General features: G+C 38.0%; 3 protein-coding genes across 3 annotated transcripts; all 3 read left to right on the top strand.

Annotated features, from left to right (window-relative positions):
• Positions 1-12322: 12322 nt before the first annotated feature.
• Positions 12323-22088, top strand: SPINK13 (serine peptidase inhibitor Kazal type 13; the record flags this gene model as incomplete). The annotated part of the gene is made up of 4 exons (XM_080804645.1): positions 12323-12392; positions 14423-14460; positions 15112-15239; positions 22040-22088. 4 exons carry the CDS (start codon positions 12323-12325, stop codon positions 22086-22088), a joined length of 285 nt encoding a protein of 94 aa, XP_080660771.1.
• Positions 22089-30551: 8463 nt separating this feature from the next.
• SPINK7 (serine peptidase inhibitor Kazal type 7) lies at positions 30552-33746 on the top strand (the record flags this gene model as incomplete). The annotated part of the gene is made up of 4 exons (XM_080803813.1): positions 30552-30612; positions 31455-31480; positions 32205-32329; positions 33701-33746. The coding sequence occupies 4 exons, from the start codon at positions 30552-30554 to the stop codon at positions 33744-33746; spliced, it is 258 nt and encodes an 85-aa protein (XP_080659939.1).
• A 9811-nt stretch (positions 33747-43557) lies between these two features.
• On the top strand, positions 43558-48378 carry SPINK9 (serine peptidase inhibitor Kazal type 9). Its single transcript, XM_080803350.1, has 4 exons — positions 43558-43665; positions 44340-44368; positions 46569-46696; positions 48214-48378. The coding sequence occupies exons 1-4, from the start codon at positions 43611-43613 to the stop codon at positions 48257-48259; spliced, it is 258 nt and encodes an 85-aa protein (XP_080659476.1). The 5' UTR covers positions 43558-43610; the 3' UTR covers positions 48260-48378.
• Positions 48379-72089: the final 23711 nt, after the last annotated feature.

Below are 72089 nucleotides of genomic sequence, written 5' to 3'. Positions count from 1 at the left end.
ATTGCCAAAACTTGAAAGCAACCAAAATGTCCATCAGTGATGAATAGATACACTGGTACATCCCAATAATGGAATATTATTCAGACACAAAAACAAATGAGCTATTAAGTCATGAAAAAACATGGAAGAACTTAAATATATATTACTAAAAGAAAGGAGCCAATCTGAAAAAGGATATATACTGTATGATTCCAAACCTATGATATTCTGTAAAAGGTAAAGCTACGTAGACAGTAAAAAGATCAGTGGTTGCCAGGAGCTGGGGGAGGAAGGGATGAATGGGTAGAACATAGAGGAGTTTTAAGATACTGAAAATATTCTGTGTGTCATAATGATGAATACAAGTCATTATACATTTGTCCAAATCCACAGAATATACAACACTGAGAATAAACATTCCTATTAACTATAGACTTTGGGTGATTATGATGTGTCAGTGTAGTTTCGTAAACTATACCAAATGCACAACTTTGGTGACAGACATTGATAATGAGGGAGGCTATGCATGTGTGAGGGAAGGGGATATATAGGAAATCTCTGTACCTTCTTCTCAATTTTGCTATGAACCTAAAACTATTCTGGAAAATAAAGTCTCATTTAAGAAAAAGACAAAGAAACCCATTTTTAAAATGGGCAAGTTACCTGAATGGATTATTTCTTCGATTAGATCTGGAAATGGCCAATAAGCACATGAAAACATAATCAACATCATTGGTAATAGTCAGACAAATACAAACTAAATCAAAATGAGATGACACTTCACACTCATTTGGATGTCTAAACACATGGAATGCAGAACAACGAGAGTGAACCCACAAAGTAAACTGTAGACTTTATGTAATAACGATGTATTAGTGTAGGTTCATAACAAACGTACTGCTATGATTGGGGGCATTGAGAACGAGAGAAGCTAGGCATATGTGGAGGCAGGGAGTAAGTGCTTGTGGCCCTACAATGCCACATTGCCTTCTCTGTTACCATTAAGATCTGTGGTTGGTTATTATCCTGATCTTTCTTCCAGCTGCAGGAGATGAATTTTCTTTGAAGGGGCAGTAGATGACCTCTGACCCTAAACTTTTCCTTAAATTAGTCATTGACCACCTGAGCCTAACATTTTCTCCTTTTATGTATTGATGAGACGTAACTACCACCACCCAATCTCAGAGTCATAGTTATCATTTTCCCACACCTCCCAAACATCAGAGATAATTGCATAAACCAGGTTATACTCTTCCATCTGTATCCTGTCCCGCTCAGCACAGGGGAAAACTTTAAAATTAAATTGTTACAGCATGCCATGGTACATCAACACTGTTTACTACCAGGCATGAGGTATTTATTGCCATTTGGTGTGCCAGATATGCAACTCCAGAACCACAACATTATAATCTACTTCCTATGATCATGATGGCAACTACTGTCATAGGCTGGCCTCCCTGGGAAGTCTTACACATGTTGGTTCATGTACTAGTGTTTACTAAGGAAATGCTCCTGGAAAATAATCTTCACTAATCGTGAAGGAGTGGAGTTGAATAAGGAGGAGAAACAAGTAGAGTAAAGGTGCAATTTTATGTGAATTTCCAGAAATAGCTTCATTCCATGGGGAGTGTAAATTATAGCACAATTTGTTCGGCTGAAGTCAAGAAATCTGTGCCACCATACTCCTGCACTGCTACAAGGGAATGTAAACTCCTAGCACTTTCAGCTTGTGGGACATACAGGAAAAAACACCACTAGTAGCCAGTAAGGGTAGTACTCTAAAGAGGATTTTAGGTACAAGTCAAATCTGGGGAATAGGAGTAAACATTTAAATGGTAAAAGGAATCTGGGTGAAGCACGCCAGTGTTCTCTATAGTATCCATGTAATCGGCAACCTGTTCAAGAACCAAAATGTTACCAGAATCCCTAAAGCCCTCCTGGCTTTTATTCCCTCCTAGCCACTAACTCCCGAGATAACAACTATTCTGGCATCAAATATCATAGATTGGCTCCACCTGTTCTGTACTTTATATAAAAGTAATTATACAGCATGTCCTCTCTTATTTCTGGTTTTATTTACTCTTCCTTGTAAGATTCATCGTGCTGTTGAATGTATCAATAGCTCAACTTTTACTGCTATTTTGTTTACTATATGAGTATAATCGGTGTTTTTATCTGTTTTACAGTGGAAGACATTTGGATTATTGTTGTTTTGGGCCATTGTGAATAAACTTGTGACTAATACTTCATTCTCTGTATTTTAGTGCACATACGCTCTCACATGTGCTGTGGAATTGCACCATCTTGGTATATTTTTCAGCCTTCATTGTTAACACATCTTTCCAATTGAATTGAGTCCATTTACACTCATAATGGTAATGTACAAGTTTTCCAGTTTCCACATCTCCTCATCAGGCTTTGATTTTATCAGTCTTTGATTCTAGCCACTCTAGTGAGGCTTAATCATATATCGTTGTGGTTTAATTTTTGTATCTCTGATAATGAATAATGTTGTTTCTCATGATGCAGTACCATGAAAGCCACCTTTGAAAGATTGAAGGGCCTCCATGTCATCTCTCTGAATGATTGTATGGAAGAGAACACTACTTCTCCAACATATGGAACCACATTTAATTGTCTATATGAAAGTGGATATGTGTGTGTGTGTGTGTGTGTGTGTGTGTGTGTGTATAGTGTATGTTGAGCCATTTTAGGATTGCATTTTAAGATTATTTGCTACAACATTTTGCTTACATTAATATGAATATTTTTGGGCATCTGGGTGGATCAGTTGGTTAAGCATCTGCTTTTGGCTCAGGTCATGATCTGGGATCCTGGAATCAAGTCTTGCATTGCGTTCCCTGCTCAACGGGAAGTCTGCTTCTCCCTCTCCCTCTGCTTCTCTGTCAAATAAATAAATAAAATCTTTTTAAAATAATATGAATATTTTCTTTATCATAAGTATTAAATGTTGTGCAATTCCCATCAAGATTCTCTTATTAACTCAGAGAATATTCATTAATTTGCAGGCATATGGATAATACATATTACCATATGTATTTCAGAATACACAGTCTGTGATGTCTTGGAATTTATTAAGGCTTCCCATATGACCTAAAAGATAGTCTAATTTTATAAATGTTCCCTATGTGCTTAAAAAGAGTTTATTTTGTTTGATATAAAGTTCTACTTACATCTAAAAATCCAAGATAATTATACTTATTTGAGTTATACTTATTTGGGACAAATGTTTTTTATTGGTTTTTAGTGTTCTGGTTTTTTACAGTGAGAATGCTTCTTAAGAGTCTAAGTGATTTGGTGTGGGAACCCGTGTTTCCATGAATTCTGTCTGATAACATGTACAAAGGAAGAGTTAAAGTCAGGCCCTTGCCTGAGTTCTTTTCTGGTGTCTATAAGGAGAGAGGTGGAGATAAGACTAAAAGCAGAGAGGCCTGGACAGAATCTTTGGTATCCACTCCCATTGCTACCACCAAATCTGGGACCTCCTCTAGTCAAAGTCAGCTCTAACTCTTTGACGTGTGCAACACTGGGAAGGAGCAGCCTGGGGAGTTTGGAGGGGAAAGAGTTAGAGGCAGGAATATCCAAAGGAAGGTGGCTAGTTGCAACTGCTAGTTGCAACTGCAGCTAAAGCAGTGCTTTTGCACCAAACTGATATTATGTGTGGACACTGGAAGCCTGGGCTATTGCTGCTGATCTCTGTGGCTTAGAAGCAGAATAGGACTACAGTCATCAAATGAATTATTGACATGTATATGATGGAACATTGATGAAATACTGATTCTTTTGGATGGCACCAGGACCTAGGGTGCCTGGACCCTTCAGGGGATTGTCACCAGTGGCAGGTAACCTTATCTTTTTGCTCTAACTTATAAACAGTATTTTCTATGTGGGCCATAATATGATAAGCTTGGGAGGTACTGTTTTCTATGTGTGTTGACTGAGTTGTTAAGAATGAAAATTTGTTTAAGTTTGACTTGTTTAATAAATACAGTGAATGACAGCAGCTTAACATTATTCATATTCCTAGCTGGCTTTCTGTGCCTTTTCTACCATCACTGTCTTTGTGTCTTTATCACCCACTGACTCTTTACTCAGCTGTAGTATGGTTTCTGAGCACTTATATATCACATAGTATATGAAGAAATCATTCCATGTCAATAAATATTCTTTTAGAATATTATTTTTAATAGTTACTTCTATTTTCATTCATAGATAAACCAAACTGTGACCAACTCTCTGTAAGGTGATTTCCATTAAGCAGTGTCACAAAAAGTCCTGTTATGAATATATATGGAAACAACTTTTTTTTAAAGATTGTACTTATTTATTTGAGAGAGAGAGAGAGAGAGAGTGAGAGAGAGAACTAGTAGGGTGAGGCTCAGAGAGAGAAGCAGACTCCACTCTGAGCAGGGAGCCGGACGTGGGGCTTGACATGGGGCTTGACATGCGGCTCAATGTGGGGTTTGATCCTGGGACTCTGGGATCATGACCTGAGCTGAAGGCAGATACTTAACTGACTGAGCCACCCAGAGGCTCCTGGAAACAACTTTATGATGAATTCTCATTTGGGAGTTTAAAAGTTCTACAAATTTATGCACTCACCAGCAGTTTGTTTACAATATTTTTAAATCTTTGACAGTTTTCCTATTTATTGCAAATAATATTCAAATATAGAGATTTTATTCAATTAACTTCCAATATTTATCTATTTTTTATATAGAAACTGTCTTTTCACCTACTGATATAATAAATTATAGTCATCTTCTTTCTAATATGTAACTGTCCTTTCATTCTTGATATAAATCCTTCTTCTTCATTGTAAACTATTCTTTGGCATACTGTTAAGTTTTATTGGCTAATCTTTATTATCTTAACGTATTTCTAAGATTTTTAATATAAAATAGTATTGATATTTCATATATATATGTATGTGTATACACACACACACACACACACACACACACACACACATATATAGCAACTTGTGCAGGTTGAAAGTTAACAGATTGAAGAATTTCACAAAATCAACACACTCAATTAAACATCACCCAGACCAAGAAATCAGACATTATCACCACCCCAGAAGCCCCTCAAGTCCCATTAGAGTTATGAGCTCCATCTACTTGGATGTTCCCATGGTATCTCAAACAATATCTTCACAATAAAATTAGTCCTATTCTCCAAAGCATTTCTCACCATCTATTGTCAGGTTTGCTGGTAACTTCTAGATCATAAGATAGGCCTATAGCTCTCTGGACCCCCAGCTTTAACATTAGGGCTTTTCAAGGTCTGAACTTACTCTGTTGATCATCACTGTCCTGACTGCCCACCTCTCATCCAAATAACTGCTCTCTTCCCTTAGCCAAGATGCTGAAACCCTTTAATTAAGTTTAGCTCCACTCCAGAGTATGAGGCTCAGACTGATCCTAGTTATGGATTTTGGAAAAGTGCTAGGTGCAGTTTAGATTATTCCAAATTTGACAAATTTGCACATTCTCCCACTAGGGTTATGGGTCCTGATTATGATACCCCTGTTCCTGATTTGCTTTAAGGTCCACCTTATATACCATTCAGTAGCTAATTTTTCACTATGTTTTCTTTGGGTAGAATCCATGCTTTCCTGACATTACCAGGAATCCTTTTTCCTAGAAACTGAAGCTCAGCCTTGTGTAGCCCAAGTGTTTGCTGCTTTAACTTTCAAAGGTCATACTTTTTTCCCAAGCATAAAATGAGAAGGAAAACATAGTTTTGCCTCAATGCTTTCCTAAATTGTTGTTTTCCTTTCGTGTCATTTTCATCCCCATGCTGCCATATCCACACACTTCACCAATTATTTCTGCCCAGAAATTTGGCACAGAGCACTCCTTTCCAAATTCCCTGCTGCCCCACTATCCACACAAGGTGAATCCAATGAGGCCATCCTTTGACTTTACTGCATACTACCCAGCACACTTAGAGGCGCATGGGTAAATGTCTTTTTTTTTTTTTAAATAAAAAAGTTGTTACTATTCAAAAGGAAACACAGCATCAAAGGATAAAGTTACCACTACAGCATATACATGAATTCCTCAGGGAGAAAGTCAAAAGTTCTGCAACAAGAATCACATCAGGTGGATTTATGTCCACTGTTTAACCTGGCTCTTCTTCCCTCTGATTTATGGTTTATCTTTCAAAGTGCTGGTTTTTTCTCAGCTTGGAATCTCCACCCACCATTAACATCCCAGACTGGAGGAGGTCCAGAGCTGGTGTGGTCTTGCTAGGGGATTTTTTCTTTTCAATATTCTAATCCATGTGAGTTGCCTATTTCCCAGGAATGAGCTTGCATGCATGTGCGCACACACACACAAAGTGCACACACACATCTGCCAAGATCAAGTATTAATTCTTATATTAATTCTCACTGTTTAAACCAATATCTTTTCTACTAAAGGCTCTGATTCACAAATACACTGTGAAATCAAAGTGGGTTACAACCTGCATCTTAATGGAATAAACTAGAAGAAAACAAAATACAATAGAAAATACCATAGTGCATTGCACACAGTGTAACTAGGATTTTATGATGCTTCAGGTATGTGAGTATATGTATATTTATGTTTTGTTTGCAATTTAAAATTTCTTTCTTAAACTATGGGTTGCATTAAAAATAATGTAAAAACATATAAACATATAGAAACTTCTAACTGTAAGATTCTCATCTTTTCCTATTTTCTTTCAGGCTTCAAGAACATCTATGCTACATTAATCCTGCCATAAATTTAAAAAAAGGTCAAATATCTTTGAATAAAAAGACCATTTTAGTAAGGATTCAATTATGTTCTTAGACATGAGCCTTTGATTTCCCCAGTTTTTATTCAGGCAAAGAGAAGGAAGTGTTCTGTTCTTTTAATTATCTTATGTTGGGTGGGTTCTGTCTCTTCTTCTGCTATTAGTTCTACACATGACTCAGGTTTTCCTCACCAACTGCCACATCTCCTAGCTGGCTGCCTTTCTACTTTTTTTGGATTTCTGCTTGTCACCTGCTTTTAATAAAATGCTAAGATTTATGAGAGCAGTAATTTAATGGATACCAGGCCATTTCTATGACCTAGCGTAAAGCCTGACATTTAATGGGTAATCAATAAGGAATGGTAGAGTTGAATTGAATTCTGGCCCTCCTTTTTTCTACCTGTTGGTATCTGGTTAATGTCAATGACATGACCAGACCTATGGGACATTACTATAAACAGTAATAATGAGCGCATTACTTAGTTCCATCAGGAATAAGACCTACAAGTTAAACAAAAAGGTAGAAATATGTTGACAAGGCATTAGTGCCTTACAGAGGGTTGAGTTACCCATGGTTTGCCTACAGTTTTTACCACTTAGGAAACAGATCCTACAAGAAACCCAGCTGCAAACCTAGGCTGGTGAGAATGATAGCTTCTTGAATATAATGTTTTGAGGCAAAAAAAAAAAAAAAAAAAAAAAAAGTCATTCGTGTTCCTTTCTTGGTCCTTAAGCTAGAGAGAGCAGGCTTTTGGCAGGGTTGTTTTTTAGCCTGTGCTTCCTGGTGTTTCCGGGGTGCTATCTTCTTCAGCTTCAAATCTGGGATACATGAAGGGAAAAGAAAATCAAGGAAACTCACCACCCTATTATTCTTCAATTCCCAGGTCTAGCCAATCTGCTTTCTCTCTCGCTTACTATCTTCCTATGTTTATTTTATATATACTTCATTTGTACTTAGTGGTAAAAATAGGGAAAGTATACCTATTACAGAACCAGAAGCAGCTGTATTGTTTTATAAATTTCAATTATGTCAACCTGGTAAATAGTGTTATTCCAGTCATTTGTAACCTTTCTTTCTATCTTTTGTGTTAATGTTGCTGGTGTTGGAAGTGTACATCCCTAATTGCACAGAATGCAAAATAGATAATATTATCTGTTTTCCAGTTTTACTGCAGGTGTGGGCATTGGGCAATTTTATGTACTCTCCAGATTTAGATTAAGTTCCTTTTTTTTTTTTTTTTTGAAAGATGGGTGAAGAAATCTAACTTTGCCAGTCACCATTTTCCTACAAAGATCAGGAGAGATCATCTTCTTAATGTTAGTGCCTTTTCTATCTGGCAAAACTAACATTATGCCAGTACACAAAGGATCTTTTAAGCTTTTAAAAACCAGGGAAATGGAGCTCCACAGAAGCAAAAGGTAATTATTAGCCAAAGACCTCTGTATCTTCAACAGAAAAAACTGTCTTGGGGCACCTGGGTAGCTCAGTGGGTTAAAACTTCTGCCTTCAGCTCAGGTCATGGTCTCAGGGTCCTAAAAACAGATCATATCAGTGTAGAGAATGACGAGTGTTTTGAGAAAAGCAAAGCAGGGGGGCGCCTGGGTGGCTCAGTGGGTTAAAGCCTCTGCCTTCGGCTCGGGTCATGATCCCAGAGTCTTGGGATCGAGCCCCGCATCAGGCTCTCTGCTCAGCGGGGAGCCTGCTTCCTCCTCTCTCTCTCTCTGCCTGCCTCTCTGACTACTTGTGATCTGTCTGTCAAATAAATAAATAAAAATCTTTTTAAAAAATTGTCTTTAGTTGGAAAGTATATGCAGTTTTCTTTTCTCACTTGAATTTAATTTCTAAAGTAACTGATTCTACAGACACTAGAAAGTTTGACACTAGTGCTAAGCAGATCCAAAAACCTAATTATCTTCTTCCCTTATCTTCACTCTTCTTATGATCCATACTTCACTAAACCTCCATCTCCTGCTCCCAAAGTCATAGGTCCCTGAGATATTTTTTTGTCTGTCATTAACTGAATTTAGATATTCATGAAAAGTTATAAAAAATAAGATGTTAAATTTCTTCACATTCAAGTTTTACCATAAATAATAACCCCATAATATAACCAAGAAGGAACCAATGGAAGATTTGAATAGGGCAACAAGATCAGGTTGTGTTTTAAAAATTGCACTCTAGGAATTCGTATACATTGAACAAGTAGAAGAATTCCCCTGCAAGTTGAAAAGAAGGCATGTCACATTCATGTATGAAAAGACTGCATTATAAAGATGTTACTGACTCCAGTCAGAATTCCAGGAGGGTTATATCTTAGTGGACTAGACATAATATCTCCAAAACACATCTGGGAAAACACATTCTCAAAAACATCCACAAACGGGACGCCTGGGTGGCTTAGTCGGTTAAGCCGCTGCCTTTTGTTCAGGTCATGATCCCAGGGTCCTGGGATCAAGTCCCACACTGGGCTCCTTGCTTGGCAGGGAGCCTGCTTCTCTCTCTGTCTCTGCCTGCTTGTATGCACGCTCTCTCTCTCTCTGACAAATAAATAACTAAATAAAATCTTTAAAAAAACAAAAACAACAACAAAAAAATCAGAGAACAAAGTGAAACACACAAAAATAATTAATAGATTCCTTCCTTTTTTTCTTGCATACATATTACTGAATACCTATTAAGTGGCTAAAAAAACCCTTTGCAATGTACTACAATTATAAGGTTTATATCAGGTACAGGTAAGATCTTTTCCTTCATGGGGCATACAATCTAATTACCTAGGAGGCAGTGTTATGTAGAGACTAAGAGGACTGGCTTTGGAAGGAGGGGCAAAGAGGAGAAAATCAAAGATGCCGCCAAGAAAAGCACAAGATATCATAGAAGGCATTCATGGTGTTGGTCTAAGAAGATTGCTAGATAAGTTAAAGGGAACATTCATTCTCTAAGATGAGAGAAAATGTGAAGAAAGTAAATGAATACAGGTTTTGTAGTTAAACACACCTGTGTTTGAATCCATCTCTGACCATCAGTAGCTAGTTACTTCATTACCACTCATTAGTAGCTAGTTAGCTCCAGCAAATGAATTTACTCTTCTAAGCTTCAGTCTCTTTTTCTTTTATATAAGTCTCACAATGTTATAAACCTCATGGGATTATTATAAGGGATAAATGTAATGATACCACATAATACCACAATACCACATAACTAGGTATTGGCAGAAAGAAAGGGATGAATGAATGTGTATATCCCTCGTAAGGTGACATGAAGAGAGGCAGCAAAATAGAAAGAAAACTAAATGATAAAATTTCCAGAATTACAAGGCAAAGAGAAAAAAAAGTGGAGTTGGTTCGTCCTGAAGCTTCCCTACTTGATAAAGAAGAGGTGAACTTTTCTACTCAAAGTCATATAGGGGAGGCATGGTCAGATCATTGAAAAAAATGGATTTAAAAAAAGAAATTACATAGATATGGGTGGCATAATTAGCAACATGATATTAAATAAGAGGCCTCCTTAGGAGTCTGGCAGGTTTAGGTGACCAACTAAGATAAACTGAGGTCTGGTGTAGGAAAATAGGAAGTTGAGTTTATTCTGGCTTGAAAGAAGGGAAGAATAAAGGGTAGGATGTCAAGAAAGTATGGCCATATCAAGAAGTTAAATATAAATGTCAAACTATGGGACTCAAGTAGAGAAGAAAAGACAAAACAGCAAAAGGCGTGCTAAGTACTTGAGAGAGTCTAAGGTCTATGTATAGAAATTTTCCAGTTAATGGCACATTTTTAGGCTTTCCTATGCTGAAGTAGAGGGAAACAAGTGGAGAAACTGGGAGGCTTGAGTATTGCAAAGATTACTGGTTGTGGTACCCTCGTTTCCCAGGCTAATGTGAGAAATCATGTCCTAGAAAGATAAAACAGGTAAACCTTCTGAGAAGCAGAATGGACTAAGTGACCTCAGGAGGCAGAAGAGACCAGAACAATGAATCAATCTTGAATTAGGCAAGAAAGTCCACCAGATCATCTGGACTGTGATAGACAATTAACCCTTGCACATGTGGTCATATGGTCAAACCTTTGCAAATATGGTCCTTCTTGTTCTCATGATCCACAATCAGAAACCACAAGGTTGGAACCTTAAGATCTGTCCCTGCCTGCTGGAACAGGAAACACCAGAGGAGGTGGTTCAAGAGAGGGATCAAAGTAGGAAAGAGTGGTTAGAGTAATTTCATGCCAAGTAAGTGGTCACTCAACTGAGCTAGGAGGCTGCTCCCTGTGCTCAGCATGCCCCTGGCCACAGATTCATAGAACAGAAACTTTACTCCAGGCTAGCTGTGACCTCAGGGTGACTAGAGCAGGCTCACATTCTGCAGCAACTCACTAAGGTAATATTTCTTCATCTCCTCCATCCTTAGTTCAAATTGGTGGTAGGATATCTGCATTTCTTCTCTGTCAGTAGGTTTTCCCATGTGTTTGTTCTTCTCCAGTATCCTCCTTTTGCTTCCTCTGCACATGAGTAGGGGAAAATTCACTAGCAGCTAATAAGGTTCTCCTTCATTTCTCTGCATCCGCCACCGCCCCCCCACCACCAGCTACAATCTGGAGAAGAGACAGAATGGACAGAGTAGGACAGGAGGAAGTTGAGGAAATGACTTGGAAAACATCTTCTCTCTGGGCCTAAGTATTTCTGTCCCTACAAGAGAAGAGTTTGGTTAAAGAAATTGGCAATTTAATATAGATAAACTCTTTACTTAAATAGTATCAGTTGAACATCTCAATATGCTTTGAAGTTCCTATTTTTTCTAAGACTCACACTTCTAGGAGATGTTGAATCTAGAATTTGAACTTGGATCTCTCTGATATATATAAAATTATGTGTACCTATATAAGAATCATAAAAATCATATTTGGATCTAAATATGTATCCTGATTCTTGCTTCAGGGAAGGTATACATAATTTTTATGATCCAAGGCCAACAATTCTATTCATTTTTTGTATTTGAGCATGTGTAAGTGGTCTGCAAGAAGACACCCAGCTAGGAAATGAAGGACTGAAGAAACTGGTCTATCCCAGGAAATCAAAGGGCTCACATTATAAAGTGACTTGTCCCTGATAATTCAGGACAGTCCTCAGTTCACACCTGTTTATTCAAATTTTTTTATAAATTTGTAGACTGTTTCATATGAACACTCCAGTGTAGTTGGTAGATTATAGGGTGAACCTATGTAAAAGGAACATGCCTAGGCCAGCCCTGATGAGAGCCCTGAGCCCAGTTCCCTCCCAGCCAGGACTGGGATTATACATGGTTCCTGGCAGGAAAAAAAAAAAAAAAAAAAGTTCTTTTAGTGGTTTACTTTCTCTCTTTGGAGCAGAAGGGCCCTCAGGTCTGAAACCTGGAGATCAGGCCAGTGTGAGACCATCATGGTCAAGTTTATAGGAATGCAACACCTCAGCGTAGTAGGTTCTCTCATGTTTGGAAATCCACCTGTGCAAGATGTTAGGAATAAACTCTCTCTCCAGCCTTTTACCAGGTCTCACAAGAGCAGGACATTGGATGAGATCAAAATGGCTGCTTTTTCCTACACGACCATATTTTTCCTGGTTTCCTCCACTTTGGCACATACTGCTTTTTCAGGTAAGCAAACTTACAAGTCTTGGGAGAGAAACAAGTGATGTTCTTTTAGTTGTAGAAGAGAAAAATCGCCATGTGTGACCAAGTGGAGAATGTTAGGCTGGACCATGCAAAGTGGGCATCAACTGGGTATCCCTATTGGGAAAGGGAGTTACTCCGGAAAACCTTCCAAAATTTGAAAATGAAATAACATGTTTCTACATAATGCATGGGTCAAGAAAAATTCAAAAGTCAATTCAAAATTATTTTGAACACAAGGAAAACAAAACAAAATGAGCAAAAGTTTAGATTCAGAGAAGTGTCATTACCTCCATACCCCTTTTCCCTTTCACTCCAACCCCACAGCTGTCTTCACAGAACCAACCTCTTTGACCTCTGTCTTTACTGTGTTAAATAGAAACATATGTGTGCACACTGTGTCATTCTCCTACTTTCTTACATAAAAGATAGCATATTATAGATACCTGTTTGCAATTTGCTTTTCTCAATTTACAAATATCCTGTAAATCAGTACATATCAATTCACAGGGATCTTCTTCATTCTTTTGTACAATGATACAGAACTTCCTTGGGTGGGTATACTAAAATTTAATCAATCAGTCTTCTACATATGGGCATTTAGTTTTTTCCAATATTTTGCAATTACAAACAATGCTGCAATAATCTTATGTATATGTATTTTGTACTGTTCAAGGTGTATCTTTAGTGTAAATTCCTTAAACTAAAAGATATCTGGTAGACTGGAAGAAAATATCTATAACACATATCACAGATAAAGGACTAATATATCTAATACACAAGAATACTTAAAACTGAGGAAAAAAATAAAAACCAATTGCCAAATGAGTAATATGCATACAAATACAATTCACACACACATACACATACCCCAAAATACAGAAATGGCTTTTAAATCTGTATAAGATATTCAACTTCACTATGAAAAAAAGCTAATAAAGACCAAGCACCTCACCTACTAGACAGCCTTTCCTATACTAAGATTAAAAAGAAATTCAGTTGATCTTTGCATGGTCTCATTTCTTATGTTCAGATGTATTTGAGGTTTATTCTTATATATGGTATGCAGTATATATTTTTACTTTATTTCATTTCTACTAGATGGAGGCCTTTATTTTTCTTTTTTATTACTATATCTAGCCACTTTTGTGATTAAAAGATTCTGGGTTGTTGTTGGTTTTTTAATTAGAAAGAAGCATTCCTTTTTTAAAATTTTTTAAAAAGATTATATGTGCAATTGGCATAGTCTATTCCTGGAAAGGTTGGTAGGCTTCTTGTTTCCTCTGGGAAAAAAATTTAAAATATAATTCAAGTTTTCTCTTTGAACTTTGGGAAGTCTAACTTTTGGAAAGCTAGAATTTTCTAGACTATTTAAAAGATCATATTACAGTAAGAGATAAGGAAGAGCAGAACTATGATAAGTCTTTTCTTATTTCCCTCTCCCACAGCCAGCTGGCCACCCTCTATCCCCAGGCAACACCAGCATCCTCACACAAACTAGTTTCCCAGAACGAGTCAGTCTCTCCAGAGCCAAGGAACCCTTAAAGTTTCTGATCATCACTCTACTATCCTCTTTAGTTTGGCATCTTGGTAGGAATAAGCCCAATATTTTATTTATCATAACATATTTAATTTAAAAAACTTCAAAGTACATATACTCATCCCCGACTGCAGTGGAGAGGAAACTAAAGCCAACAAAATCAGGTAACTTAATGAAAATAATAGTTTGCAAGTTATACCTACAACCTCAACTGGTTTTTACTCTTCCCTCAGTAACATAGAAAATTTATAAAGTCAGGACTGTGAAAATGAAGGAAAGAATGAATAAATGAATAAACTAGTTAACAAAAGAACACCACCCACAAATTCTGTTGGTATAAATTATTTTGTATACTTTTGTGCAAATGAGTAATTAAATTACTTTTTTTTATTCAGTTAGTAACTTCAGTGGGTGAAATCAAACTCCATGAAGAACGATTTTCTTTTAACCTATTGTGTATGTACTTTATCTGCAGCATTCTTCAAGCCACATGATATAAATAAATGGCCTAAGGTAAATTTAAATTTCTTAGTGAATTGTGATGCTAATCTGATCACTCTCTTGACATGAGAGACCTAAAACTTAACAGGGGTAAGTAGAACAAAAGTTTTCCACGTGACCTTGGGCATGTATAACCTTTCCAGACTTAGATTTAATCTAACATAGCACAAACATTATAACAGTAAAATACATCTCTGAGCATTAAACGAAATGACACCTGTCACTTGCTCAAGGTCTTAAAGTTAAACGGTGGTAAATACAGGATTTATTCCCAGCCTCAATACAGAACCCTCACTCTAAACAATTATATTGGAGCCCCTTCCCCTAGAAGTTCACAAATACATAAATATCTCTACTCACAAACTTCTTAGAATGAATTCATGGCATTGGGATTCCAAGTTTAAGTGGAAACTTTACATATGGGATTTAAGTGGGGATTTTATAATGCTCATGACTTTAGGAGATGAATGCGTCACCACATTTTCTGACACTGCAGTCAGCAAAAAACCTGCCTGACCAAAGCCCAGAAGAAAATGTTGAAAAAGATCCATTGAATAGATATATTTGATATTATTTCTATGGGGGGAGGAAGTGACAGGCCAGGAATAGATGGAGGAAAATCTATCAACTGTTATTCATATGACATTTTTTTTATATTTGCAGCCCCCATGTAAAATGTACTACCCACTGGATCCTTCTTATACATCAGAGTGTCCAGATGTGATATCATATGTTTGTGCTACAAATGGCCACACCTACAAGAATGAGTGTTTTTTTTGTGTTGATCAGTGGTAAGTTCAAAATAAAATACCATTTTTTTCTTTGTATTTCCTCACAGGAATATCAAAAAATCTTAGCCAAGGAACTGGATTTACTGAGGGATGGGATATTTATTTTAAATAACCTCTATTGTTCATAAAAGATTGGGAACATACTATGTATAAAGAGAAAAGTCTTTCTGAAAAATTTTAGTTAACATTCAAAGTTGACTCATTAAAAAAAAAAAAGTAAGAAAAGCTTAAGTGATGTTTTGGTGGAATTGAACAAAGATCATATTAATAGATATCTATAAATTATACCCAAACGATGAACAGAAATCCATCCACTCAAAATCATTGAGTGATTTTTTTCAAATCACTCAAAAACTTTTAAAAAATAACATTGACATGCCTATGAATAGTGCCCATAAATATTGCTTGGTAGACATAAACAGATATTGATAGCAATACAGACATAGATAGAGACATAGATAAAGGTATAAATACACATATAAATAATAAAATGGTTATGTGGGCTTACATAGATAAAAATGACAGTTGACTTATATATTGCTTTGCCTTTCAAGTAAGTTCAATAGTAAAATTAGATTAAAAAATTAATAATATTCCTCATGATAAATTTTAACTCCATTTGAAGTTGTTTTTGGAAACCGATTTATGTCTTGTTAGTAACTCTTCCATGACTTGTTTGATCTTCTGTGTTAAAATCTCCAAGACTATCCTCAGGTTGGATGATTTGCTAGCAGGACACACAGACCTTAGAAAAGCTGTTATACACATGGCACCAGTTTATTACAATGAAAGGATATGAGTAAAATCAGCAAAGGCAGAAAGCTCACAGGGTGGAGTCCAGGAGAGAGCAATCACAAGCTTCCAGCTGACCTTTCCCAGTGGACTCAGTGTTTAATTCTCCCAGCTATGATGTGTGACAACACATATGAAGTTTTGCCAACTTGGGAAGCTCACCAACACCTTGGTGCCCAGCCCTTTCATTAGAAACCAGTCACCTAATCTTGTGGGACCTGAATGACTGACAACTACTGTTTCCAGCCACCCTGAATTCCCAGAGGTCGAATTGACACAGAGCAACTCAGGACCACAGGGAATAACAACAGACATTCACTTGATCATAAACTATATGGCATGGCCTATGACCTCAGGTTATAAAATCACTCTTATCAGGAGGGATATTCCAAGGGCTCATGGTTACTTCCCAGGAGCTAATTTGAGCTTCCCAAGTCTGTTGGACTTTTTAGTGCATATCTTCCTTTGAAAAGAATCTTGATGGGCTTCCAGTGTCATGTTTCCAACCCATGAGGCTGTTATTGCTGAGCACTGAAGGAAATGGGGTGTAGAAGCTAGTCCAATAAAGGAAATATGTGCTCATCTTCAGAGCAAGTACTAGACTCAAAGGATGATTGCAATGTCATTTAAAGGAAAAGAATGGGAACTGAAAAAAAAATGGAAAATAACCATGTATCTACCATCACAAAGCAAGATGAATGAGAATTCATGAATGTCACCAGACTATGTGGAATAATTAAACTACATTAGCATTTCTTCCTAATAGCTGCTGTCACTTTCTTAGGCATGAGCTAATTAGGCAAGACACTTGGAAATGCTTTCTTATCTTCCAAAAGAAAGCTGGAGTAGCCATACTTAGAGCAAACTCTGATTTTAAACCAAAGACTGTAACAAGAGGTGAAAAAGGGAATTATATCATAGTAAAGGGGTCTATCCAACAAGATCTAACAGTTGTAAATATTTATGCCCCCATTTTGGGAGCACCCAAATATATTAAACAATAATGAACATAAAGGAACTCATTGATAATAATACAATAATAGTTGGGGACTTTAACACCCCACTTACATCAATGGACAGATCATCTAAGCAGAAAATCAACAGGAAAACAATGACACATTGTTTTGAATGACATACTGGACAAGATGGACTTAATAATTATATTCAAAACATTTCATCCTAAAACAGCAGAATATGTATTCTTTTCACATGCACATGGAACATTCTCCAGGATAGATCACATACTGGGCCACAAATCAGGCCTCAACAAATATAAAAAGATTGAGATCACACCATGCCTATTTTCTGACCACATGCTATGAAACTTGAAAGTCAACCACAAGAAAAAAATTTGGAAAGACCACACATACATGGAAGTTAAAGAATATCCTACTAAGGAATGAATGGATCAACCAGGAAATTAGAGAAGAAAATTTAAAAAATACATGGAAATAAATGAAAATGACAACATGATGGTCCAAAACCTTTGGGGGTGCAGCAAAAGCAGTCCTATAAGGGAAGTATGTAGCAATACAGGCCTACCTCAAGAAGTAAGAAAAGTCTCAAATATACAACCTAATATTACACCTAAAGTTGCTAGAAAAAGAACAAAAAATGAAGCCTAAAGCCAGCAGAAGGGAAATAATAAAGATTAGAGCAGAAATAAATGATATAGAAATAAAGAAGCAAACAAAAATCAACAGTTCAAGAGATCAATGAAACCAGGAGCTGGTTCTTTGAAAGAATTAATGCAATTGATAACCCCCTAGCCAGACTTATCTAAAAGAAAAGAGAAAGGACCCAAATAAATAAAATCATGAATGAGAGGAGAGATCACAGCCAACACCACAAAATTATGAATAATTATAAGAGAATACTATGGAAAATTATATGCCAACAAACTGGAAAATCTGGAAGAAATGGATAAATTCTTAGAAACATATAAACTACCAAAACTGAAACAGAAAGTAGTATAAAACTTGAACAGACAGATAACCAGCAAAGAAATTGAATCAGTAACCAAAAATCTCCCAGCAAACAAAAGTCCAGGACCAGGTAGCTTCACAGACAAATTCTGTCGAACTTTTAAAGAAGAGTTAATACCTAGTCTTTTCAAACTGTTCCAAAAAATAAAAATGGGAAGAAAACTTCTAAATTCATTATATGAGGCCAGCATTACCTTGATTCCAAAACCAAAGACCCCACTAAAAAAGAGAATTACAGGCCAATAACCCTGATGAACACGGATGCAAACGTTCTCAATAAAATACTAGCAAATCAAATCAAACAGTACATTAAAACAATCATTCACCATAATCAAGTGGGACTTATTCCTGGGCTGCAAGAGTGGTTTAATATTTATAAATCAATCGATATGATATACCACGTTAAAAAAAGAAAGAACAAAAATCAAATGATCCTGTCAATAGATGCAGAAAAAACATTTGACAAAGTACAGCATCCATTCTTGAAAAAAATCCTCAACAAAGTAGGGATGGAGGGAACATACCTCAACATCATAAAGGCCATATATGAAAGACCCACAGCTAATATCATCCTCAATGAGGAAAAACTGAGAGCTTTTCCTCTCTGGTCAGGAAATAGACAGGGATGTCCACTCTCGCCACTGTTATTTAACATAGTACTGGAAGTCCTAGCCTCAGCTATCAGACAACAAAAAGAAATAAAAGGCATCCAAATCAGCAAGGAAGAAGTAAAAATTTCACTATTCACAGACAACATGATACTCTATGTAGAAAACCCAAAAGACTCCACCAAAAAATTGCTAGAATTGATACACAATTTTGGCAAAGTAACAAGATACAAAATCAATGTAAAGAAATCTGTTGTATTTCTATACACCAATGATGAAGAAACAGAAAGAGAAATGAGGGAATCAATCTCATTTATAACTGCACCAAAAACTGTAAGATAAATACGTAGGAATAAACCTAACTGAAGAGGTAAAAGATCTGCACTCTGAAAATTAGAACACTTATGAAAGAAACTGAAGAGGACACAAAGAAATGGAAAAACATTCCATGTTCATGGATTGGAAGAACAAATATTGTTACACTGTCTATACTACCCAAAGGAGTCTACATATTTAATGCAATCCCTATCAGAATACCACCAGCATTTTTCACGGAACAAAAAGAATCCTAAAATTTGTATGAAACCACAAAAGACCCCAAATAGCCAATGCAATCTTGAAAAAGAAAAGCAAAGCTGGAGGCGTCACAAGTCCAGACTTCAAGCTGTATTACAAATATGTAGTGATGAAGACAGTATGGTACTGGCACAAAAACAGACACATAGATCAATGGAACAGAATGGAAAACCCAGAAATGGACCCTCAAATCTATGGTCATCCAATCTTCAACAAAGCAGGAAAGAATACCCATTGGAAAAAAGACAGTCTCTTCAACAAAAAGGTGTTGGGAAAATTGGACAGCCACATGCAGAAGAATGAAACTGGACCACTTTCTCATATCATACACAAAAATATATTCATTAGGATGGAAAACCTAAATATGAGATAGGAATCCATCAAAGTCCAAGAGGAGAGCACAGGCAGAAACCTCTTTGACTTCAGTTGTAGCAATTTCTTACTAGATACATCACCACAAACAAGAGAAACAAAAGCAAAAATGAACTACTGGGACTTCATCAAGATAAAAATCTTCTGCACAGTGAAGGAAAAAAATCAACAAAACTAAAAGGCAACCTTGAGAATGGGAGAAGGTATTTGTAAATGGCATATCTGATAAAGGGTTAGTATCCAAAATCTATAAAGAACTTATCAAACTCAATATCCCCCCCCCCAAAAAAACAAATAGTCCACTTAAGAAATGGACAGAAGACATGAACAGACATTTCTCCAAAAAAGACATGCAGATGGGGCGCCTGGGTGGCTCAGTGGGTTAAAGCCTCTGCCTTCAGCTCCGATCATGATCCCAGAGTCCTGGGATCGAGCCCCACATCGGGCTCTCTGCTCAGTGGGAAGCCTGCTTCCCCCTCTCCCTCTCTGCCTGCCTCTCTGCCTACTTGTGATCTCTGTCGAATAAATAAATAAAAACTTTAAAAAAAAAAAAAAAGACATGCAGAGGGCTGACACATGAAAAGATACTCAATATCACTCATCATGAGGGAAATACAAATGAAAACCATGATGAGATATCATCTCACACCTGTCAGGATGGCTAAAATTAACAACACAAGAAACAGCAAGTATTGGTGAGGATGTGGAGAAAGAGGAACACTCTTGCACTGTTGGTGGGAATGCAAACTGGTGCAGCCACTCTAGAGAACAGTATGGAGGGTCCTCAGAAGGTTAAAAATAGAGCTACCCTACGATCCAGCAATTGCTCTACAGGCATTTACCAAAGGATACAAAAATACGGATTCAAAGGGATACATGCCCCCCATGTTTATAGCAGCATTATCAACAACAGCCAAACTTGGAGGGTACTCAAATGTCTATTGACTGATGAATGGATAAGGAAGTTGTGGGAGATTATATATATATGCCATCAAAAAGAATGAAATCTTGCCATTTGCAGTGATATTGTCTGTGGTAATGTGTCTGGTAAGAAGTTGCTGTGGCCAAGGTCACAGAGGTTTCTGCCTGTGCTCTTCTCTAAGATTTTGATGGATTCCTGTCTCGCATTTAGGTCTTTCATCCATTTTGAATTTGTTTTTGTGTATGGTGTAAGAAATAACTAACAGGAATTTAAATAAAAACTTGAAACTAAAAAAAAAAAAAGACAAAAGAAAACAGAAGAGTGCAAGTCTTGGCCAGAATTGATACACAGTCACAGCTGTTATCCTTAAAAGAATTCCTCGAGCCTACTCAGTGTAGGACTCTCATAATAACTACCAAAAAATAGAATGAAAAATATCCCAGATGCTTCAGAAGTTTTTGATCTCATTTGGCAAAAAAGAATACAGGCCTAAGAAAAGTATGATAATAAAAAGTATGATAATAGAAAACAACACTGGTTTTGTTCAACCAAACAATATTTTAGTAAGTCTTGAAATGGTTGACAGCATTTCAAAAGTCAGATTTCATCCAAAATATAGATTTCCAACTTATTTTGAAAAATCAAAGTTGTGCTAATAGGAAGTTAGGATTTCACATGGGGAAAAAAAAAATAGCAACGGCTGCCTAGTAGCAGCTGCCCATCTAAATGGAATTCAGGCATTTCAGACAGTCCCACCTCTCTTTTGCGGTGAAGTGACCCCCTCCACTTATTTATATTACCAGCTTGGCTCCTACAAGTTAACATGTTTGCAATCCCTTACCCAAGTGAGTTGATCAGATATACATCGACGGTCAGCCTGAGATGGGGGTCAGGGTGGGGAGTCTCTTGAAAGAAGCTAAGTTTAAAGGCTTCTTTTAAAAATGCAAGAGAAAATAGAATGGGAAATTTATACAGGGCTCTCTGTTTTGGAAAACGTTTAGAACCAAGAAAATGTGCAGTGCCTTTAGAGAAATAATAAAGAGAACAATTGTGTTGAAATGAATGTTGTGTATTAGAGAACAGTACCTACCTCAAGGTGGAAGGTTAGACAGAAGCTAGCCCTCTGGGAAAATATATACCAGAGTAAGGAGAATAGACTGTGGTCTATGAGCAGTGTAAACCTGGTGAAAATTTGGACAGGGTGTGAATTATCTGAATTATTAGGCATAGCATTCTTGTTATGGTCATCTTTTATGTCTTGGTTAAAAAAAAAAAATCCAGCATTATTATGTTGAATCCAAAGGTATCAAAATGGGAATGAGTTAGAAGATGAAAGATTCTCTGTTGAAAACTTCATAGAACACCATTTTGAATAATTAAGATATAGAGAAGGAATGTGGAGTGGTGGGCAGGAAGAGACGGGTATAAAGGGAATTGCAAAGCAGCTCCCTTGCTCAGGACTACATTTGGAAGATGAGAGAATGTGAAGCAATACCTACTTTCCTTATGATACTAATCTCATTTTTTAAAATCTCTTCTCTTTAGGGAACTTGGTCCTCATATTAAATTTTATAAATATGGAAAATGTGGCTAATGAATGACGGAGTACTACGCTTGCTTATTCGTTTCACTACTTAATTCCAAAAACTATTTCTTTTGGAATCTAAGGGCATATGATAAATGACATCTATGCTACACCCAAATTTGGAACAAAGCTAAAAATAAAGGAATCAAACGAATGAAGAACCAACTGATACATTTATTACAAATAAGGTAATAATGAGAGGGGTGGCATTTACCCTGTGTAAATGATTATTTAAAATAAGCTTTCATTTTCCTTGTGTCTTAGATCTGTCACTTCCCGAATTAAACTTACCCCAAAGTGCAGGCTCACCTGTGAGATCTGACCCGGCCCTACTAATCTCACCTAAAGATGAGCATAAGAAAACATTTCACGCACACATACAAACACGGCTATTTAAGACTTTCTACCTCATACTCGTAAATGAAGCTCACCTTCACTAGAGGAAAAAAATATTCATATGCTAATAGAAGGAAGGAGGAGTCCCAAGAACTTCTGGGGGGAAAGTATGTTTTTCAGAGGAAGAGCAGGTATCATTTGACCCCTTAGTTTTAGCATTTTTAATCCTTACTCATTCCACTGTTCCTACAACATCGGTCAATAAATTCATTTTTCATTTTTGCTTAATCCGTCTTATAAGCTCTCACTTATAACCGAAAGATCTTGACTAATACAGGGAGATGAAGCCATTATTATTATACTTTTGAGGCTGGGGAAATTTCACTTCATGGGCTCCGTACCATTACCTACTGCTACCACTAGATGTCAGCCTCACTCTTTTATCTTAATCTGAGCAGTTCTTTGACGGGATGGGTCCCCACAGTTCTGCTTTCCCCATCCCCTTTCCAGCTAATACACAGCTCAGTTTTGCTGGCAACAGGGCCTTTGTCCTCTTACATCATCCTCTCTCCTTCCCCTGGGGCCCCTGGTCAGTAGCATCTATCAGGTTGGATATCTTCGGAGCTGCGGAAATCGTTTCATGTCTTTCTGTTTTCTCAAAGAGTCTCCTAAAGTAGAGATCTTCTCTTGCTAATTCTGATCTTGTGTAATTTAACATTATTTTATTATTTCATCTTTCCATCTCTATTTTCAAAAATAATAAAAGGCGGACCAAAGAAATGGAACAGTAGAACAGTAACTCCACCAAATTAAAAATCAAGGAATGGAAATTAACTGCCTTCCAGGCAGGATATTCAAAGTGAGATAAGTTTGGTAAGAGATGGGGACATAGTTATGTATTTCTTTCTAGCCTGGCCATTTGATCTGGACATGCTACATTTAGGTAGCACCCATCATAAAATATGTAGGTATAACCTTAATTCATAGAAACTTTTGCTTAGCTGATTAATCTTTTTATCTATTTATGGGCACCACTAGAGTTGGTGGCTTCCTGGCATTGATGCAGTGGTGGTAGCTGCTGAGGAAAAGGGCAGAGGCTCTCTTTCAGCTCCAATGGGTACAATTATCCTCTGGGCTTTGCCACTGAAGGGGGCTCTGCAAAAGAGCCCCTGTTCACTCAGACAACAGTGATTTCAACTTAAAGGAGATTCTTTGTCATCTGGGAAACAAAGTGGAGGAGAATATGTTAAATATTTCACAGTTTCTTCTTAATGAAGTTAAATTCAATCAAAATGAAGAAATTTGTGTAAGTTCCAGGGAGGTATGCCTTCTTTCTTTTTAAATTCAGTGATGGGAGCTGGATGATTCCTTCCCAATGCTGGATGAATTCTGTTGTTACTCTACCTTGTGACTCATGATGTGGAATCTTAAAATTATTCATTCGTTCATTTGGTAATGATTTGTGGAGCAGTTCTTACTCTGCAATGTACTGTACACTAGGGGCTAGTGAAGCAAACAAACAAGGCGGGCAAGAACCTGTTCTCGTGGAACCTGCATCCCAGGAGCCAGAGATGAATAAAGTGCAAATAAAGGAACAGGCAATAACAGGTAACAATGAATGCTGTGATGAAAATGAATAAAACAAAGTCATATAATAATAAGTGAGGCATATAATAGGAGTTCGGTAAGTAGACATTAAATGGATGTGTGAGACCCTAAGCTCCCAGACACAGACACTAACTGAAGTCACCAGGAGGAAAGATTATGATAGGAAATAATAAGAAGAGAGACACATGGAGAAAAAAACATCTAAAGAAGAAAAAATAGATGAAAGAATTTTGTAATTCAATTTCACATAGAATTCAGTGGAAAACATGTAGCCTAATCACAGAGGACATGGGCTGGAGCCTGACTGACTTATAAGTTGACTCTTTTAAAGAAAAAGCAGCCACTTTATATAATCCTGGAATTGGAGAAAATGGAATCCCTCAATAGGCTTGATGTGTCTATGGCCATCATACTAACTCTTCTCTCTGCATCACTGATTCCCTGGCTCTTCCAGAATGGCTCCTTGTCATCATGCAGGTGTCTGTCCTCATCATTCAGGCTCTAAGAAGACTTCTCTAATCACCCAATGCAATTTGTTCCTTATTTCCACATTTTTCTCTTCCAATGTCATGATACAATTTCTTTTAAATACTTGTCAAAATATGAAATCGTCTTACTATTTTTTATTATTTTCCTTTTTTTACCCTACAAGAAAGGAAGTTCTAAGAAGTAGGATTTTTATCTTCCTTATTTCTCTCTATTATCTCCAGTGAGGATGACACTGACCAGAATAGCAAAGGGAAATGGTGAGGCTGATTACGACTGTGTTTCACTGTTATTAAGTAATGGGTCTAGAGAACCTAAGGGATTCTACACTGTAAAAGAACTATTAAAGAAGCTGATCTGTATCATCTAGAGAAAAAGGACTTTGACTAGAACCTCCAGAGCTGCCTTTGCATATCTGAAGGGATAAACTTGGAGAGAGAGCAGACTCATTCCCTCGGTCTCCACTGTGGACACTAGAAAGCCATATAGAAGCCCTACCCTACGGAGACGGAGTTCTGTTCCATATGATGAAGAACTGTTAAGGAGGCCAAATAGACCAAAAATTCAGTGATCTTCCTTAGTAACAAATCTTTATATTGTACATCATACAGAACGTTTAATGAAGCTAATAAAATAAAATGCATTGTGGTTCCTCCCAAAAGAAACAGTGTTCCCTTCAGCACTGAGCACGACAGACGTGATCTTACCAGTAGGAGCTGGAAGCTGTGTGTGTATGTGTAAAACTAAATCCAGATAGTGTGAGGTCACACTGAAGCAAAAGGAACCAACAGGAAAGAGAGTTGTTACCTTTCCTTTCCATCATCTTGTCCCATAATTGAAACTGTTTGGCCTCAGCAATTCCAAAAAAAATTAAAGAGAATCAAAGCATAGGATCCCTGGATGTGCTAACTCCTTGTTGCCCCGAAAATCAAGGAACAGGGTCTTGCCAGACACAAGATCAAAATGCAAATATCCGTATCTCTAGGTTATTGTGTCCCAGTACACAAAAGGGCTTGAAAACAGTGAGGATTACAAAGAAGGAGGGGGAGGAGGGAAGAGGGGAGGAAGAGGGGGGAGGGGAGGGAAGAAAAAAGGGGGAGGGGAGGAAGGGGGGAGGAGAGAAAGAGGGGGAGGGAGAGGGGAGAAAGAAGGGGGAGGGGAAAAGGGGGGAGGGGAGAAAGAGAGGGAGGGAGAGGGGCTGGGGTGGAGAGGAAGGGGCGGAGGCAAAGGAGGGCCGGTAGAGAAGGAGGAGAAGTAGGAGGAGGAGGTGAAGGAAAAGGAAAAGAAGAAGAAAAAGAGCTGGAATGTGAAGGAGCCACATAGGGAAGACAGAGAAGACAAACAAAAGGCAAGAGCTAGTCCACCCAAATCTAGGCCATTGATTTTAAAATTATCACAAGAAGGCCTTGAGGGTGTTGGATGGAGTATGTGATGGAGGCCAGGAAGGAAGGAACCCAGGGGGTTTGGAATGGGCTGATACAGCAATTAGGAGGTAAATACAGAATTAAATAGTAGAGCTGCAACTTCTTCTCACCCACCTCCAATCCTCAGACTTATTTATCAGTTGTACATATTAGTGTTTCAAGGAAGGGTTTTTAACTTGAAAACCTGAAGCACCAATCTCCGTCCATCTCAGTAGATGTGGGAGAAGCAGGAAGCACAGTGTAGAGAAGGGATTGTCACAGCATTGCACCATAGACAGATGAGAGTGGAGGGATGCGGAAGGAACATTTGTCCTCTGACTCTAGATCACCCTCTCTCCCCACTGGGACCCTGCTTCTTTCCAGATGATCCTCACCCATGAAAAGGTGACATACTCGGATCCAGCACTCAGCTCCTTCTGCCTGCTCATTTAAAACATTAGCTGTCCTTCTGGACTTCCCAGATTCGACCAGTTTTACTCCTATTATTCTAATTTCCAATGTGTCTCCAAATCTATCTCTTAGATTTAGATTTAAAGGCAATACACAAGAGTGATTAAAATGCACTGACTTTTAACCTTAAACTAGCCATTTCTCTAAGTCCCTATTGCCTCAGCTAAATAACAGGACAAATAACTACACCAATCTCACAGGGTTATTTTAAATCTTAAATGAGATAATGCACACACCAAATGTAGCACAGTCCAGCACGTAGTAAGTGCATAATATATGGTTAAATTTCTTATTGTACCTTTCCCTTCTTACAGCCATTAAATTATACCTGGATTACTGCCCAGCCGTGGTGCTGGCTTCCTTCTTTCCCTCCAGCTAACTGACCCAGAACCTCTATAATCTGGTCCTGCACAAATTTAATTCTACTACTCATCTCCAACCTTCTGTTGGGTCATCTTTCTCTTCCGTGTGGCACCTTAAATCCATTGGGGGAAGAAATACCTAATACTCTCAAGTTTTCTTCTCATTTCATTTTTATGTTTTTCCACATTAGTTCTACCCTGCCTTCCCTAGAATGGAGCCATGGTCATCATCTTACAAGGTCTCAAGTTCTCCCTCCTTGCAGGAAGGCTAGGAGAATAAAGACAAGGCCTCCAGCCTAAACAGATGACTTTTTGTCTTCTCAAGCTTCACCTTTCACCTCCAAAGGATCCTCCCTCTATAATTCATTGCTCATTATGCAACTTAAAAATTTCTATATAAATAGCTGCCCAAACCTAAGCAACCCATCCATGCCTGATCATTTGATCTCACTTTTCCTTACCTTTTAAAATCCAAAGAACTTTATTTCCACCAATCTTTTATCTGCTTTATATTTGGATACACCCTGAGGATTAATATCTCAGCCCCACCCCTGAGAAATTAATCTGACATTTTGCCTACTAGCCAAAGCCTCCATAAACAATTGTTCATACTCTCCAAACCTACTACTACTACTAAGTCCACATGTATTCTGAACTTTGACCTCTAAACTCTTAACTACTCACACCTTGCGTAGTCTATCAGAACCTTCTTGAACACTTGACTCTCTTCTGAGCCTACGGTCATCTTTATGGCTCCCCTCCAGTGTCTGATGTACATACTCCCTATCCAGAAAGTCATTTTTTTTTTAATTTCTTAGTCGGTGTCATAATATGTTTTGGGAGAAATATTCAGCATGTTACTGACTGAACCTGCAAAAATCTAGGGCTAATTTTGTCTAGTGGCCATTAATTTTCATATCCATTGTTGACTATCTGACATTCTTTCTTTGATGTCTGTACCAAGCCTCTCCAGCCTTCTCCAGCTTCCAGACCAATCCAATTTTTCTATTGCAAAAGGCAACCCCAGAACTTAACAGCTAGAGCCAACCTTACAATGTTGACTGTGCAACTTTAAAGATATAGGTTATGCTCTGGATGCTTTAATTTCCTCATCTGTAACATAGAAATAATATTTACCTCCAGAATGGCTTTGAGTATTGAATGAGATTATATATAGAGAGATAGATATAGATATAGAGATATAGATATAGATATATCATATCATATCTATCTCTCTATATATGATAATGTGACCTGCAGGACAAATTATAGTTTTCTCCCAATTACAATTTTCTATAATGCTGTAATTAGCCACCCTCCACCATGTATCTTAAATTCATTCTTCTTCCCTTTGGCTTTAAGACAGGTTCAATCAGTCCTGGACTTTCCTGAAGCCTTAGCTTCTTTCACTCCCCTCCTCTCTTTGACTATCAAATATCTGAAAAAATTATTATGCTATTCTCTACTTCATTCTAATTTCCCTTTGAACACATTCCCATTCCTCTTTGCTAAATACATTTTCAAACTGCAACAAAAACACCTCTTCTTGAAACATAATGGCATTTTCTCAATATTCAGTCTTCAAACTATCATAGCAAACAATAAAACTTTTAATGAACTCTCTTTATTATGGCATTTATTTCTCTTCTTTTCCATTACTGAACTCAGCATAGTCTCCCCTATTAATTAGTATCATGATCTTGTGAAGATTACTTGAATCCTCTGAGTCTCAGCTTACTCACTGGTAAAATTAGGGTAATAAAAATTCCTTCCTCAATGAGTTGTCCTGAAGATCACATTCCATATTCTAGCTACCATGTATGAAGCTCTAATTACAATCTTGGCACTCTGATACACACACACAAACACACACATGCACACACAAGAGTGTATATATATATATATATATATATATATATATATATATATACACTCTTAGATTTCTTCATCTGTAACATAGAAATAATATTTACTGCCCAAATAATAATTCACTATTCAGCTTTGAATAGTGAATGCCATTGGGGCAGTAAATATTATTTGGGCAGTAAATATTATTTCTATGTTACAGATGAAGAAATCTAAACATCCAGAGCTTAACCTGTATACTTAAACTCATAGAGTCAACAATTATTAAAAGCAAGAGTTCCAAATAAGACCTTCTGGACTCAATGCCTGTATTAACTACTACATTATATTCCTTCCCAAACAGATGTAGAAGTCAAAATTTTAGGAAGCCATGCAATGTCACTTATTATTATCTTACTATCCTTGCAGATGCTGTGTTTCAGAATGTACTAAAATAAAGCCACCAAGCAAAAGACTGGTAGAACGGAGTCCATTGCCTTTCTCCAGGTTTTTGTACATGTGGCCTCATGCCCAACAAACAAAATATAGCTAATTGGACAATTGTGTTTGGACATAGTTTACAATCTAATGTCAGCAAACCATAGCAGAGACCTTTGACTGATCTTTAATAATAATTACAATCATGGGGCACCTGGGTGGCACAGTGGGTTAAGCCTCTGCCTTCAGCTCAGGTCATGGTCTCAGGGTCCTGGGATCAAGCCCTGCATCAGGATCTCTGCTCAGCAGGGAACCTGCTTCCCCCCCACCCCCTCTCTCTGTCTGCCTCTCTGCCTGCTTGTGATCTCTGTCTGTCAAATAAACAAATAAATAAATAAAGCTTTAAAAATTTTGGAAAAAAATTACAATCACAGTAACAATGATACACTGCATTTTAAAACAGATGTTCATGTAGGTGACTCCAGTTCTGTAAATTCTATTGTGGTTAGCAGTAGGTCTCACTTGACAGGGCATGAATTTAAGTCTCTGAGGTGGTCTCTGTACTGTCCGGCAACTATTTTCCAGTTGTCTCCCTTCTGGTCTTCAAGAGACAAGATCAGATCACACTGTAACCTCTATGGTTGAGCCAGGTCACTTGACAGTGAGGGAAAATGACAGTAGTGTCACTTCTGAGGGGAATGTATAATTGCTGAAAATGTAAATTCTCAAGAACACATCTTTACTTTGCCTTGACAATGAACAATATTCCAAAACTACTCGGCCCACTTGGGATGCATTGAAGGCAATATGGCACCATCTGCTGACAACTCTATGTGGATAGCTTGAGTAAAAAACAAACATATTAAGTCACAGTAATCTTGAGGTTATATATTAGCACAGCATAACCAGGTTTCTCTGACTGATACAGGCTCATGGAACATAAATGACTTACCCAAGTTCACACAGCTAGAAAATGTCCATGCCCTTCTCCAAGTCTCATAAACGCCAAGGTCACTATTCCTCCCACCAGGTCCCAGTTTGCTTCCTATGTTCATTGCTTCAAAAATAAACACTATTTCCCCAGGAGGCAGAATATAAACTTAAGTGTGATCTGCCTAATCTGAGTCTAATATTCTTTATTTGTTGAAAAAAAAAGTTTGACGTCTTTACTTATTTCATAAATAGGTCAAGCGGCCTGTAGTTCATTTCTTCTACTGCTTGAAGTTGAGAATTCTAAATAACAGTCCCCACCTCTGGTGCAGGCAGGAAAATACTTCTCACCTCAAATAATCAATTTCTCGGTCAAATAATAAGTAGCAATTAAGTGACAAGAACCGCAACACCACCCAGGGTGTGACATTGTGTTTTGAGAGCCTCTCAGAGCCAACACTGACTCTGGATGACCTCACAGGAAAGGTGGAGAAACCAAGCACTGGCATATAAACCTGACCCCTTTCCTAGGGTCTGGCTGACATAGCTGGTGTGACAGCCCTGAGCACCTCTGCATCACAGCCATCTCTACCATGAAGACCATTGGGGGGCTCCTTCTGCTCTGCACAATGACTCATTTCTTCAGCAACTCAGGTGAGTTAAGGGCAGAGAGTGCACTGTGTAGCTATTAAACTTGTCTTCCCAAATAACCCCTTCTCAGCATTAGAGGGAAATGTCTGGTCATATGGACTTAAAGGGTACTGGCTTATAACACAAAGAGCCCTGACCTAAGAAGGGGGACACTTAACATACCAACAGGTGCTGGGGAGGGTTGGGTCCAGTGTTTTCCCTTTCAAGGATTTTTATTTTAATCCATGGAGCCATAGGTAAAAAAGAACGAATTTCTTCATAAGTCTACCATTCCATAAGGTCACTGGAAGTGGTTGGTGTTATTAGACACTATTCCTCAGTGCAATGGTATGGAAATACTTGGATGTCTCTCGAAATTAATCCAGGAGAATCGAAATAAAACACAATTCTCCAAAGCCCAGGAGTCAACAATTAGACTTTTATATGGTGAAAATTATTTAAATAAATTAAGATTCTAACACCTTAAGGACATTCCATTCCATTTCTTTGTATCAATTCAGAGGGGCAGAATTTCAAAGATGGTCGCACTTAGGTTCTTCGGAGGGGTGACTGCAATGCTGTCTATTGTTATCTGACTTTGAATCATTATCAAAGACAGGATAAGCTCCAGAAAATGCCCCATAGTCAATAAAGGGAAGAAACTGGTTAATTCTCCTGCCAGATTAAAGGGTTTACCTTATTGGTTGTTTGGCTTCTTCCTGCAAACAGATGGAGTTTTATATAAGATCAGAGTGTGTGCTGATGCAAATGCAAAGTCTCCATCCATAGGCCCAAATTAACATTAATTAATGAGACTTCAAGACTTTGCTACATTTTTAACATTTCCATCTGTAACTCTCTTTCAGAAGCGGCTAGTCTGCCTTTAACAACAGTGAGTATATTGAATTAGATTTTTATTTCAATTCCTATTGACTGTCATTTAGTCAACAAATCTTTTTGAAATATATATGTAGAATTAATTCAGGGTGTTTGGAGAGGGGGCAAAAGAGGAGGTGGGCACAGATTAAAAAATCTCCTCTGCTTTCCAGAAAGCTGTTGAAGAAATAAGACATACAGATAAGTAACTGTAGACTTAAAAAAAAAAAAAAATCCCAAGTTAAAGGAGGCAGAGATGGCTTCCAGCTGAGAGGCTGGTAAAGTCTTCATGAAAAGGACAGTATGTGAGAGGCAGGACAGAGTTATTGTGGTTAATTGCATGGGTTCTGGATTTAAATCCCAACCCCACCACCAACTAGCTTTTACATTATGCAAGTTCTCTGTTTTTAAGCCTTAGAAGGAGGAAATTCCCCCTCTATAAATAGGTATAAGAGTAGAACCTACCCTATTCAGTTGTTATGAAGATTAAACAAAGAAAATTCATGTATGATTTAAGTTTAACACCTAGCATGGAAATGCTCAGGAATTATTAACAGAGTATGCTAGAAGTAACAGAGATGGGGATAGCAGTACTAGTATTCGTCATGGTCATGATTATTATTAGTAGAAGTAGCCACAGCAGCATCAGAATATCTCATGTGGGACTCCTAGGATGGTATTTTGCTTCCTGCCCAACAGAGGCCAGAATAGACTAGGACATTCTCTTGTGTCCATAGCAGGTGGACTGCAGCATTTATAAGAAGTACCCAGTGGTGGCCATCCCCTGCCCCATCACATACCTGCCCGTTTGTGGTTCTGACTACATCACCTATGGGAATGAATGCCACCTATGCATTGAGAACTTGTGAGTACCTCATGGGAAGAAAAAGACGTTGTGGCCAGTGTCCTTCAATGAAAACCTCTCCTCTATGAGCCTGTTTCACTCTCTATAAGCTGAGCTTATTCCAGAAACAGCTGGGAGGGAGAGAAAACTGTCTGTCTCACAGTCAGGCTAGGTTTGGGCTACCTGCTCTGCCAGCTTGAACTAGTTCAATCCATCACCCACCTGCCAATTACTGTCTCAATTGAGGGAGTCCAGTAAGACAAGGAGCCCAGAGGTTCTAGAGAGGCAAGGGGGCTAAGGGGATCATTTGGGGGTGATCTCCAACCCCAAATTTAGCTTTTGGCTCTTTTAGGTAGTGGAATTCTCCACAGTATCTTGTTAGAAGAAAAGATCATGAACCCCATACTAAATAATCACTGAAAACCACTATCCTCCATGATTTCTAAGATTCTTGTGACCATACTGCTTGATTCTTAGACAAATTGTGGCTAGAGAGCCTTTATCCTTCTCACATTCCTAGGGGCTCTAAACAACTCTAGCCTCAGGGAGGAATAGGAGAAGGTTACCCGAATTTTTTTTCTCTTATCTGAAACAGGGGATTCAAGCTGTCAGTGCTTAGAGCTGGGTTCCATGGGCATGATTTGCTTAGGTATTTTTGTTTGGTCTGTGCAGTATTTTTGAAGGCAATATAACTAGGTAGTTGTCACTTCTTTAATGCAGAACAGGCACCTTAGCATTTCTTACCTTACGCTAAGTCCATTTTGTTCATTGTTAAGTCTCCTTTAGACCACTAGATTTTGGCTACCCATCTTTGGTCTTGTATTTTTCATCTTTGTGATTATCTAAACAAGTTAGAATATCAGTTTAGGCCCTGAGCTCAGAAGGATATGTCTGCATCTTTATTTCTATTCAGGAACAGGGAAAATTCACAAAAGGGAAGATGCTCTAACATGCGCACACATTGGGCCTTGGCCTAGAAGCTGGCTTGTGTTCAGGGACACTGAAGGGGACATGTGGTAGACGTTCTCACGAATGCAGGACCCAGCTTCATCACAGGCCTTGCTGGCCAGGAAAGGCTGAGGGGCGGGCGGGCTGCCTCAGCTTCCCGTGTCAGAAGTCCTCCTCCTTTGTTACTATAAGACATTGGTTGATGGGCCCAGGTTCTGGGATCCCTGGAGGCAGTAGGTAGGGTGGAAATGTCACTGGACTAGGGAGACTCAGCTTCTGTCTCTGTCAGAAACTGTCTGTGGCAAGGACCTTCCTTTTCAGGGATTCAGTTTCTTCATCTATAACATTAAGCTCTGCCTCATAATTTCTATAGTTCTTTTTTGACTCTGACATTATATAATATTTCCTCTTGTTTAATGAATCTTGTTATGTGTTTTCTCATAGGAAAAGTAATGGAAAAGTTCAGTTTCTTCATGAAGGAAGTTGTTAACTTCTCCACAGACATGGGTACAGAGCGATGGTATCTTCACCGTCATCATCATCCTTGGCTCTGACTGTTTCATCTTGGCCAGTGCTTTGGGTAGTGCTCCCTTTTTTGAGTGAAGAAAGTTGTGGTCTTCCTCAAACTCATGCCTCACTGACTTCCAGGCTTCTTTTTGTACCTCAATAAAAGAATCTCCCCGCGAGTTTATCTTTACTTCTGCTTGTATTTGTTACTTAGATCAGGACACAATATCTCAGTTGAAAAATAGAACTGAGGAACATATAAATCTTCTTTAGGAGAAAATTTTGTATGAAGAATACCAAGTGACTTCCAAGAGACACATACACACATCAGTGAACACCTTACCCTTTCCTGGAGTCTTTACTTTCCTTAATCAGTACCTGCCACTGGGAACTAGTCTATGGACCATACTGGTCCTTTATATTAGTCTCTTTTCCGAAGCTCCTTGGAGGGGCACTTCCTTCATTATAAGAAGTCAACCCTGGGGGCGCCTGGGTGGCTCAGTGGGTTAAAGCCTCTGCCTTTGGCTCAGGTCATGATTCCAGGGTCCTGGGATCAAGCCCCGCATTGGGCTCTCTGCTCAGCGGGGAGCCTGCTTCCCTGCCCACCCCCTCTCTGCCTGCCTCTCTGCCTACTTGTGAACTCTGTCAAATAAATAAAAAATAAATAAAATCTTAAAAAAAAAAAAAGAAGTCAACCCTGAGGGAAGATTTTCCTGCCCATTTCTTCCCGTGAGCATTCCATAATTTCTCTTTTCTTGTCTCTCACCTTGCTAACTCCTGCTGTAGCCTTAATAGAACATCTCTGGCACTGACTACTGCATTGGTTGACCTAACACTTCCCTTCCATAACTGTAAAACATGCAGATACCACTATGTACCAAGACAAAATTGAAATTATTGGCAAATTGTACATTTGTTTTAAATATAGAGATCTATAATTCATTCTTAGTGATGAAGCTGGAGTTCCTTCTATAGAGGATGCTTATGTGACCACAACACGTTGAGGGAGTCTTTAGTGATAGGCATAGCTCACAAGAAATTAGTGACCCAGATTAGGCCTTGGTGTATTTTCATGGTCCTTACTTTCTCCTCCCCATGTTCACTTCTTCCCTCACTTGTTCCAGAACTATTCGTGGCCCAGAGATTGAAAAAGGATAGCCCTGTCCACCAACAGGCTGCCCTAAAAATACAAAGAGGTCTGTGGAAATCTTATGTCCTCATAGATTCAAGAAGACAGAGGGAGGGATGCCTGGGTGGCTCAGTCAGTTAAGTGTCTGCCTTTGGCTTAGGTCATGATCCCAGGGTCAATGTAGGATCAAGCCCTACACTGGGCTTTCTGCTCAGCGGGGAGCCTGCTTCTCCCTCTCCCCCCACTCGTGATCTCTCCACTCTCTATATCATATAGATAAATAAAATCTAAAAAAAAAAAAAAAGAAGAAGAAGAAGAAGAGAGAGGGAATCCATAGCTAGGGTAACTTCATAAAAGTGGTATAAAAACACTTATAAATAGTTGGATCATGGCTGCATTTATATTCTGCTGCTAAAGTGTTACATAATCACGTAAGTACAGACTCTGTCCCCATGACCATGACACACCTAACATGGTCTGGATGATTTGGGATAAAATATGGGTCTGAATCAGAGTCAAATTCAAAGTCAAGTTCAAAGTCAAGGTCAAGCCAGAACATGGTCAAGTCAACTATGGAAACTGTGAAGAAGAGCAAGGATAGGGAAGTATCTTAGACAAACAGAGCTGCTTAAGTAAAAGTAGCAGATAGGGAGAAGTTGTGATCTGGACAGTGAAGGGCTTGGAATAGGTGGTCAAATGGTCTTGCTGGCTTAGCCCTCTTGAGTTGCTTGCCACCTTCAGCAGCTCTCACTTGCAAGCTCTCTCCCCTACTGGTGTGATCCTCTCCTGAGTGTCTCATACCTGCTCATGTGTGTGGAGCATCCCCTCGCCTGAGTTGCGCACAACCCCACAAGTTTCTCAGTTTGCTGTGTTCTTCTCATCATGCCAATTCCTCCCACCTTCTTAGATCTTCAGCTTCTCTTGTCTTTATTTTTCCTGGTCTTGGTCTCTCCCTCCACCTGACACTGTTTGCCCTGTCTTAAACAAACACCTGCATTTTCCCAGAGCTCTTCATTGATCTTTCTTATATATTTTCAGTTGTTTCCACCTTCTTAGGAACCTGATTTCCATATTGCTCCACTTGCCTCACCCCTTTCTCCTCTCCTGCCTTCAAACTTTTGGCTACCTCAGTCCTTCTCATTCTTCCTCTGACCTCACTCACATTTCCTCAGCAGAACCGAATCCCCAGAAGCTCATTTCTTTGTACACAAAATCCCTCTTTCTCCTCATAGCTGGATTGTGGTAAAGACCATGGCATGGACATACCCCTACACGGTGAGCTCATCCTCACCCCCATGTATGGTACAGATGGAAAAACTTACAAAAATCCCTGCTGACTGTGCATGAAGATCAGTGGAACCATGGTACAAAATGTGGGCAAAGTACACACCTATATAAGAATTCCTGGTCGTCACGGATGAAAGAGAGCCAGTTAACAGCCTCATTTTATGGACAGAGACTCTGAGCTACCCACATTGGAAATGCCTCATTGCTAACATGGAAGATGAGTACAAGAACCCATATCTGCTACTCCTAATCCAGGGCCCAAAAAAGTGTTTCCAGAATTTCATCCATCATATCTCAATACCCTCAGGAATCAAACTCCTTCTACTATGAAATGACCCAGTATATAACATCTATAAAACACTTACAGTTCACAAAAGACTTTCACATTCGTTGTCTCATTTAATCCTCACACAGCGTCCATCAGCCTAGCTTCTCAGGTGAGATAAAAAGTTCCCAAAGGGAAATGATGGGCAGAATTGCAGAACTGTAAATTCTGCTGGCTCTGAGTCTAGCTAGCATTGGTTCTACACACCACACTGCATAAAGACAATGAGGAGACATCTGGCTTCACTGCAGACCTGAACAGCCTCAGGTCTTTGGTCCATATTGTATCCAAGGCAGGTACAAGCTGTCGATGACATTGCCCCTTTTCTTCCAACACTTACCACAACTCATTGCCTAGATTCCTGATCTTTCTGATCTTTCTGAAATTGAAGTCTAGATTTGGTCTCCAATTGATATATTCCCAGAATCCTTTTAATATTTATAAATGATGTTTAAAAATAGTTATTGTTCTTTAAATTTTGGAATCAACCTGTGGTTGAACTGTAGAAGAATGAATTATGGCATACAGAACAGAATGTACATATTTTTAACATCTGAAATGTAAAAGTAAACATAGAACTGACAAATCTTAAGAGAGAAAAGTTGACTGAGGGAAGTGTATGGAGGCAGGTAAGTTCCTTGTAGGGCTATGAGATGCTGCCTAAGGATGAGAATAATAGAAAGTGATTAAGATATATTATTTTAAGTTATAAAGGTAGTACGCAGAGTTTTTGAAAAATCATGATACAGTCATCAAAATTTTGGAAGAACTTAAAGTGGGAAGGTAATATAAATTAACAACTTTCACCCAAAATGGTAGTCAATTCTCCTATGGTGTCACTTACTTGTGAAACATAAGGAATAACACGGAGGACATTAGGAGAAAGAAAGGAAAAGTGAAGGAGGTAAATTGGAGGGGGAGACGAACCATGAGAGACTGTGAACTCCAAGAAACAAACTGAGAGTTTTAGAGTGGGAATTGGGTGGGGTGGGGGAATGGGTAAGCCTGGTGGTGGGTATTATGGAGGGCATGTATTGCATGGATCACTGGGTGTTATATGTAAACAATGAACACTACATCAAAAACTAATGATATACTGTATGCTGACTAACATAACACAATGAAAAATTTTAAAAATGGTGACCATCAATCAATCAATCAATAAATGGTAGAATCTTCTTGATTCTAAGAAATTAAATAATAGAGGTATAAGTATACCACTGAGAATTGTGATGGTAACAACCTTAGAAGAGAAATGATTAAAATTAGCTCCCACTGAAGTGATATTGCTAATGAAAGACTTCAGTTTTCATGGTAAGTTTTTAACATCAATGGAAAACACAAAACATAACAAACAAACAACAAAAAAATATACGTGTGTGTGTGTATATATATATACACACACACATATATATATATTTCTTACTATGTCATATGTATTTCTTTTTTTTTCTTTTCCTCTGCCAGGAAGAGTATATATTTGCCCCAGGGAAGCTCTTAAACCACCATAAATGTAAATGTAAAGTAGGTGTATTTTTACATTTTTACCTCTCTAAATTTAGGCCTTGGAGAAAAAACTGACTTAATTCAGTTTTACTCACTTAGCTATATACTGATCAGCACTTGCATCACTGAGGTCTTTGGCATATTCATCATCATTGTCTTCATTATAAAACTCCACCAAGCAGCTCAGGAGAACACAATAAAACTTGGAACAGGAGACTTGTATGCTTATGCCAGCTTGAACATCACCAGGTGTGTGGCTGTAGGTTGGTCATTTATGTGTGCAATATCTTTTTCCTTATTGACAAAATCAAGAGAATAATAATCCCTAATTAAACCTGTGCTTTGTGAGAGTCAGACGATATATGCATGTGAACATGCTTTGTAAACTGTAAAGTCCTATGGAAATGAAAGTGTTGATTAAGATCTGTATGCCCATCCTCCTCCAACATTTACCCAGGCCGGAACATATAGACTACATTCTTGGAAATATGTTTGGTATTTTAAAGTAAAGGCCCATGATCAGTAAATGCTGTGGAGTTTTTTTCTTGGTTTGGGATATGGGAACATTTCAGTTCCTTAGAAACTGATACTAGAAAGTGAAAAGGCAAATGTACAATTTGAACATATAAGATTACATGAATTTACTTATATAGTTTGCCCCATTTGAACATGGCCTCACTTAATACCATGAGTAAAACTGTGATGAAAAATGAGATATTCAAATAATCTCAAGAGATCTTGTCACAAAATATTTACTAATTTTGAAAGGAGAAAGAGTAACAGTAGAGTGGAGAAACATTGTAGACACTAATGGGCACAGGTGATCAAAGTTAGCATAGTCAGTGATAGGGCAAATCAACATCATGGATATTATCTCAAAGTATACAGTGTGAAGAATACAGAATAACTTCTGTATTTCCCTGCCAAAAATGTACAACCCAATTATAACTACTAGGAATCATGAGACAAACTCCAGTTCAGAAACCTTCTATAAAATAACTCACCTACAACTTTGAAAAACCAAGAACAGGCCTTTTAAATATTCTGCTTTGAAAGGGACTAAAGAACATAATATTGTATGATCCTGAATGGATCTTTTGTTGTTGTCGTTGTTGCTGTTTGTTGAGAAATAGTTCAAATACCATAAAATTCATATTTTTATTTTTTTAATTTTAAAAATTGAAGTATAATTAACATGCAGCATTACATTAGTCACAAAAATTCTTGTTTTTAAAATGTAAAATTATAGTCTGCTCACAAAATTGTGCAACCAGCACCACTATTTGATTTCAATCCCTTTCGTGACTCCAAAAAGAAACTCCAAACTGACTAGCAGTCACTCTCATTCCCCCATCTTTCCAGCCCCTGGAAGCCAAGAATCTAATTTTTGCCTACGAATTTACTATTCTGGACATCATACATAAATAGAGTCATACACTATAGGTCTTTTGTGTCTGACTTCCTTCACTTAGCATAAGGTTTTCAAGATTAACCCATGTTGTAGCATGTGTCAGTATTTCATTCCTTCCTGTAGCGTAATAACATTCCATTCTACAGCTATACTACATTCAGTCATTTGTCCATTGATGGATACTTGGATTGTTTGCAATTTTGGTCCATTAAGAGTAAAGCTGACATGACTATTCATATACAAGTTTGTTTGTTTTTTTTTAATTTTTCTGTGGGTTGTTTTTTTTTTTTCAATTCTCTTGGATAAATACCTAGAAATAGAATTGTTGGGCAATGGGGTAACTCTACATTTAACTTTTTGCCTACCAAACTGTTTCCAAAGCAGCTGCTATGACATTTTCCATTCCCATAAGCAATGCATGAGGGTTCCAATTTCTCCACATCCTTGACAATGTCTTGTCTTTTTTTTAAAGCGATCCTAATGAATGTGAAACGGTACTCATTTTGGCTTTCAATTGCATTTCCTTAATAACGAATGATGATGAGCATATTTTGATGTCTTTATTAGCCATTTGTATGTCTTTTTTGGAAGAATGTTTATTCAACTCCGTTGCTCATTTTTTAAGTAGTAGGTAATTAGTCTGGTTATTGTCGAGCTGCATATATTCTGTTTAGCTTCATATATTCTGAATACTAGGCCTTCATCAGATCAATGATTTGCAAATATTTTCTCCTATTCTGTGGGCTGTCCTACTAAATGCAAAATTTGGATTTTGATAAAATCCAATTTATTTTCCCTTTTGCTTATTATATTCTTAGTGTCATATCTAAGAAACCACTGCCCATTCAAAGGTCGCAAAGACTTATGCCTATGTTTTCTTGTAAGACTACCATAGTTATAACTCTTACCTTTAAGTCTTCGATCATTTTGAGTTAGTTTCTGTTAGAGTTTTTTTATACAGTCTGATTAGATTGGATGATTCTGTTATAAAGGCATTATTGACACAAATGGCAAAATGTGAATGGAGTCTTGAGGTGAAGAGTATGTGAGAATTTCTTTGTTCTAATCTTGCAACAATTATTTCAAAATAAAAAATTAAAATTCAAAAATGTGTTCTAGTACCTGCAAAACAGGTACTACTAGTAACTTGATAGACTTGTTCCTCCAAGAAATCAAAGTCCCAGAAGTGACTTCAGAATGGGAAGTAGCAAGAGATTATGGGAAGGATATGCCACACAGGCTGAATTCTTAAGTAAATTCTCAAATAAACCATAAGGCTCTGCCTACTTCCCCTCCCTCCACCAATACATACTGAAAATAGTTCAGAATTCAGTAGGAGGGGGAAAAAAAAAAAAAAAGAAAGAAACCCTTCAATTCTTAGTGACATTTTAAGCTGCTGCTTCTGCTTCTCCTTCCCATTCTTCTTCTTCGTCTTCTTCTCAGGAAGAAGTATAACTCAGGGCTCCCTAAAAGGTCTTGCTTATTAGGAGGAAAGGACAACCACTGTGTTGAAAGACATTTCTGAAGAGTTCAAGGGACTTTGTGTCAAACTTTTCCTGATTCCCAGATCCCGCAACATTTCCCCAGAGAAGACCACTTAATCCATGCATGCACATCGGTGGCTCCTAAACTCTGGCCAGTCTTCCCCAGAAGCAGATGAGGTCTTAGCAATTATAGCCCCAGCCAGCCCAGCTCTCTGACTCCCTCCAGATAGTCACCTTTATATTGGTTCTCCTCTAATCTTGTATCTAAAAATCTAGAATTTTAATTCTTCTTGGGCTTCAATTCGGATGACTTTTCTTTGTTCCCTGAACTAGAGAATCTCCTTCATGGTCCTGGAAGTCTGTGTGAACTTGCTCCTTCTAAATCACCCTCTTTTTCTTCTCTTCTCTTTTCTGCATTCACACTCTTATAACCAGCCAAGCCGAGGCTCTGATTCAGATAAGCTCTCCCTCAAGTAGTGCTTGTCTCTGAACTGAACCCCTATGGACCCACGTGCTGGAGTCACCACTTGAGGGTGGAATTTAGGAACTTCTCTCCTAGAATAGTGATCTTCAAATCATCCTGTGGACCCCTAGGGACTCCATGAGTGTGACTCAAGGGCCATTATAGGAAGATGGGGACAAGGAAGCCAAGATGCCGCAGTCCTTCTTCAAGGAATGGAGAACGTCTGTTATCTGTTTAGTGTATTACGCTTCTATACAACATTTTCCAATTCCACTATGTACTCTTGCGATCTTGGACAACTTGTTTATTTTCTCTGTGCCTCATTTCCTTTATTTGTAAAGTCTTGGTAGTAATAGTATTTGCCTAATATAGTTTTAAAATTTAAATAAGTTAATATTCATAGAACAATTTCAAAACTACCTGACACATAATTAGTGCTCAGTAAATATTATTACTGTTTAATGCTATTGTCATTAAACAAAGTATTTTGCTGTTAGAAAAGTTTAAAAATGCAGATAGAGGCCGTTTTCAATTTCAGTAAAGGAATCACCTCTGCAGGGTCCTTGAGAAGTATTCATTTGACTTCCAAGGAGACACTTAAACGGATCTCACTACTTCTAGTCATTACCAAACTTTACTGATCATCACTAAGTTCCTTTTGTGATGACATGCCAATATTTATCATTTCCAGTACAGCCACAAAGATACAACTCTTTCTTATTTTAAGATAGTTCTTAAGTGCTTTCTGAGTCTTTTCTTAAGACCACTGTCACTATCATTGTCTTTGCTATGATGATCATTATCATCAAATACCAAAATTTGTTAAGAACTTACTATGTGCCAGACCCTGGATAAGAACTTTACAAATACAATCTCATTTGAAACTTAGAACAAGCTTATGATTATGGTGCCATTAATTTTATTTTGTAAGCTTGTTAAGTATTTGACACTTGTTAACATGGTAAGGAAGCTGTCATTCAACGTATAGTCTTGAATACTCCTATTGTAATTGGAGAGAAAGATTGGGCCCAAGTCTGCATAAAACATGGGGGATTTTTAGCCAAGGAGCAAGTTGAGGGGGTCAGTAGATTGGTGAGCTTGTCTGTTAAAAATGATTGTATTAGTGTAAAATGTCACTGGCCTCATATGTAACTATGGCCCAGGGCAAAGTCAACATCTCATTCTTGAATCATCAGGCTGTGTTTTGGGGACTAGAGAATCATGGCCAAAGCATTAGGGACAGTCCAGCCACTTCAGTCACTAAATCCATTACTGGCTAAGCTGGTCATATAGCTCTTTATTATTGCCCTTGAGAAGACCTTTCTCCCAAGGGCCCTTGATAAAGAAGCTTCCACCAGAGATCTGGCAGGTAAATGAGGTGTGACTGCTCACCAGCTCTACTCACTGTTCCATCTCCTCAAATTTAGATTACTGGGAAAATTATCCCCCTGCTAAAGAGCATCAATCATTATTTTTTTCTGCTGAATCAAGACTTGGGTTGTCGGGGTGCCTGGGTGGCTCAGTTAAGCATCCGACTCTTGATTTCAGCTCAGATCGTGATCTTGGGGTCATGTAATTGAGCCCTGTGATGGGCTCCGTGCTGGCTGTGGAGCCTGCTTGAGATTCTCTCTCTCCCTGTCCCTCTGCCCTTTTCTTCCCAGCCCCCCAAAAGACTTGGATATTGATACCTTTTCTCTGTGCCCAGTCTGGAGTCTTATCTGGTCACATTTCCTATTTGGTATCAGAGGAAAGAGGGGAAACTGGAAATATGTCTGAACTTAGAAGGCTGCCACGCTGATGAGTATTCCCGGAAGTAGTAAAAAGATGAATATGTAGTAAAACCGGTGAAATTACTTAACTTCTGTCACTTCATTTTTCTCATCTGTAAAACAAAGAAAACGGTAATAACTATCCAATAGATTTATTATGAAGATTCAATGGTATAACAGATGTGAAAGCACTCAAACTCTCAAGTATGTAAAGAAATAAGGAAGTAACAGATTTATTGGGTTCTAATATCCATTAAAATGTCATGAGCAACCATCTGATTTCACAATAAAAGAATTCCCATACTAGCAAATGTTTCTGACCTCTTCCCATGATTCTGTTTCTGGAAATAGCTATTTCACAATTGAGGCAGGAACTCTTGACAATATATAAAGCAAGACCCAACTGGGCCAAGCAGACACCAGAAAGTCACTGGTTTTGCCACCATCTGACTGCGCTTGGCCACTTCAGCAGCATGAAAGCAACAGCCTTTGCCTTGCTCTTGGCTCTGGCACTTATGACCATCTTCAGTAAGTATCTCCCTCATACCTGATACCAACAGCTCATGTCATCTTTTGTTCACAGAATTCTGGGATATACAGAGCACATAGATAATAAGGGAAGCTTTTTGAAATGCATTTTTTGTCTCTACAAATAAATCACTAAATGATACCACCTTTGGGGCTGAGTTGACCTAAATGGTCAGCTAAGGGCAAATTCTTATCCATATAAATATTTATATTTGGTCAGTGTACATCCAGACTCTGCTTTGACTTGATATCTCTATTTATGGGTTTATGGGGACCTCATTTCTTTATAAAACTGTCCTATCAACTGAGAGTGGTGGAATGGTGCAGCTTCTGACATTTATGCCTCCTACACAATAGCAGACATTCCCTAGATATAAAACCACTTCTTTTTTCCAGTATTTTCTAAACTCTGATTATGAGGCAAGAAAGAACAAAATTCCTCATTGTTATAGTAGCTTCTCCATGCTTTTGGCTATGCTCTAATCCTATCCAAAAAAGAAAAAAAAATCTATGCTGAGCTTCAATCTTTGATATTATATTGATACACAGTTCTGAAGAGAGCCTGATATTTTTGATAGGCTGAGAGCGGAAACATAAATGAGAGATCATTTTTCAACACAATTAGGTTCTTCCAGAGTTTAATTTGGTTTCTCTTGTCTTTACTTTTCTTATAGATGTAGAATGTGCCAAACGCCCTCAACAGGTCAGTACATCCATCTTGATATAAAAGTTTTACTTTTATATTTTATGTAATTTTAAAGCCAGTATCAACAAGGAAATATTTGCTACTACACACTAATTAAATTGCTACATGTTTGAAGATTTTTTAAGTATCAAAACTGATTTTATTTTTAAAAATTCATCAAAAGATCTTTCTGAAATGGACGTAGTAGAACAAAGTGGTTAGGTACCTAGCATCCGAGTTATTATAAAGTCCTGGGTTTGAGTTCCAGCTCCTTGATCGTGTGGCCGTGGACAACAATACTTGCCTCATAAGCTTGTTGTGAGGGTTAAAACCAGTGTCTGAAGAGAGTTGAGCACTGTACCGGCACCAAAGAAGGACAAGTCATGACTTATAATGCTAAATGGGTCACCTACATCTTTGTTCTTTATCTTAGGGAATGGATATTTTAATTTAACCTTCCCTTTATGACTCATAGTAAGCAGTAACTGTTGTTGAGAAAATCTAGCTGTGGTAGTAAAAACTTTAAACCAGGAGTCTAAGCTCAATGGCTTTTCAGCGGTATGCCTGTGGGGCTCAGCCAGCTTCTTTCACTTCTTTGAGTCTTTCATTTTATGTATTAAAGAGAATAAGAGAGTTAAGAGTGTGAATTTTGGAGTCAGACAGTCCCGAGTTCAAGCCATCCTTCACAATTAGTAGCTGCTTGAGAATGAAAACAGTTAATGAATATGAAGCCTTTGTCGTTTCTTGGTCACACTGTGCATATGACTTAGGTCCTGACACTGGGGTTTGAGTAGACAAGGAGAAGAAGTGAAATCGTGCTGACATATACTCATCAAGGGGCACCGTCATTCCCATTCTCCAGTAGACTCCACTCGCCTCTGAGCGCCTTCTGCCATTTTATCATGTTTGCTAATCTTTGTATCGCCAGCCGTCAGCTCAGCCCTAAAACTTAGAAGTACGTGGTGTAGAGCAAACAAAGGAATGAATAGATCACTTAATGGAACATAACTGAAGATGAATTTAACCTGAAGTTTGGGTATATTTCAGGCTACCCAAGTGGAGACATTCAACAATCAGTAACATATCACATGTGGAACTCTGAGTCAGAAAAACTGAAATGTAAACTCTTCTGCACAGCGCTAGAATTTGTGTAGTCCTGAACGTAGAGCCAAGGGATAAAACTAATAGCGAGTATTTTTGTAGTATTTTCCATGCCATGAAGTGCTAAGCATTTTACATGTATCTTCTTAATTATTGATTTTTTACTTCAATCTTATAATGTAGTTATTATCACCCTTATTTTGCAAGTAAAGAAACAAGGCTTAGAGAAGTAAAATGATGGTCTCAGGGTCATATAGTCAGGATTTGAAATGTGACGTGTTTGACTCTTACTCTCTGTACTCTTCAATTCGCTCATAGATGAAAACCCCAGAAAACCCTATCTTGGTGATTGCATACCTGCTCCTGCAGGAGCCTTCATGTTGGCTTTCCTCCTGGCATTTACAACAGTGGTTCTCAACTACAACAGTAAAATGCATTTGTCTGTCTATGCACTGATGAAGTGTATAACACATGCTTTGCAACCAATAATTAATGGTAAAAGTTGCTAGAGATGTGCTAGTTCTTAAAACTATAGGAAGTATCCCTATAATACATCTCATACTTGCATTCAGGTAGAACTTTTTAAGTGAAAGAGAGAAATAGCAGGATGTGTAGAAAACTAACCCCATGGGAATGATTACATCTGTGTCTCTGCCATGTATGTTTTTAAATTCAAATCTTAATTTTTAGATAAATTATTTGGTTACAAGCTACCATAAAGAAGTTTATCACTCGTGATTTTACATCTGACTTAAGGAATCTCTATACTTGACATATCTCAAAGGGGCTGGATGAGGACAGACAATTAGAGTAAGAAACTAGAAGTGCCTGGGTGGGTCAGTGGGTTAAGCCTCTGCCTTCGGCTCAGGTCATGATCTCAGGGTCCTGGGATCGAGCCCGCATCGGGCTCTCTGCTCAGCAGGGAGCCTGCTTCTTTCCTTTCTCTCTGCCTGCCTCTTTGCCTACTTGTGATCTCTCTCTGTCAAATAAATAAATAAAATTTCTTTTTAAAAAAAGAATAAGAAACTGATGATTTGAAAGCCCTCTAAACTTGCTTGGGAAATCCTAAATTCTGGGAAAAAAGATTTGGTTCAAGGCTTTTAATATGTATCTCCAGGTTGATTGCAGTGAATATAAGAAGTTACCACCAGGAGAAGTGGAAATTTGTTATGAAATATATGCACCAATTTGTGGATCTGATGGCAAAACTTACCCAAATGATTGCTTCTTTTGTTATGAAGTTCAGTAAGTGTTGAAATATTTTTATTTTCTATATTTAAGGTGTAATTAAGTGTTATGGCAAATATACCTCAATTAGAAGTGGTTTAGGGCACAATGAATATGTAAATATGATGAATACATAGAATTTGGGGTCTCTAGTGTCTTTGGATCTGTGCATATTCAGGCAGTAAGAATAAATCAAAGAACTAGAATCTCTAAGTTGGAAGGAAATTTGAGGGTCATCTAGTTCAATGTCCACATACTCATTTACTGCTTGAACTCGCTCTACAAATAACTCAAGTCATCCCGGTGTGCGGCTGATTATCTCCAGGGACAAGGAACATCCCTCCTCCTAGGCATGCCACTCCACTTATCTGTCAAAACGAACTGTATCTATTGTTCATTTTAATAATCAAGTTTAGATGTATTAGAGCCCCCTAATTATTGGCACAAAAGGGGATAATATCTAAAAGTTCTAAAGAAATTTTTGTTTCAGTATGATTTCTCAACAAAACATATATTGAAGCTCTAATAAAAATTAAATTTGAATATCAAATAGCCAAAATAGCTTAAAGGTTACAAAATAATCACCTGAAAGATATGCTAGTACCAGCTCGAAAAATATAAGACAGTGCATGATATACCAGAATGTATAGAAACATATAGATCCTTTCAAGCATTTTTAAAACATACATGAATGAAAACAAATACCCAATATTGATGACATATTGTTCTGGTTTGTTTTTTTAATCAGAAAAAAGTTTTTTTTTTTAAAGATTTTATTTATTTGAGAGAGAGAGACAGAGAGAGCAGGAGCAGTGGGTGCAGGCACAGAGGGAGAGGGACAAGCAGACTCCCCACTAAGCATGGAGCCAGACACCGGGCTCCATCCTAGGACCCTGGAACCATGACCTGAGCTGAAGTCAGATGCTTAACCAACTAAGCTACCCAGGCACCCCAGAAAAAAACTACCTTTATGAGAAATAGTATTTTTTGAAAAACGTAAAATGTGACATTAATGATGAAATCGTTTATGAAAAAAGGTTTCTAAATGTGCCTCCTTTAGATAAGAAATTCATTAAATATGTTTTCAGGGATATAAACTGATTATGATGTATTGTGAGCATCATCCTTACATAATACATAATACATAAATATTTCCAAATTGCAATCACTCCCTCCCCATTTTTTTTAAAAAGATCTTATTTATTTATTTGAATAGAGAGAGAACCAGAGAGAGAACATAAGCAGGGAGAAGGGGTAGAGGGAGAGGGAGAAGCTGGCTCCCCGCTGAGCAGGGAGCCAGATTCAGATGGGATCCCAGGACCCTGAGATCATGATCTGGGCCGAAGGCAGCCCTTAACAGACTTGAGCGACCCAGGTGCCCCCAGTCACTCCCTCCTTTTAAAAACATCACTGAGTGGACCAACTTGAGTACCTGGTGGGCGGTGGGTTCATTAGTGAATACTAATTAGTTCCAGATGCTAATAAAATGCCTATGGCCTCAGCAATTTTCATTTGTTGCTATTTTCTCTCCACAGAAAAACTAACAACAAACTTAAATTTAAACATTTTGGAAAATGTTGAGTCGAGCTTGTGATTCCAGTTCACACGAAACACACTTCTCCCATATAACCTGTGCCGCATTGCCTAATCTTGTCACCACCATGTCCAGATTTCTTTGTAGAATAAAGGAGACCTACATGAAATAAACATATGTCTGACTTTTTTTGTTTAGGGGTTGACACTTCCAGATTTGTTTCACTTTTGGGTGATATCTAAGGAACCACCTTAGGGTCACATCCTGGAAGAAAAGGGTTAACTAAGACCAGAAGCAGGAACCAGAAAGTCAAAGGACCTGAATCTGATGCCTTCTTTTTACCCAGGCGAGGAAAACACCTCCTGTACATAACTTAGTTCTTGTGAATTCCTGAAACATGAACAGAAAAAAATGGGTCTTCAAGTCCAAGAATCAGGAAATACTGTTTTGCTAGATGTTTCTTATGTTTAAGACATGAAAGTTGCCCTAGATTGAGACGGCTCTTTATTTTCCACCAGAATACATGTTTGTGAAATTTGGTTGGTCAAATGTGCCCAGTAAAGTTTTGTAAATTCCCATGAATTAGTTGATGTCTTCCATGCATTTTTCCCCCTAGTTTTTTTTTTAATTTAGATTCAATTAGCCAATATATAGTACACAATTTTTTTTAATTTTTAAATTTTTTTTACATAACTAGTTTTTGATAGAGTGTTCACTGATTCATCACTTGCGTATAACACCCAGTGCTCATCTCATCACGTGCCCTCCTTAATGCCTGTCAGCTAGTTACCCCATCTCCCCACCTTCCTCCCTTTCTGCGACCCTCAGTTTGTTTCCCAGAATCAAAAGTCTCTCATGGTTTATCTCCCCCTCTTATTTCTTTCCATACAGTTTTCTCTCCCTTCCCCTATGGTCCTCTGTGCTATTTCTAATATTCCACATATGAGGGAAACCATATGATCATTGTTTTTCTCTGATTGACTTATCCCACTAAAGTTTGGTCTCAGATCTAGGACCTGAAACTTATCTGATCTCACTATTTATTATATTATATGTTTCAAAAACATTATTATTTTATGTAATGTTCCAAATATCCTATTGTCTGTTCCAAAGAACAGAGAGGATGCCTTGCACATCTTTGTAATCCATTTGTGCATCTCTACAATTAACATATATCTATTAATGCCTCGTTGTTGTTAGTATCTGTGATAGGATTTGGAGCATACAATGGTAAATAGAATAGGCTTGATCTTGCCCTCTTGGAGCTTATATTCTGCAGAAGAATTTGCCATGCTTGTAGAGAACTGATATTACGCAAATATGTTTATTAACATTGAATCAAGGTTAAGCAATATTTCAACTGGATTATACCAGCACATTATGCATACATATAACATATGAAAATCTAACTATATATTCTCCGCAAAGAGGGAGAAAGAGAAAATAGAGTCAAATCCTTTTGAGCTGGGGTGCCTGGGTGGCTCAGTGGGTTAAAACCTCTGCCTTTGGCTCAGGTCATGGTCTCAGGGTCCTGATACCGACCCCCACATCGGGCTCTCTGCTCAGCAGGGAGCCTGCTTCCCTTCCTCTCTCTCTGCCTGCCTCTCTGCCTACTTGTGATCTCTGTCAAACAAATAAATAAAATCTTTTTAAAAAAATCCTTTTGATCTGTGTTTTTGTCTTATAATCCATTAGAGATTCAGACACCAAGACTGACCACAAAATGACCTGTGCTAATTTTCAAAGAATTCAAGTAAAATGGTGTGCTCTGGGGTGGTTTATTTTCCTTTGTTTTCTCTTTCACTTTTTGTTGTGGCTGTGGTTTCCTGAATGATGCAAGACCATCATCACTAGGACTACTTAAAAGCACTCTTCAAAGAAACTTTTTAAAGAAATGGAAAATATGGACTTGGACTTCGTCTTTTCACCAAATATTAAACATCCACTCTTTGCTAGATGCTAGAAATGCATCAATGAACACACAAATATAAAAATTCATCCTCCCTTTGTGGAGCTTTAAGTTTACATAGGCAGAATAATATTAATGAAATATCAAATATATATATATATATATAAAGTTAGACTAACTAGGGCCATCAGGAAAGACCTTCCCAGGCCTTCCTGAGGTGATTAATAACCAGGAACCAAATAATGGGTAGAAGTCAGGCAAAGGAAAATGGAGGCAGGAGTGGAGATGAGTGGAAGGAGGAGGCAGTAGCCATGGGATTAAGAAGCATCATTCCAAGCACAGGGAGCAGCAGGAGACAGCAACATAACAAACTAGCACAGTTATTGGCCAGTTCATGTTTTTCAGCCACTCTCCCAAGCCTCCCTACTATCCACTGCCCACAGTTCATTTCCAACTGTTTCCAGAAGGATAGTTCTCAAACACAAGTCTTACCTTGTCATTTCCTTGCTAAAATTACTTCAGTGAGTCTCACTGTCTATAAGTCCACGAGTGCTGGCCACTTCTCTCTCCAGCCTCATCTCTCTCCATTCCACATTATGAAATAGATGGGTGACCACTCTCAGAACCCTCCATGCACTTTGCAATTGTGCACATCCTGGCCCCTCTTCCTCCAATTCTCTTTCCCACTTCCCAATCTCACCAATTACCGCTCATTAAAAAGATTCATCCCTGATGCTCCCTTCGGTAATAAGCTCCTATGTATTCTCTAATGAGCATCTCCTATGTATTCATTCATTCATATAATCCTCCCAGATTATCAAGCATCATAGTATATCTTCATTAATTTGTAAGCATCTGTTTCTTTTGCTATATTATGAGATCATAGCTGGCATGCTGCAGGTATTTGATGAATGTGTAATAAATTAACTGAATTCAATTAAGATGAGTTGAATTTGACTTCTATCAACAAGTAAGCAAGGAAACCATGGTGTCTTATCCCAGATAACCCTGAAATCAGATGTCACCTCCTGATCTAACTCTGGCACTGGAATATATCACATCTGTTTGGATCTGCACCAACCCAAACTCTGAATGCTTCTTCAAGTACCTATATAAAGAATCCACAGATATACAAATCAGAGAGAGTGATGACTGCTTTTCCAGAGTTGGGGTGGTGGCTTAAATGGCAGTCACCTTGCTCACCTACAGCCTAAAGCTCCCCATTGCATTTCTATCCTCTATAGTCATCTCTTGCAACACCACCCTGCAAATCCTTGTCATTTGTAACATAAAGAGGAAGCTGACATAAAATTTTAAAGATGTACAAATAAAAGAAAAACAACTAAATCCATTGCTAAAATCTGTTGCTAGAACTGAGGCCTACTCACATTTTAAGAAATCTCATTCTGTTTCATTGTTCATTAGCTCTTCCTCATAGTTTGGCAAAGCAAGCACTACTACAGCCAATAAACCAGTCCTTCTAGAACAGGTAACTCCTGTCCCTCTGGGAAATCAAAGGGAAGATGAAGCATTGACTGTGGAATTTTAATTGATAATAATAGTACAGATGAAGGAAGCAGAAGCCAGATCTACAAAAACATTCCTTAACAAAACCTATCTGCAGGGACACATCCTGAAAACTTTTCAGAATTTCTTAAGAAAAGGAACTCTGAGTCAACTGAAGTTAAGCCTTTTATGAGCGCCTGCTGAAACGCTGGAAGAGAACTACTGAGGTTGTGACAGATGCCTCTAGGGAGCCCAGGAAACTATCTGATCGTTCCACTTGCCAGACTCCTAGGCGCTGATTTCCTAGGATGTGAGTCATTTGATGCTCAAAAATAGGCTCTGTGGTTAAAATAACGAAGCCTGGGAGCAGCCCAGCCCTGTATGACTGACTCATCAAAGAGTAAGCCTGGCTTCTGGGTTTCATTCTTCTTCTGCCCCATTGTTCCTGAATCTCGTTGCATAAGCCCAAGACCCCTGTTCTGACCAAGGCAGCTTCCCCAGCCTGAGGCCCTGCTCTGTAACCTGTGCAGCAGCCGAGCCCTCTGGGCTTGCACTTCTAGCTTGTGCTCTTGCTCTCTTGCCTTCTCTACTCTACCTGTCCCAGAAATGGAGCCCAGTGGCAGGCACCCCAAAATATTGTTGGACATCCGTTACGTTGGTCACATCCCTGGTTGCCCTGTCTCTGTTTGGGCTGCCTATCGGGGTTCTGGCTCTTTCTTGTTTATCTATGGGGCCCACGGATTTCCTGAACCACCATCTGTTTGCTGCCATACCCTTTAGATATTACCGTGTCCTCCATGTCAGGTGAAATTATTCATGAAACTTCTATAACATAATGGTTAAGATGGTGATCTTTTGGCAATATATATGATTATCGAATCTTTATGCTGAATATCTAAAACTAATACAATGTTATATGTCAATTACAGCTCAGTTTTGTAAAGTTTTCAGAAAATGAATAAAAAAACCCTAAGGAAATTAAAACAAAAACAAGACAAACAAACAAAAACAACGGGATGTTGGGAATAGAAAGCCCTGGGATTAAATCTAGATTTGCCACTTCCGAGTAACCTTGAGTGACTGGTTGAACCTGAGTTTCAGTTCCTGCATTTCAGAGTGGGGACAGTTCCTTATGGACTGGTGTGAATCAACCGATACACACAATACATCATACTGTGCTTGGCACATAATTAGCAAACAGTAAATCAATGATTTCGAAAACAGTAACAACAAAAATCTATAGTCACCCTAACCTTGTCCCCTAAGCACAATGGGTAGGTTCTGGCTTTTCATTGTCTTCTCCCCAATTCCACCCTAACACAAGCCCACCCCTGCCTAACCCCTGCCTGAGCTGGCCCTGAGAGAACACTATGAACCTCCTGTTAGAGGAGACCATCACTGTTATAGCCACAGAAGGCAACAGAGTGGTTTGACCACAATGAAAATATACTCCCACTGGAGACTTGGGAAAGTTTTTTAAGTTATCCTCATTTTTGGTTTAAAAAAAAGAAAGGAAGAAAGAAAAAGAAAAAAATATGTGTATTTTGGTTTGGAGCCCCCTGAGAACAGGGGATTGGGTCCTGTTTATCTTTATGTCCAAAATGGATATTTATTTTTTTCTCCATTGCCTGATATATACATAATTTTTAAACTGTTAAGGAAAAAAAATGAAAACAAACTTAGGTTAAATATACTCAAAGCCATGTATTGAACATCTTAATGCCATTAAGAGTGCCACACTAAATTCTACATTGCCTGCAAATAACAAGAGAAAACAGTGTTATTTAGCAAAGGGCAGAGAACAGAAGAACAAACTTCATTCCTCACAGCTGGAGAAATGTTTCTAGTCTATGGCTGCATGAGGGTCTTTGCCAGAGGAGAGGGAGATGGGGGTGTAGTAAGGTGGGAGCTGGCAGCCTGAGTTACAGCAAAAAATGGGAGTTAGGGAGGAGGCACATAAAGGCTTTTGAAGACAGAACTTGGGCTGTTTCTTAAACTATCTGATAGACATATGAGCATTTGTGTTGCTATTAGCATTTAAACTGTACATGTGTATTATATACACTCTTTTGAATATATGGCATATGACAAAATAGAGAAAAGATAAGAAGGTGGGTAAGGAGAGAAGTTGGTTTTCTCTGGTATCAATTTGAATTTGAGCTCTGCTAAGTGAAAAGCATCAATTGTTTGCCTTTATGGCATTCTCTTCCTTCTCCAGTATCTAGAGGCCTCTTTGACATGCTTTCCTCAAGAACAGAGACTTACTCTTCTAAAATAGTGCTAAATGGAGCAGGAAACTAGCCATATAGGGGCCCAGATTATAGAGGGAGGAATACAGGGTGGGGTAGGGCATTATGTCACTCAACTGGCCAGAACAGTTCCACTTTCTCATTGAAACTGCCCATGAAGAACAAAGCACAGAATCAAGTGCATCTTGTGACAGAAACCATTGTTAAAAAAAAAAAAAAAAAAAAAAAAAGGACGTCAAATACTGAACCAGGGATTCAGAGATTTCTGGATATCATAGGCCATTAAATTTCTTTTTAATAATTATTTATTGCAAAGTAAAGTAAAACACACGAACACACACACACACACACACACACACACAATAAAATTCCAAAACAAAAAAATTGGGGCGCCTGGGTGGCTCAGTTGGTTGAGCGACTGCCTTCGGCTCAGGTCATGATCCTGGATTCCCGGAATCGAGTCCCACATCAGGCTCCCTGCTCCGCAGGGAGTCTGCTTCTCCCTCTGACCCTCCCCCTTCTCATTCTCTCTCTCTCTCCCTCTCAAATAAATAAATAAAATCTTAAAAAAGAAAAAGAAAAAAAATCATCCACAATTTTCAGGAAGCTTCTCATCACTTTGTCCATATACCATGATATAGTTTCCATGTTGGCAGTAATATCATAAATGCAATTTTGTATTCCATTTCGCTTAATGTTATGCCATAAGAATATTTAATTTTTTCTTTTTTTTTCTTTCCTCCCTAATCTCTTGAAATAACCAGCATACACAGTAACCTAAAAAAAAAGTAACTATTGGGAGACTAATAAAGGGCTGACATTTTTTTATATAAAAACTTTAATAAAAATTATAACCTACTTTATTTTTAAATTTGTTTTTTTGAGAGAGAAAGAGCATGTGTACGGAGGGGGTGCAGAGGGAGAGAGAATCTCTGCAGACTCCATGCTGAGGAGGGAGCCCGATGTAGGGATTAATACCACATCCCTGAGATCATGACCTGAGTCAAAATCAAGAGTCAGATGCCCCACTGACTAAGCCACCCAGGCATCCCTAATCTACTTTCATAATTACTTCATAACATGAAATGATAGTTGTAATCATATACTGTTTTTATTACTAAATGGTTCTTATTTCTCCCCCAAAGCCTCATCTGAACCAAGTAGTAGCATTTAAGAACCACTCAAGGAGACCAGTGGTCTTTAAATGTTATTGTAAGGAAGACTAGGAAGCTCTTGGGGTTGCCTGAGCAGCTTGAAAGCAGGCACAAGTCAGAACCTTCTACTCCTTCAATTCAGATACAGTTCTCTTTTATTTATTTCTTATATTGGGCAACAGTAAGATTTCCTGGCTCCTCCACAGGATACCTCTTTGAACTTGGGCAAGTTTTGAATTTCTCTGGCTCCTCTTCTCTTCCTCATTGGTTATGTTAGGATTCTATTTACCCCCCTAGTAGAATTTTTGCAGGGATTATAAGTTCATGGATAATATGTGCTTAGAATGTTCATGGTATAGTACATAATAATAACACATAATAAACTCAATAAGAATTATTATTACAGTTAAAAAATATAAAACACTGGTGGTTACAATCCTTATGCTCAATGCAGAAATCGCCTTTATAGGCATCCTAAAATGTATTCATGCAGCTTCTTCTTGAACCTGTTGAGTGAGAAGGCCATTATTAATGGGGGACTCTATTAAAACTTCTTATTTTTATCAAGCTTATATTTATGCCATATTATTTACCCCCTTATCTGTCCTAAATATAGCCCTTGAAGACACAGAGAAAAACTGTAATTGAGAACTTTTACGGAATTTTTAAAACAGTTCTTTATACTTTCTGAGTTTACTAATACTAGTTGAAGAAAACATCAGTCCACCTCCTATACTAAAAGCTTTACATCATGAACTCATTTAATTCATAAACAATCCTAGTACTAAATTTATGAGAACATAAGCAAGGGTATTTATAGTATTTACCATGGTAAATCTAGCACTTAATTTATTTCTGGAGCATGATCAGAGCTCAGGAAAAGAAAAAAAGAGAAAATTAAGTTAGTGAATGAGTCTGTTTTCCCACTTATGAAAAATAAAGTTCAGTGAAGACTGATATGTAGTCCAACCTAGTAGGAAATGGCAGAGTTATGATTGACTAGAGCTCTGTTTGACCCCAGAGCTCAAGTTCTTAAACAATTAAGCACTATGTTCCCTAGGCAGTATCATAATCCCTATCCCCAGAGCAGCCCAACAGGACAGATTTTGGCTGTTTTTATTTATTCACAGAGAGATGAATGTGAGCTCTCTACTGCACAGCCTTTCCAGGCCAAGTGCACTATGTCCATTGGTGTTGTAGAGAATGCCTGCTAGCCCGTGAACTCCAAAGGAAGAGGAGCTGCCAGTGTCATAGGCACAGAGCCATGGAATGGTTCCTTGAAATCATCGTTTTGCATAGTTAAGTCCTGGTAGCATTTAGCAAGAAGCATATATAAAGAATGTTTCATTTTGTTAAGTTATTGCCTAATATTTGGCACTATAAGAAGTTGCAAGAGCTTCCCATCCCTTGGACAATGGTGGTGCAGTTGATGGTATCATTAGCTAAGTATGCCCCCGATACTGAATGCAATGGAGGTCTCTAGCTCTTGGCCATCAAACTTTACTTGGCTTTGAAAGGTTAGTCCTATTTGGAGACAAAGCCATCATGGACAAAGCACAGGAACAGCCCAGCTTTGCACCATTGTATTCTTAAGATATCCACATGTACTGTCATTCTCGGTTTGAAGAAGCCAGTGATCTTCCCCTCAGGAAGCCTGAATAAGTAGATTCCAATTGAGAACAGGTATATTCCCAATATATATCCAGCTAACTTTCCCATTAGCTTTATTTATACCATAAAATCTGGGGCTCCCAAGAAAGCCATACATCACTGTAGAGCATGGCTTATTGCATGCTTGCCAACCAAGATCAGTGAATGGATTCCTCTGTTCTGTGTCCAGTCTGGAAACAAATCTGGCAGACTTTCAGTTGAAGAGAACTCTGGGTAAAGGGCTAAGACAGCTGCTGCTGATAGCTATACTGATCACTGCATCAGACTTACATGAAAATGACTCTATTGCAAAAAAAAAAAAAAAAGAGAGAGAGAGAGAGTACTGAACTAAGGAGCCTATCTTTAAAATTTATTTTAAACATTTACTAGTTCTGAGATCTTAGACAAGTTATTAACCTCACTAAGACCCAGTTTCCTCCTCTATAAAATAAAGAAGATGGTAATACCTATCTCAGACACATATGTGAATCATGTAACATAGTATATATGAAAGCATTAGGAATTGTTTATGTGTCATCCAAATGTAAATTAGCATTAATTTAGGTTATATTATGTAATCCTGCCACATGGAAACTTTTCCCATGATTCAATGAATCTTTTAAACCTGTTCTAGGGCACTGCTCTGGGAAGCAGCCATTTGTTAATAAAGATGACACATCTGGCTAGGATATAATGCAAGCCTCAGTGGGCTAGGCTTATAATAGCAGGTCACTTCTCTTGACTCCACCTTACTGCCCTTGGCTGCTTTTACCAGCATGGGAGCAATAGCTCCTTATGATCCTAGAAACTGTGCTTAGGAAATTCTGAGATTTTTTTCGTCTTAAGGATAAGCAAGTCTGGTTTTGTTTTAATGCATTTTCTTCTCCATTGAGGAATCACTGAATCACATAATCTCAGTGTTGGAGTAGCCATAAAGCTCATCTTATCCAAATGTAAGAAAGCTTCCTGTGAGATCTCTGAGAAGCAATCATCATCTAGGTTCTGCTTTGATGCAAAAACTCTCTTGCCAAAAAGATAGTCCCTTCTTGACCTATTTGAGTCAATAGAATATTCTTACTTCATTGGGTAGCAATCAACATTGACTCCACTTGTCATTTATGAATGACAGAAGATTTAAAGAATATAAAAATATATAATTTGTCTATTCCATATTTATGGAGTACTGAATATGGCCTAGCATCATTTAACAAACAAATTCTATTATGATCCTCTTCCCAGTCTCAGGCCCTCTTTCTTATACTCCATTCTCACCCCAGAAGAGCAATCATAGCATCACCACTCTTGCTGAGTGAGTCTAAACTGATCATTAGTTTGACTTGAAGCTTTGATGGGAACTCCACATCAGCCAGCGCAGATGAAGAACCAAAACAAGAATCAGATCTTTCCCCCTCCAAAATTGGTTTTGATTAAGGAAAATGGTCATTTTACAACATGTGGTATAGAATTACTACTCTTATGTAATCTGAAAATTGAGATGAATTTTTCTCTGTCAAAATTAAAAGCTCTTCCATACATCTTTTAATATCTAAAAAATATGATTTAGAAACATCTATCTAGAATCATCAGAGATAAAGCTGACATGCCACACAATTTTGTTATGTACCTGAGTATTTACCTTATTAAGTGTCAAAGCTGGTTTTAAGAATTTTAGATTCAAACCATTATTAAATAGAGTCAATGAGGCATAATGTCAAAGTGCACTGGCCTTAGAGTCAGAAAGAATTCTGTTAGTTCCCAACTTTGTCTCTGTCTGACTAGGACACATCACTTTAGTTTTCTGGATATTCTGGACCTTGAGAATATACAATGAGAATAATGATAATACCTACCTCACTGAATTGTTATGAGCATAAATGCCATCATTTTTGCGAAGGGCTATAAATAGCTCTTTGTACATAGTAAGAATTCTAGGACATTTAGCTAGTATTATTATAAAATGCCATGTTTCTTTACTTATTCATCAGGGAATGAAGAATGTGGTCTAACCTCTTCATTTTGATTCAGTATGAAAATTATTAATATTCTTTAGAGACTTCTCATACATGGTAATAAAAATTTTCAACTAATGGGTAGGCAATGTAAGTGACACTCTAAATTCTCTTTGAGGCTATGCTTCATAAGTGAAAGAGAATAATAAATCAGCATAGATGTGAAGAAGATGTACTTTGAAGTCACAGACTTGGGTTTCAGTAATAGGCTCATCAATTACTAGTTATATGATCTTGGAAAATGTACTTAACTTTTTTCTGTTTCCGTCTCCTTTTTTAAAGGAAATGTTAATAGGGTCTACCTCAAAAGACTGCAAGAGTTAAAAGGTAAACCACATTCAGGGTCCTCGGGTTTCAGGCAAGTAGGGAGGAGTTCCATACAGCAAATGGCATACATGTCATTTTGCCTTCCTATGAAGCATGTAGGCTGATAGGACACAAAAGGGTGACAGAAGAGTATGAGATGAGTAGGTGAGCCTATCTTGTGGGAAAAAAAATAGGATTTGCTGAGTAAACAGTTGAGAGGCAGTGGAGTACACGATGTAGGCATCAAAATATATCACCCTGACTTAGATGGAGTGAAAAGTTCACTGGACATGAAGCAAGCAGTATGTGGCTGAGGGGAGAGGGTGGAGTTTGGGTGGTCTCTGAGGCTACGGAGGTGCTCAGGGTAGCACAGACCAATATGTGCAGTATTGAGCCACTCAGCCTCCATCCTGCAAGGACTGGCATGGCATCATAAGCAGGCACTATCTAAGCAGACCTGTGCTTCAGAAAAATCACTTTCCAAGCAAGAATGCCAGAAGGAGTGAAAATAATTACAGCAAGTATGTAAAGACCTTTCTATCTGCTTCACCTAGGTGCTTTGTGTATATAAACTCACTTAATATTATTAACAACTATATGAAATAGGTACTTCTACCCCCATTTTGCAGATGGAAAGGGCATTGGATTCAGAGTCAAACAATGGATTAAGGACTGACTGTGCCGCGGACTTTGGACCAGTTACCTCAGCTTTCGGAGTCAGAAGTCCTCATCAGTTGGCAAAAAAGCAAATAGAAGTAACTGTACTTCACTGAGTTGAAGGGAGGGTCCTGTCAGAACATACATGATGGGAAACTGTGGCGGGAAGGACACCGGTGCTCACGTCCAAGAGTGCTGGCCTCAAATCCACCTCAGTTTATGATCATAAATCAGTCACTCATCATCTCAGAATGGCTACCACATTTTAAAAATGGGAATAATAGCTAGGGACATGTGTAATACTTGGGGGACCAGGGGAAGAACTTCCTTTTGCATAGGCTTAAATATGGTACCAGTAATACTTACTTTTCAAGAGTAATACAATCAAATATCACTTCACATCCGTCAGAATGGCTAAAATCAAAACAACACAAGAAATGAAAGGTGTTGGCAAGGATGTGGAGAAAGGGAAACCCTTTTACACTGTTGGTGGGCATGCAAACTGGTATAGCCGCTCTTTGTAAACAGTATGGAGGTTCCTTAAATGTTAAAAATAGAACTACCCTACTACCCAGCAATTTCACTACTAGGTGTTTAGCCAAAAGATACAAAAATACAGATTTGAAGGAATACATGCCCCCAATTGTTAATAGCAGCATTATCTACAATAGCCAAACTATGGAAACAGCCCAAGTATCCACTGACTGATGAATGGATAAAGAAGATATGGTACATGCAGGTAATATATGTGTATGTAACATGTATATATATATAATATATATGTAATGGAACATTATTCAGCCATTAAAAAGAATGAAATCTTGCCATTTGCAACAACATGGATGAACCTAATGAGTATTACGCTAAATGAAATAAGTCAGAGGAAAACAAATGTCTTATGATTTCACTCATATGTGTAATTTAAGAAACAAACAAACAAACAAACAAAAACAAGCAAAGGGAAAAACAAAAGAGAGAGAGAGAGACAAACCAAGAAACAGACTCTTAACTACAGAGAACAAACTGATGGTCACCAGAGGGGAGGTGGTGTGGGGGGATGGGTGAAACAGGTGATCTGGATGAAGGAGGGCATTTGTGATGAGCACCAAATGATGTATGGAACTGCTGAATCACTATATTGTACACCTGAAACTAATATTACACTATATGTTAACTAATTGGAATTTGAATAAAAACTTAAAAAAGAACTATTATAAGAATTAAAAGCTAGCATATGGAAGGGAAGTACCCAGAACATGTAACAACGTTAAAAATGTTAAATTATATAAATGCTATTGTAGCTGCTACTGCTATTATTATTAATATTAGATTATCATTATTGTTATTAGAACGTGCTTGGGAAATCACTAGTAGTTGTAGGAACCTGAGTAGTAGTTGGTTATCCTGCCTCCTTTGGCCCATATAAAACACTGAAAAGCCTTGTCATCAGTTATTGTATCAAGGAGAGCGTATATACTTTAGGCTGTGAGTTTAAATAAGCTCTTCTGGGCTTAAGTATTTTAAAATCCATACCAGCAGCCTAGGGAGTACTCCTGAGGGGTTTGAGGTCTTGTACCCCAGTTTCCACTTTCTGGTTCTAAAGTTTCTTTTCCTAAATGAAGCCTTCTCTCAGCTCAGCAAATATTTCTAGCATGCTCTTACCATCTTAAATCACTAAGCAGTAATCAAGGTGAATTCTCTTACTTGAATACGATGCAAGTAAGCAAGCAAGTATAGGAGGCCAGGCTGGCAATGCTGGATCATCTGTCTTGATTCCATTCCACTGTCCTTGGTCATTTCAGCCCCACAAGCACAGCACTTGCCTCTTGCCTTTTGTCCTTGCCTTTGCCTCTGGATCTACCTTTCTTTGGTGTTCTTGTTCTTACCCCAGGCAACAGCAGCCCCCAGGACTGTCTTCTGCCCAGAGGATTCTGAGATACTGTCACCTCACAGATGGGTGGATATATTCTTCTCCTGAAAGACGTTATGACAACACATTTTTATAACTATTGGGAAATTCCATTGTTTGACATGTCAAATGTTTAGAAAATTGTTTGCTCATAATCTCTTAATCAGCACTTATTCACACATCATGTGCCAGGTCCTGGGTGGGGGGCAATGATGAGTAAGATTATTTTTGTCCTCAGTGAACACTTTATGTTGAGCCAAAAAGTTACAAAACACAGTGGTTAAGTTGGTGAGCTCTGGAGTCTGTTTTCCTAGGTTTAAATCCAGCCAATCATACTAAGAAAATTTCAGCTATAAGATGCTAAGTGCTGAGATTCTAATATAAAACATGGTGATTATGGTGGAAAACACTGTATTGTATAATAGAAATTTGTTAAGAGTGGAACTTAAATGTTCTCACCAAAAACAAAAACATAACAAAAAAACTCCAAGGATAACTATGTGATGGATGTGTTAACTAACTAGATGGGGAAAACCCTTTCCCAATATAAATGTACATCAAATCATCACAGTGTACCCCTCAAATATTTTACAATTTTAAAATAAAATCTTTTTAAAAGTCCTGGAATATATCTTATGATTTTATTTGTCAATCAATTAATGTAAAAATAATTATATTTGTATAATGTAATTGTGGTAAAACTGACTTAGCAGGGTTCTTACAAAAACAAAGTTTTACAAGCAATTGCCCACATGGCCCTAGGAGATCAGGAGCCTGATTAAAAGTTAGTCAAGCGGGTGCCTCGGTGGCTCAGTGCGTTAAGCCTCTGCCTTTGGCTTGGGTCATGATCTCAGGGTCCTGGGATTGAGCCCCGCATCAGGCTCTCTGCTCAGCAGGGAGTCTGCTTCCCCCTCTCTCTCTGCCTGCCTCTCTGCCTACTTGTGATCTTTCTCTCTGTCAAATAAATAAATAAAATCTTTTAAAAAAAAAAGTTAGTCAAGCAAAGAATCTTGGTCACATGTAGAAAGAATGATCTGTTCTAAGATAGCCCATCTTTATTATTCAAACTCCTAGTGCTTAGGAGAACTTGGTATTCCTGGGCTTTGTGAGAACTGATCATATTTTTAGGATAACACACCCTTCCTTAAGAGTTAAACTTCATGTCTTTGTTTAGTAGCAGTCTGAACTAAGTCCTATTTCACCTGGTCATAACACAATCTTCAATACAGAATTATTGATTTTTCATGATCTCTGGGTCTCTGCCTTATCATGCAATCCAAGTATAATAACAGAAATCACACGTAATATTTATACATTCCATTTACACATCCTGGCTATTTCTTTAATATACTTCATGTTAAATATAATAGTAGATGTTATGACTAGGAAAGTAGGAATGGCTATTGCAATAGAAAAGGATAAATAGATTGCTCTACTAAGACAGAAAAATTGCCATTAGGCAGTAAAGGAAGAAGAGACCCAGAAAATTAGCTCTGTAGTATAAAATTGTGGTATCCTAATCCATTGGTTCTCAAGTGCAGAGGTGAATCAGACTCTACTATGCAGTGTGTGTGTGTGTGTGTGTGTGTGTGTGTGTGTGATCTGAGTCATACTCTGGACCTACTGAATTAGAATCTTTGGGTGGGAAGGAGTAGGTGTTAAAGACAGACATGTAAATTTTTATAAGTTCTCCAGAATTACTCACTCTAAGTTAATATTTTTCACATTTGTTTCTTCTTCCTAGTTAAAAAACAGAATGTACTTCTCTGGAACCCAGAGATAATTTAACTATCAAACAAATCAGTGTTAAATTATGGTATCATACCACAGCCCTGTAGCCTATTACAAATGAAATATTTTGGCCTGCAGAGTATTCTTGGTCTTCAGTGACCCGGTGACTTTGTCCTTGGTGTCATATGTAAACAAATCATTTGAAAAGTGACTTCATAATGGGGTCTCAGGTTCTCATAATGAGTAGAACCCTCAGTTCAAGAGAGTTGAGTCTCCAAGGATCTGCTGGGAAGCTCTTGACAGAGGGAACTCTGGTGGATGAATCGCATTTTTCCTTTTGGGAAAAGATGAAAACTTTCTTTGTGACTATTTTGGCTACCAGCTATTTCTCATGTAAGGATTTGTCAAAGAACTTGGGGGAGGGAGTAAACATTTGATTTTCTTCTAAGGGAAGAAACAAGCCAACAGGAACTGTTTTCTAGATGTATGGATTTTTGAAACTTTGAAATTTCTCTCAGAGATGAATTGACTACCTCAACCAGAATGAATGGCAGTGGTGAATCCATTTTTCCATATTCTAAAAACTCTGCCATAAGCGGGTTCAGATGTGAGATACCTTAAAGGATGATCAATGAGAGATATAATCACTATTTGACAAATAACTTGGTCTTTTGAGTTGATAATCAATTTCATCTCTCCTCCCACCTCTTCCTAATACTTTCCCACCATACTCCCACACACTGGCATATTGTGTGTGCATGTGTGCGTGTGTGTGTATTCACATTCCTTCTACACAAAGCAATATTAGTTTCTAACATGGCTTATGATTAGAGCGCAACCTGATGTTATCAAATCTCAAGAGAGGGCTCAGCTTTTTCTAATTTACTCCGGCAAAATGGGAAGGGAAACCCATGATGTGAAACTAACTCTGCCAGCGGAGTGGTGAAGTGGAAGGGGAGGCAGGGAGGACATTCAGATACAGTAGCTGAAAGAAGTCAAGGCTCTTAAGTAGAATATAAAATATGAAAGTCATAGGAACTCTTAATAGTTTAGGTAAGCAGGTGTTGACACAGAGATCCCAAACAGAGGAAGAAACTTCCTTATAAGCAGATAGAGTTTGGAAAGAGGATAGTTAAGACAGGCAATAGTCAAAAAAGAAGGCAGGTGTCTATGATTTTTGCTAGCAGGTAGCCAGGCTGACTATGAAGAACAAGACTTTGTCTAAAAGGGGTCTACACAATGTCTGAGCAGCCCAGTGGTGGATGATCTACTAAGTCCCAGAGACTGAAGCTTGGTTTTAAATCTCTTTTGCCTAAAGTCAGCATTAAACCTAAGAATGGGCTATGGTTGAATTCTCCAGTGGGACCCTAAGTGTATTTGGGGAAGTGTTTGGGGAATCAGGCATGGCTAGGCAAATCCTGCATGAAGGAGCCACATATTTTTCTAAGATTTTCATGGTTATTAACTTATATGGGATTCCTTAAGGGGTTAATTAACTGGTCACACCTCAATACTACATTTTTTACTTGATCCTTTTTCCTAAACAATTTTGTTTCAGATATTTTTGGTCACCATCTAGACAAGGTAAGTTTTCTACTTCTTACATGAGAATGATTTTTACAACCTTAGGCTTCTAGTACTTCTATAAGGTGGAACCATATTAAACCACATGAAGTTGCTAATATTTGAGCACTTCTGATATACACAATGACAATGCATGTAGTTCAATCTACCCATCTCTGTCAAAATAGATTCTGGGGTAAACCAGGATTCATCTGTCTCCAGTATTCCTCTATCCCCTTATATACCACTAGCAATGAAAGCTCCTTATTTCTAGTTTCTATTTTTTTCCTACCTCTAAATTCATTGCTATTGCCTGCACATTAAGTTCTCCTCACCTCTTGCCTATATATTGCAATGGCCACCCAATGGTCTTCTTGGACTGAGTCTGATACAGGGGTTGGCAAACGATGGCCACCTATTTTTGGAAATAGAGTTTTACTGGAACACAGCCATGCTCATTACTCTACGTACTGTCTCTGGCTATTTTTAGGGTACAACAACAGAGCTGGGTAGTTGTAATAGAGATGACATGGCTTAAAAATTATAAAATATTGCTACCTAGGTCTTCAAAGGAAAAGCTTGCCAATTCCTGTATTAACTCTACATTATAAGTGTCGGCCTTCTAAAATGAAAATCTGATTGAGATATCTTTCTCTCTAGAACAGTGACTTCTAGTACTGGTGGGAGATAAACCTTTTTGCATGCCTTACAATACCTTCTTCAACTTAGATTCTTTCTCCCTAACAGGAGAATTCCCTTTTCTCGCCTTAGTTCTAGGTAATTTAAGCTATTTTGGATTCCATGCTATTTCAATTTTGTCTTTGTGTATATAATTCTCTCTAATCAAATTATCCTTCTTTTCATACTCATATCCAATTTTAGAAAGCATTTTCATCTTGTAAGAACCCACTAAAGACTCCATTTTTTGGTAAAGCCTTCCCAAACAAACCTTGTGGTCTTATTCATTAAAAGAGGAGATGAGAGACATAAACAGTATTTCCCCAAAAGTTATTTGAGTATCTTCTAACAATATTAGTGATGATTTTAGCTAATTTGACAATGAATATTTTTTACTGCAGTAGTCACAGCTTTTCTTTAAAGCATGTTAGGAAAAAATAGAATTACAAATCCAAGATATCATGGATATTCGTGTTCAGGATATTTCTAGGATGAGTAGTCAAGTTTAAAAAAAAACAAACCCATTCAACAAAAAATATTTTTAAAGAAAAATGGCCATGAATTTGGAACGAATTATGAATCAAGGAACTGAAATTGGCAAACACTCCTGTCAGTGAGAAGGGCCATTTAAGTTTCATAGACAGGGCAGTCCCCTGATCTATGGATATGTGGATATACTGTGATCTGAGCCAAAGAAGTAGAAATCTGTTGCAACTCACTCCTTATCTGCTCATTACATGGTGCTCAGGAACTCTCCAAGCCCCCCTTCTACCTATAGACAATTTACTCTGTCACTCAAGTCCTCTAAATTCAGCTTACTCCAACTCTTGAACAATGAAGGAAGAAAAATAAAATGAGGCGATATTAAGGAAATCTCTGCTCACTATTCCAGCCTCTTAATCCCTAGAGGACTGGACGATAGCCAATACCAGAGTGGAACCACGCAGGGTATTTTGATGTGGGCACCACAGTTAAAGGGGGTTTTGATGAACTAAAACGATTCCAGAAGCACTTGGACAGTGGTTGTAGGCATTTTTGTCTCTTCCCAGAATGTTCTTTCCCTTCTAACAAGTTACAGATATATTTTACACAGCTGAAGTTCAGGGCTGTATAGCCTCATCTGCCTTTCAAAGTGGAAATCCCAAAGGCTCTGGCAGCTGCATTTAAGATAAGGAAGTTTTGATGTTTAAAGTGTGAAGGAAGACATATTTTATCATTATGTCCTGTCTGCACAAAATAAAATTTCCAAGCACTAATATTAGAAGCTATTAAGAGATCATTACAGGATAGACAGTTTGACCTGTAAGTTTTGTTTTAGGACGTTCCATGCAGTTATTATCAAAGGACATCTATACAAAAGAAACATATATGCTCCATAAGAGTCAGCCCGTTATGCGCTTCTAATAATGTTACATATTCTAATACCTGCGTGTACTGCTTCGCTAACATGTAAGTGAAAACACCATACACAAAACAGAAACTTCTTTTAAGAATCTAATGGGAAGCTGACTGATAATCTATGGAACTGCTGAATCACTATATTGTATACCTGGAACTAATATAACACTGCATGTTAACTACACTGGAATTAAAACTGAAAACAAAAATCAAAAACCAAAACCCTTCTACACATTTTGGAAAATGTGTGTGAAGTCTTCAAGATGTGATTCTGTAAGCTAAAAGTGTCACTCAGGTTTCAGTTTGGCTGACTGAACATAAGGGGGTTGGGTGGGGAGAACCCGGGACTAAACCCCTGGGATTGGGAGCCCCACCTCCAGCCCCAGGAGAGAAGCCACCCTCCATATGTTTTGAACATTAGGCTTCAATATGAGATTATAGGTGAAAAAAATTTCTGTTCCTAAAATGTTTGAAAATCACAGTTGTATGAAAAATCACCCTTTTCAACCTAAGACTAAAGCAGCAAGTCCCAGCACTCAGTCAGAAGGTTGGGTCCTGCCCAGTGGTTAAGTGATAACTGGGAACTCTGATAAGACCTCCCTACCTCAACTTCTCATCTACACGTCTGAGATAAGATTTCCTGCTTTACTTCCTAAATATGCTATGAACACTGACTCTTCTTTCCTGGTATTTTCAAACATACAAAGTTCTTTGCGGCTTCGGGACCTTTGGGCAAACTGTCCTCTCTCTTACAAGAATTTTTTTCCCCGGCTTTTCACAGGACTTGTTGTTCTCATTATCTGAGCTTCAGTCTAAATGCATCTCCCTCATAGATACCTCCCCTGGCCATCCTACCTAAAATAGATTTACCTCTGATAGTTTCCATGTGCTTCTGTTTCCTTCATAATCCTTAGTGTAACTGCCAGATATTTTATTTTGCTGTTTATGTTTGGCCTGTCACAAAAAATAAGCTCCACGAAGTCAGAGGGCACGTTTGGGATTTATTCTCAGCACTTAATACAGTGCCTGGTGCCAAGTAAGCATCATAAGTACTTGTTGAATGAATGAACAAAAGAGTGAATGGGTTCTTAAGGGGAATGAATGGGATCCTGGGCATAAAAAGCATTTTTAAATTTAAAGCACCCTTTATAAGTAATTCGGTTTTTTAGTTTTAGAAGTATTGCATTGGCTCAATCTCTCAGTTGAGTTGGTGGTTAACCGACTAAAGGCTCTGACTCTATAGACTAGGATTGAAATTTGAGGTCTTCTATTTAAACCATATGACCTAGAACAGATAACTTAACCTCAGTAATTACCTGAGAAGCTGACTGTGAGAACTGAAAAAGATACTGCAGAAGGGCCCTTAGCATAATGCCATGGTAGGCCCTCAGTAACTACTAGCCATTAGTGTCCTTGTTGTCTTGCTTCCAACTAGACAACCCACCATCTAGGTGTGCCTGAGGCTGAAGGTTTTCCTGGGATGTGAGACTTTGAGTGCTAAAACAGAACAGTCTCAGACAAACCAAAATAACTGGTCACCTTCCCATCAACAGGCCTTCCTTTCTAGGCCCTAGTTCTCCTTCCATATTTACTGACTCTTTCTTTCACTCAGACATATGATCTATACCATAGTCATCCTCAACCAGTGCAATGGTATCTTCCAGACAATCTCAAGACCTCATCTCATAGGCTTCCAATGTAGTGGTCATGAATAATCTCATGGCACACACTGAGGTTTCTTAGAGGAAAGAAACTGTACAGACTACCCCTTCTCCAAATTTATTTTTAGCTCTTCCCTAGGATCCCATTTCAGGGAAATGAAAAAGAACTTCTCGTTGCTAAGAATTTATCCTTAGGGTGTTAATTTAAAAGCAGAGTGAATAATCAATTTACTCTTTCAGAGTATACAATTGACTGGTCGCTAGTGTATTTAGAGTGTAGAGTGACCATCAACACTATCTAATTTCAGAATAAATTTCATCAAAAAGAAACATGTATCCTTTCTACCATCCCACCGGTACCTGGCAAACCAATAATCTACTTTCTGTCTGTGTGGATTTGCTTATTCTGAACAATTAATATGAATGGAATCATACAATATGTGACTTTTTGTTTCTGACTTCTTTCATTCAGCATAAGGTTATCAAAGTACATCCATATTGTAGAATGTATCCGTTCATGCCTTTTTATGGTGGAGTAATAGTCCATTATATGACTATACCACGTTGCTTTTATCCATTTGTCCATTAATGAGCATTGGGTTGTTTGCACTTTTTGGCTATCACGAGTCATGCTGCTATGAACATTCATGTACAATTTGGGTGAACCTTTTCATTTCTCTTGGGTAAATATCTAGGAGTGGAATTTCCAAGTTATGTAATAACTCTATGTTTACTATTTGAGGGATTGTCAAACTGTTTTTCAAAGCAGCTGCAACATTTTACAATCCCATAAGCAATATATGAAGGTTCCACTTTCTCTACATCCTCATCAACACTTACTGGTTGATATTGTTCATCTTTTTTAGGACAACCATCCTAATGGGTGTGAAGTGGTATCTTGTGACTATGAGTTGCATTTCTCCAATGACAAATGACGTTTAATATCTTCTCATGGACTAATCAGCCATTTGTCTTATCTTCTTTGAATAACTGTCTATTCAAATCCTTTGCTCACCTTTTAATAATATTATTTGCCTTTTTACTGTTGAGTTACAGGAGTTCTTTATATATTCTGGATACAAGTTCTTTATATTTCTTTGCACGATTTTCTCCCATTCTGTGGGTTGTCTTTTTACTTTATTAATGATGTCCTATAAAGTACAAAAGATTTTAATTTTGGTGATGTTTAATTTACCTACTGGTGCTTATGCTTTAGCTGTCAAATCTAAGAAACCGGTGCTTAACCAAAGGTCACAGAGATTCACTCCTTTGTTTTCTGCTAAGAGGTTTATCATTATTAGTTCTTATACTTAGGTCTTTGATCCATTTTGAGTTAATTTTTGTATATGGTATGGGGCAGGACATCCAACTTCATTGTTTTGTATATGGATATCTAATTGTCACAATGCCATTCACTGAAGACTATTCTTTCCCCCCACTGAATTACCTTAATGTCCTTGTTGAAAATCAATTGTCCATAAATACAAGGGTTTATTTCTGCAGCCTTAAATTCTATTCCACTGGTCTGTATATTCATCCTTATGCCAATATCACACAGTCTTGATTACTGAAGTTTGCCATAAGGTTTAAAATTAGGAAGGGTAGATTCTTCAACTTTGTTCTTTTTTAAATTGTTCTGGCTTATTCTGGGTGCTATCCTTAGAAAGTTTTAAAGGTGTTGTCAAAGAATAATGCACAGATCTGTTCAGCATAGTAGTTTTAAGAGTAACATACTAGGAAAAAGTTAAATATTCTAATAATAGATGATGGGTTTCAATAATTTGTAGTACAACTGCAGTCAATACTTCTTGGGAAACAGTCACAGAAAACAACTGTGTCACTGTTTATGGTAATTCTACAAATATCAGTGCTCCAATGCCCTCTGACTTTGCTAGAAATTTAGTATTTTCTAAGGTTTTCATTTTCCAAATTGCTCTTGGACGAGTTCAAAGACATTAGTAGCAGTGGAGGGAAATACAATTTTCTTAGATAAAATCTGCTCCCTTTTCCTATTGTGGCACTGCCACTTAAATATCCTTGTCCATGTTCATCTCCCTGATGTTTAGTACACTTATGCCCTACTGCCAATCTTCTCTTTGTCCCGGTCCAGTTGAGAAATCTATTCTGCTTCTCATGCTTGGCCATTTCAGACAATTCACACATAAGAATTTTCTGAGTCCCCAGCTGTCACATTTATCTCCTTTAACTTGAAGTTTCTTTCTTCTCAGATTTTCGAGGTATTCCAAATCTGGGGCCAGGACGCATTCATGATAAGATGAGGGGACCAAGCATGACTTTACACTCTCTGCACATGTGTCTCCCTCCATCCTTCTGGTTATGGCTCAGGTTCTGCCAGTACTTTACTTATGCAGCCTGGGGCAGTTGGAAGGTTGATCTGCTTGGGCAAACCAAAGGCTTCTGGCTGAACATTTTGCTTCAAGGCTCATCCTTTTTAAGCCATATATAATAAAAAGAAATTTTACTAGACATTATATATTTAGTTTTCTAAAAAGAAGCACAAGACGATGTTAAGTTTAAACAAGGGAAAATATAAGGATATAAAATGATATATATGGTAGGCTCGGACTTTTGAAAAATATATTCATTTTATATACATGGAAATACAAAACACATTAAAGAGAATATAGGATGGGGATTTTGAAAACTTATAAATAAATGGATGTAACTTCTGTGCTTATTTCAAGCCAGGCACTGTATATGCTACTACATAGTAATTATCTCATTCAATATTCAAAATTATCCTGTGAAGGAGGTATTGGTATTCACTCCCATTTTATAGATAATGAAACTGAGGCTTAGAGTAATTTAGGGACATATCCAAGATCTCATAGCTCACAAGGGTAAAAACCAAGAGACGAGTCTAGAAAACTGATGTCCAGAGCCTTCAAGTTAAACTTTGCAATATCTTATCTCATGATTAGGATCTTATATTTGGCTAGAGCTTTAGGATTTTTCAGAATAATTTCTCATATTTATCAATTTGTCTCATGAATATTTAATAAGTACCTTGTAAGTTCACAACACTGTGCTAGGTACAGGAAAAGGGAAAAAATATACTACTATCATAAATAATACATGATCATAAAGACTGCTATAGCTTAGAAAGCACTTTCCCAAACAAGGCACCTGTTAGACCCACATTGATACTGCCCTGTAGGCAGGAATATAATTATTCCCTTTCTTACATATAAAAAGAACAGACTCCAAAGTTAATTGTTGTCCAATGTCACATAGGAAGTATTTGCAGAAGATGAACATTTTTATCAATGCCCAGTAGCTCCTATGTGGCTAGTTTAACTTTTTTTTTAAAAAATGGGGGTGCTTTTGGGGGGGTGCTGGGTGACTCCATTGGTTAAGCATCTGACTCTTGATTTCTCTTCAGGTCACGGTCTGAGTTGTGAGATGGAGCCCCATCTGCAGCTCTGTACTCAACAGGCAGTCTGCTGGAGATTCTCTCCTCCTCTCCCTCTGCCCAC

This window comes from Martes martes (genome assembly GCF_963455335.1).
Source record: "Martes martes genome assembly, chromosome: 5".
NCBI lineage: Eukaryota > Metazoa > Chordata > Mammalia > Carnivora > Mustelidae > Martes > Martes martes.
Note: the sequence above shows the minus strand (reverse complement) of the source record. Positions and strands in the feature narration are given on the sequence as shown.

Excerpts from the sequence above, each read along its gene's own strand:
- SPINK9 (XM_080803350.1), top strand. The coding sequence starts at position 43,611 with ATGAAAGCAACAGCCTTTGCCTTGCTCTTGGCTCTGGCACTTATGACC. Across the intron at positions 43,666-44,339 it reads GGCACTTATGACCATCTTCA|ATGTAGAATGTGCCAAACGC; the intron begins GTAAGTATCTCC and ends CTTTTCTTATAG. Across the intron at positions 46,697-48,213 it reads TTCTTTTGTTATGAAGTTCA|AAAAACTAACAACAAACTTA; the intron begins GTAAGTGTTGAA and ends TTCTCTCCACAG.